Here is a 72,089-nt window from a genome sequence, read left to right as displayed (position 1 = left end):
TCAGTAATTCATAAAACACGTCTTGTGACTTAACAACAAACTACTTCAAATGAAGCAATATAAAGGATAAATAATATAAAACGTTAATGACATTTAAAAAGATAGGAAATTCAAAACCAGAAAACAGTTTTCTATATTTACTAAAGGAAATCAGAAAAAGAAACTTGATCTTTCAAATTTCCAAGAGTATTCATTTCGACCAATTTGGTCAGACTATGAGAAAACATGTATGTACTTAAATCCCTTAAAAACAATTTTTACCGGCTAAAACCCCATAAAAGAATGACCCATAAAAAATACAATCATTTGACACCCGTAGCACTGCTCTGTGACTTTTTGTTTTAGTGGAAATATAGTTTGAAAATATGGAGACAGACAGACATATAACCGTTTATATATTAGATTTTAACAGTTTCTTCTTTTCAGATCACACACACAAAAAAAATAAATATTAGATATTCAGCACATGGTCACAAAATAATTCTTGATTATAAAAATTAAATTTAGGCAAAGCCATTTGTTGAAAAATGCTGCCTATTAACTCTTTCCGTCAAAAGCTTATATCAGAGTTCCATTCTTATGAAATTTCATTAGAATATGCTCCGATGAACTTGTAGCATTTGTGCCCCCTTAACGTAACTAATTCTAACCCTAACATATCCAGCAATAATATCCTACCTCTTCACAATAGTTTCTTTTAAATTCTCTCCCGATCTCCTGCTTCCCTAACTGTACTAACCTGCAGAAATTTAAATGTAATATAAACTCCATACATTGTGCTCCTGTAAAGATTGTCCTAAAAATCAGTAAACAAAAATTAGCAGGAAATTAATAATGTAAAAGGATTTTTTTGTTTTTAGACTTTAAATAACAGTTACTTTAATTAAATAATAATTACTTTAATTAAATGACAATTACTTTAATTAAATAATAGTTATCAAAAGATCCAGTCTTAAAAGTCACTAATGTCAGTGATCAATTCCATGACATATTTTTATTTCAATTTTCACCTCAAACAAAGTACAGTGCCACTTTGAAGCAGGGAGATACTATCGGGGACATAATTTGTGGGGGCATTATGAAGGCAGATGAGAAGCAAGATGTTTGTTCACATTACACTTGAACTTCTGCATATCAGTACAGCTGGGAAAGCAGAATCCCGGAAGGGAGTTCCAGAGACCTGCAGTTTTGGGGAAGAAACTATTGGAGTAAAAGGCTTTCTTACACCTAGGTATCTCTACTGTAAAGGGGTGGGACTTAGTTGCTTGTCGGGTTTGTCAGGGGGTAGTCACGTCGAGGAGGTACAAGTGTTTGCAGTTCGTCAGAGCATTCACCATTAAAGTATTTGTAGAACAGGCAGAGGGATGCAACATTTCGTCGATGGGAAAGAGGCTGAAACCCAGATGACAGTTCAGGACCTATCAGGTTGGCGACTCTCTTTTGAACCTTGTCCAGGAGTAAAATACAAGCAGCAGATGCACCAGCCCAAATGTAACAACAGTACTCTATACATGGGCGAATGGTGGCCTTATAGAGGTATAGGATACTTTGAGGCCCAAGTAATTTTCTAGCACGGTAGAGAGAGCCCACCTTCTTTGCAATGCTCTCAATGTATCTATTCCAGTTCATATTCTCTGTAAACGTTAGGCCGAGGAGTTTAAAAGAAGTACTTTCAGGCAATGTGTTCTTGGCCATTGCTATTGGTGGCAAAGAAGGTTTCTTGTAATTATTGAAGGAAACAAGTTTAGTGTTGACAGCATTGAATGTGACCATCCATTTTTGTCCCCATTCAACTACAGATTGGTCATTCTCTAGTGTTTCTGCCATTTCCTTAGATATGTGTTCATTTGTTTTCCCCTCATGCCTGTTATACAGAGTGGTGCCATTGGCAAATATACCCATCTCTGAAAAGATTTTATCAGGGAGGTCACTCCTACATTTATATCATATTGTTTAGATGTATGACCATCGAGGACAACTTGGATTTTTCTCTTACTTAAGAAGGATTTAATTACATTATGTATTCTTCCAGTGATACCATATGATCTAATTTTCCTTAGAAGACAATTATGACATACCCTGTCAAAAGCCTTAGATATATCAAGAGCTACTGCTCTACCTTCCTGTTTTGTCCAGTGAATGGTATCTACGTTCAGAGACTACAGTTAAGATATCTGCTGTTGAACGGGCTTGCCTAAATCCATATTGTTTGTTGGGCAGGAGTTTAGCAGCTGTTAGGTGTTGGACTAGGGCTTGATTAACTAAGGACTCAAATATTTTGGCAAAAAGTAGGAGGAGGCTAATAGTGCAATGATTTAGTGTTTCAGTTCTTTCACCAGAATTCTTGAAGACTGGTACCACAGAAGCAGTTTTCCAGCAGTCGGGAAAGCAAGATTTGTTAAGGCATTTATTGTAAAGTTTGGAGAGAACTGGAGCAACCTCAGCAGAGCATACTTTTAATAGCACAGCCGGGCTGAGATCTAGTTCACATGCTTTTGAGGTGTCTAGGTTTTTTATCATATCATGTATAGTGTGTCGTCTAGTGTGGCGTCTGTCTGCAAAGGAAAGTTGGGGAGGGAGTGGTGTGCCAGGTCCAGTGTGGAGTTTGAAGCAAACCGACTGGCAAGCAGATTAGCCTTGTCGGTTGCTGTGCAAGCAACCTCATGATTGTTTAATAGTGGGGGAATCGTTGACTGGCTATTATTTACTACACTGTTGTAGATTTTCCAAAAATCACAGGTTCCTAATTTCTGTGCTTCGATGCATTTTCTGGGGGTTTCAGTGTAATCTGTCTTAGCTGTCGCTATTGCTCTCTTACAATTAGTTCTCGCTTTTATATACTTCTATCTGTTTGAACTGGACCTACGTCAGTTGAATCTGCAGAACGCATGCTGCCTATGAGCAATGGCAGCTGCACAAGCAGAAATAAACCATTGGAGTGAGTGGGCCTTGCTATAGAATTTCCGTGCAGGAACATGTGCTTCAATTGTAGTTTTGAACCATTCAGTGGTCTCATTTGCACACTGTTCCACTGGAAGAGAAAAGATATTTCGCCATGGGGCATCTCTGATGAGTTCCCTGATGGCTTCCCAATCAGCCTTTTTGTAATACCTCGTTGTTTTGAGTAATGGGTCTTCGGTTTTAGGGCAAGAATTTAAGGTGATTTCTATCATTATCACAGCGTGATCAGCATTCCCGGGTGGGCTGTGGGCATTTGTTGTACAATCATTGGGAACTGTTGTCAGAAATAGATCTAGAAGTGAGGCATGTTGATCTTGCTGGTCTGGGAAATGTGTCGGAAATGTAACTGTCTAAGATAGGGCATGGGATATAGAGAAGCTATGTGTTGTGTTACAAGCTACGGCTGTTTAATTAGAGAATCCAAGCCAGTTACTGTGGTGGACATTGAAGTCACCAAATACATGTACTTGTATGCTAGTATCGAGGGAGAGTGCAACATCTATGCTGTCAGAGACTTTGTTTATTAGGGTACAGTCCTGCGTTGAGGGAGAGCAGTAGAGCAAATACAAGTAGCTAATATTATGTTGCATATTTAGTGTGAAGCACATAAAGGCCTGGCCGTCTGATTCCAGTTTTATTTCTCTAGTCAGGGGAAGGGTGTTATGAATATAGATTCCAAGCTCATGCATATGTCTGTCCGAGTTCTTACGGCAGAATGGAAGATAACCAGGCATGTTAAAATGGTTAGAGGAAATGGAGGAGTGATGGTTAGCTTCACTTAATACTAAGATATCTGGGGTGTTTACTAGGAGAAATGATTCAACATCATCTAAGTTAGATCTAAGCCCATGAATATTCGTAAATGCAAGCCTCAAGGGAAGAGGCAAGTTGGTTTTCCTTGAATTTGGTCCTGGTTTAAATGTAACTTTTGCTTGAGCTGTCATTTCATTTTATTTAATTTAAAAGTTTCAGTTAGGGTGAGTGAGTGAGGGGTGCTGGACAAGTGGTTGGGCAGAATATGATATGCAATACAAGCACACCATCAGCTGTCCTCACCCACAGGATTGTGGCCTGGGGAAAGCCCACCGAGGATGAGTGCAGGGTCCCTTTCTACAAACATCCCGATATTATACAACTGTTGATGGAGCAGCCGCTCTAAGCGCTAAAAAAAAGTTAGGGCTCCTGTACTATCAGTCAGAAACAGCAGCCAGGAACTGTCAATCCGGTACCCTCAACCCATTAGGCAAAATCAGCCCAGTCCAACTGCATCGACATATATGGTACTGAAGCACCCCCACTGAGTCCAGTTTAGGGGGATGGGATGTAGCGAGAGCTGGGAAAAGCGGCATTAATTGCCCTACTCAGGAAACAAGTGAACCACTGGGTGATTCTGACGAATTCCTGTGATAGCACCTCTATGCCTGGCTAATAGGCAAAGAAGGAGTATGAAAGCCGGATGATAGACAGAGCCTATCTTCTCCTTAAACAGTTTAGGTTTGCCAACCGGTGATTCGTTTGAGTCACCAGCTCTAGGAAGGTTGTCGTCCAAGACTGAAGAGGCCTTCCTCCCCTAGGTTTAGCTTCAGAGTTTTCCTTCTCCTAGACGGATGACCTGGGAAGATCTATGGGTCCATCAGCTCTGAGAGAGTTTGCCCTACGCCTGGGTCCTAATCCAGGTATTTCTGTGACCCTGCATGGGTAGTTAATATTAATTGGTTTTTTAGGTTAATATTTTGCTGATAAATATATTATATATGTAATATTTATATTTTTACATAGGTATCACCACTTATCAAGGCCAAGAAACTACTCGAGGATAAAGGTTAAAGAGTGTACAGTAGAGATTGGACAATATAGTAATCATTAGTAATGGAAATTCGGTAAATTTGTTAACAAGTGGGACGGCTCATCAAGAACTTGTTTACGTTAGACTTGAAGAACCATATTGTAGTCAGCTAATAAGCAGGAAAATAGAAGACAATTCTACAGGCGTGCAGTTCTAAGAAAGAAGCCTTGTTCATGGAATCTATGTTTAGGTTTAGGCACAGATAAAGAGTGCAGGCAATTATTGATAGAGTTTTCAAATAGAGGAGTGTCTCTTGTGAAAGTTTGGCAAGGGGAGACCATAGACTGAAGCTCAGTCGAACATTTTTCATGAAAATAACGATACAGCAGAGAAAACTCGCAACATCTCTTCTGTGAGATAGAGGTTGCAGGGAAGAAAAAAGGATATCTCCTACAAGACTACGAAGTCTATTTTGAATTCTATCAAGGCAGGACAAGTCCTTATATGTACTGTATATCATATATGTAATATTTATATTATATGTACTGTATATTATATATGTAATATTTATATCATATGTACTGTATATTATATATGTAATATTTATATCATATGTACTGTATATTATATATGTAATATTTATATCATATGTACTGTATATTATATATGTAATATTGATATTATATGTACTGTATATTATATATGTAATATTGATATTATATGTACTGTATATTATATATGTAATATTTATATCATATGTACTGTATATTATATATGTAATATTGATATTATATGTACTGTATATTATATATGTAATATTGATATTATATGTACTGTATATTATATATGTAATATTTATATTATATATACTCTATATTATATATGTAATATTTATATTATATGTACTGTATATTATATATGTAATATTGATATTATATGTACTGTATATTATATATGTAATATTGATATTATATGTACTGTATATTATATATGTAATATTTATATTATATGTACTGTATATTATATATGTAATATTTATATCATATGTACTGTATATTATATATGTAATATTGATATTATATGTACTGTATATTATATATGTAATATTGATATTATATGTACTGTATATTATATATGTAATATTGATATTATATGTACTGTATATTATGTATGTAATATTGATATTATATGTACTGTATATCATATATGTAATATTTATATTATATGTACTGTATATTATATATGTAATATTGATATTATATGTACTGTATATTATGTATGTAATATTGATATTATATGTACTGTATATTATATATGTAATATTGATATTATATGTACTGTATATTATATATGTAATATTTATATCATATGTACTGTATATTATATATGTAATATTTATATTATATATACTCTATATTATATATGTAATATTGATATTATATGTACTGTATATTATATATGTAATATTTATATTATATGTACTGTATATTATATATGTAATATTGATATTATATGTACTGTATATCATATATGTAATATTGATATTATATATACTGTATATTATATATGTAATATTGATATTATATGTACTGTATATTAGTAGGGGAGCTGGATAGTGACAATTGTTATGAAGTGTTTCCCTACATTGACCACATATGGTCTTTGCTTGCAGTATCTGCTAGAACAGATACTACACTTTGATCTTGTCACCTGGCACACGGAGGGCCAGGAACCATGCCTTCCCCAGATTAGTTTCGCTTTCATACTAAAAAGCCGAACTAACACAAGAGGAGATGAAATAGCAAGAATTTTGTAAAAGTCGATGTAAATAAATCTAGATGCGATGTGCGTTCGCAAATCGTAGATATTACGATATAGAGTGTATATCAAAAGTTCTAAAAAATAGTATCCACCCCCCCAAGAAACCCTCCAGAAGCCTGGCCAAAAAAGCCTTTGCTATACATACAAAAACGTGTGTGCCGATTTTGCATTTTTATATATCTATATATATAAAAATGTAATTCTTAGTTTGTTACAAGTGAATAAAACCATATTTCTACATTACCAATTTATTTGAAATTTTCAGACAACCCATCTTTAGAGTCGAGGGATGTTTTTATGTCATTAAAATAAATTTACCTCGCGAATTATTAAAATATTAAATAAAATATAAATATTTTTCGAAGTCGTTTCTGCAAGACTTGCCCGGTTTTATTTCTGGTAACTTCCGTTTCAACTACTCTCGAATTACAAGATAAGTAAAAAAAAAGAAAACTTACTCATGCAGAGAGTGATCCATGCCGAAATAATAACGTTATTATTTAAAAAGCCATTCTTAACATGGGGAAGGGAGGGTGTTTTGTACCTATTCTGTACTTTAACCACACAATTGAATAAAAACATATCATAAAACTTTAATTAAACATGGAAATATGATTTTAAAAAAATAGCGCGGATCACTCTCTGCATTAGCACACACACAAAAAAAAAAAATAAATAAATAAATAATCCCATATTTTAAAAATTTAAATTAATTTATGTACTTACCAATTTTTAAATACCTTTATTTATGTTAAGGCTTTTCACTCATGAAACATTACGTTTTAATTGTTTAGTTTCTTTTCTTTTTTGTTTACATAAAAAAGTTTGTTTTAACTTTTTCTAAACTGTTTCATTTTTACGACATGCCTCAACGTATTATAAACACCCTAACCTCCCCATGTTAGAAAAAAAAACGCCCTTCCATAAACCTCGAAAGCCATTCTTAATATGGGGAGGTTAGGGGTGTTCATTCCGAAAGTCGTTTTAACATGGGGAAGTTAGGGTGTTTATAATATGCTGGGGCGAGTCGTAAAATTAACGAAGTTGCTATCTATTATTTATTGCAAAAATTGCTTGAAATTTATTTATTTGACAAAAAAAATTACATTTTGGTACTTCTTGGGCGTTGAGTTCCATGGCGACCAGCAGAAAAAAATAATAGTCGCTCCCTTAGTCCCCCACCCAACCCCGCACGTAACATATTTTATTTACTGACATTGCTGTAACTAAACGATTATTTGTCACATTTACAAACATTTATTTATTTATTTTATTTATATTAACATTTATTTAACAAACATTTATTTATTTATTTTATTTATATTATTTATTTTTACTTTATTTATTTTATTTATATTATTTATTTTTTACTTTTTATGAATATTAAAAGAAAAATGGGTACTCATGCAGAGAGTGATCCATGCTGAAATGATAACGTTATTTAAAAAGCCATTCTTAACATGGGGAGAGGAGGATGTTTTGTACCTATTCTGTACTTTAACCTTGCAATTGAATAAAAAACATATCATAAAACTTTAATTAAATGTGGAAATACGATTTAAAAAATAGCGCGGATCACTCTCTGCATTAGCACTGAAAAATGTTGCTAAACATTTATTTATAATTTCTCACTTTTACAAACATTTGATTTTAAATTTCTTTTTAAATGACGACTTTTATCGACTTTTTTTAACATATCCCCCCCCCAAATGGTGTTTATTCCGAAATCCATTGTTAACATGGAGAGGTTGAGGGTGTTTATTCTGAAAGCCGTTCTTAACATTTGTGGAGGTGGACCTAATGTAAAAAAAATAAATAAATAAATTTAAAAAAAAAACTAAACCATTTACTGATAACTTCTCGCTTTTACAAATATTTTTTAATTTACATGCACGGATGAACAAATTGTTGAATAGTGCAAAAACAAAACGTTTTTGTAATAAACTTTGGGATCATTTTTTGGGTAAATATTTACATTTGGGTCCACCTCCACAATTTTCTTTTTTAAATGACGACTTTTATTGATAAATAAATTTACTTCTCTGCCACGGGCACTGAACCCCTCCTTTTTTTTTTAATAGTATTTTCGGGTGGGTATGCTGACAACAAATATCAGTTAAATTTTGCAAATAGCTCCACCCCTCCAAAAGTAGTGTTTATTCCGGATGCTGTTCTTAAGATGAGGAGGTTGGGGGGTGATTATAAGGTGGACCTAATCTAAAAAAAAAAAAAAAAGTTTTTATGCGCACATAAGCAACTATTTTTTTATTAACTTTTTTTTTACTTTTTTATTTAAAAATTAGTAAATTTCAATGAATAGAATAATAAATCATTTATCATTAATATGTGTTTTTGGTTTTGTGTTGAATAAAACTTTTTTTTTTTTCATTACAACAATAATGAACCAATTTAAATATTCCGGCATGTGTTTAAGGGTTACGAAATTATCAATAAATTGTTTAGTTACTAAGCCAATGGCAGTAAATAAAAAAATGTTACGTACGCATGCATTAGCCTTGACTAGGGGGGGGGGCTAAGGGAGTGACCATTAAATAATTATGCTGGTCGCCATGGAACTCAACGCCCAAGGAGTACCTAAAGTTGCACTTATGTTATCATGCTATTTTTTAAAATAGTATTTTCATGTTAAATTCAAATTTTACAATATGTTTTTCTTTTATTAATTTGTTAAGTGAAAGTACAGATAACCCGGTCGGTTTCTAATGTGAGGAAAATCTAGCCGCCCCCCCAAAAGGGGTACTCCAGATAATAACAAAAGATTAAAATTGCCTCAGTCTCGAAAGATTTCTTTTCTACTGAACGAGGAAACAAACGGTGAAGTGTAGTTCATCTTGTTTCTCTCCCCCTCTCTCTTCCTCTCAATATCTCTCTCTATCCATCTCTCCCTTTCCCTCTGTCAATCTATCTTTCTCTCTATATCACCGTCTCCATCTCTCTTTGAGCCCCTTTCTCTCTCTAACTCCCTCTATCTCTCTCCTTTCCTCTGTCTCATCACTCTCTGTTTCTAACTCTCCCCCTCTCTCTGTTTATCTATCAATCCCTTTATCTCTCTATCTCCTTCTCTTTCTCTATTTTCCTCTCACTTTCTGTTTTCTATCTATATATCTTCCTCTCTATCTGTCCATCTCTAATCCCTCATCCTATTTTAGTCTCCTAAATTAATTACAGTGAATAAGGCATTGTCAAAACATGGATAAATCCTATTTTAGTCACCTAATTTACTGACTGTGAGAATAGAAGTTATTTGGAAATTACTGCTACCTTGAACAGCACCAGAAGTAACTGGTAAAACCTTTCTAATTAAATTGATTTTGGCAGCTATTTGGTAACAAAATGACATAGCCTTAGCCCTTGCTGCATGAGGAATACCTGCGACCTTGCTGCCAAGTAGAAGAATTATTTATTCTACTTTAAAACATTCAATTTTTCAAAAATCTCATGTTCGACATCTCCAAAACATCCAATATGGGGGAAAATATTGCAGAAATGCAAACTTATTGTTTAGGATGAATGCACAATGGTACGCAAAAAATCACTTGAGGTTCTTGGTCGATCCTTGCAAGATTTGCGTGGCAATGTTAGACCATTTGAGAATGCAGTAATATTGCTTGCAGGAGATTTCAGACAAATGTTACCTGTTATTCTTCAATCAACACCAGCAGATGAAATAAATGCTTGCCTCAAATACTCTACTTTTTTGTTCCATGTGAAGACATTGAACTTAACTCAAAATATGCATGTCCAGTTGCAGACTGTTCGATCCGCACAAAAACTTTTGCATCACTTTTAGGAAATTGGGTACGAAAAAGTGCCAACTAATCAGACTTAAGGGCAAAATTCTTTGACTTTTAATTTTTGTAATTTTATTCCATCAAAAGAATAGTTAGTTTAAAAGGTTTTTGCAGATATTCAAATTATAAGAATTCCATTTGACTGAGTGAATAGGCTATTCTTGCAGGTCAATACAAAGATGCCCATGAACTTAACGCTATTATTCAATGTAAAATTCCAAGTGAGGTAGTCAAATACAAATCCATCGACACTGTTGTGAAAGCAGATAAAGTGGTTAATTATCCAACAGCTATATTTTCCAAGGATGCCACCACATGTATTGCAACTGAAATTTGGTGTACTAATTATCATGTTGTGAAATATAAACCAATCCAAGCTTTGCAATGGCACATAGCTTGCAGTAAAAAAAATTAACAAACAATATCATAGAAACAACAATCTAAATAGGACCTTTCACAGATGAATATATCTTCATTCCATGCATTCCTATGATTCCACCGGATACATCATTACACTTTAGGAAATTGCACTTTCCAATTTTATTGTTATTTGCAATAACCATCAACAAAGCACAGGGAACAATCTTTACAATTGTGGGCCTTACAGTTACACACTGACTGTTTTTTCACATGGACAATTTATGTTACGTATTCAAGAGTCACCAAACCGGAAAATCTCTATATCAGCTAAGAAAATGGAACAACAAAAACTGTACCCATGCAAAATGGAAAATTAAACCTATAAGAAACATGCTTTTTCTCATTTCGGAACTTTTTCCATTGCGCCAATTTGAGCCACAGCAACGTGTGGCAGGGTACAGCTAGTATATATATATAGATGAACTATCTAATTTTTTTAGATACTATTTCTTTTCCTCAATGCATACATCCAACCCTAAATTTCTTGAAAAAATCTTTCACATGTGGCTTAAAGACTTCAATCATCTGTTTTTCTTTTTATACGTTTTTTTTTTATTTTTGCTGGAATAGGCAACAGCTGTTAAAACACAGCATATTATTTTTCTTGCAAACAAAAACTGTGTGCATGATAAATGTGACATAATATTTAGGTTTACCATAATTCTGTAAACTGTCAAAAATTTCCAAATGATTCCTACATTTATGTCCAGTTTAATTCTTCTTCAGTTATCGTTTAAATGTGTCCAAAAACTTTCCCGCCTGTCCGTTTGATCTTGGCGTTGTCATTTGATCAATGGACAATGATTTGCAGAATTTCTTAAATTCACTTTCCGTGAACTGGGTTCCATTGTCACTGACAAAAGTTTTTGAGAGTCCAAAACGAGTAAAAAAATTTCATTTATAGTATTTGTTGCAGTCAGATTTCTGGTCACTTAGTAAAATTGTCCCCTACACTCAAATAAGCCAATCCGTTTATGAGTACAGCATAATCACCTTAACACACCGGTTCCCACTGTTGAACCTGCTAACTTTTTTTAAAATTCCATTTTCACCCCAAACAGGGCACCGTGCCACTTTGATGCAGGGAGTTACTATTGGCGACATAAGTTGCAGGGAGTTGAGCAGCAAGATGTCTATTCACATTACACTTGAACTTCTGCATGTTAGTGCAGTTGGAAAAGCAGGAACCTGGAAAGGAATTCCAAAGTCTAGCAGTTCTGGGGAGGAAACTATTAGAGTAGAAGGCTTTCAAAGATCTCTACTGTGTAGGGGGGAGATTTTGCTGCTTGTCAGAGGTATTTACCTCGGGGGGGATGCACGGGTTAGTAGTTTTTTGTAGCATCCACCATTAGATTACTTGTAGAATAGGCATAGGGATGCAACATTTCGTTGATGGGATTATTTTCTTTAATAATTATTTTTCTAACTTATAGTTTTTTGTAGGCACCGCCAAAACTGGGGGGGGGGCAGGTAAGTACTTTTTGACGGACCGTCTTTTTAAAAATCTACTAAAAATCACGTAATTATCCAATCAATACGAAATTTTCAGCGATTATTAAGAGAAGAATGAACTTTATAACAGTGTACTTATTTTTCATAAACAATATTTACATATATATTTTTTTTTTGCTTACAACCCCCCCCTTATTTTGAGGGGGTTCCAAATATGCTTAAAATAATCATCTGAAACTGAACAAAACATATTGTGTTGTTGTAAGGGACGGGATTATAGATTAAAAACAAAACAAAAAAAACAAACTTGTTTGCATACCTTATTTTGATGTCTGAATATCAGAACTTCAATTGTGCTTAATTATCCCGTTTTTCAGTTTTGAAGTGTGAAATTCGGTGAATATGTTAAGTAAAATAATTAATTTAAGTTAAGCAAAACAAAAAAATTTTCTTTTAATATTTATACGAAAAAAGCCATTTTAAAATCTTTGATAAATAAATTAACAATTTCTTTTTAGCGAGCCGAATAATGCATGACCATTATTAAACACGGCATGCTTTGAAGAATCGATACAAAAAAAAAATGATAAATATTGTGCCCTTTGTGTTAAAAATATCATTATTTTTTCGATCCAGTTTGGAAACGTTTGCCGCCTTTCAACTACGGTGGACCAAACGCGCTGAAATAATTTTTTTATTCTGCTTTAAATTTCCCCCTCCCCATTTTGGAGAGCCTGGCCCCCACACACATACACATTAAAAAACAAACTCATACAAATGGTCACCCATCTGGTACTGGCCAGTCTCAGCGTTAATAATACATTGAAATTTTCGTCACTGAAAAATAAGTTTTTTTTTTGGCTTTTTGGTCTTCCGTAGTTTGCTTTTTATCAAGTACAAATGTAAACAGAGTAATCAAATCGACTCGAAGTAACTGGTTGCCTATATGAATAAGTGGAATTATTTGAAATCCAGGTACTTATATTATAATATTTTTGCATATTCTCATAGAAAATCACCGTAAATCTTAGTTAGACAAGAAATACAATTAATTCTTTCAAAAACCTTTCTTTTCTTTTTTTAAACTATTTATATACGCTTTTTGTGCAAAATAAAAAACGCCAATTGTTAACTTTTGGGGAAAATTTAACATTTAAAATTTAATTAAAAATAGTAGAAAAAGTTTTACATTATTCTGCTTTCTATATGATAAAATTCAGGGTTTTATCTTTCTGGAAAAAAAAAGTTACTCAGAAATAATGGATTTTAATAAATGTAATTTCGTTTTAAAACAACAACAACAACAACAACTTGATTTTTCGGCCATTTTTGGCGGTGCCTAGTTTTTTGTAATTTTTGGATATGTTCATTACTGTGACATAACAATTCAGTAGAAACCATTAGTTTTACTTGACATTCAATATTTCAAATTTCTCTACAATAACGAAGAAGCACCAATATTTTATCACTTGATTGCAGAGCCTTGTAAACCTGGCGTATTCAAGATGGTGCCGGATTTTACTCCATGTCAAACCTCGATGTTGTAGAATAAATTACAAATCGAAATGCAAACAAAAAATAAAGCTAATAAAAATATCAACACTAGTTAAACAATTAATTTCGGACCAATTGGTGAAGGTTGTTGTTAACAGTATTTTTGGTTTCACATGGAGTAAAATATTGCGCCATCTTGAATATGAGATATTTATATTACCAGGAAATAAAATGGAATGGAATTTATGAACATACAAAATAAAAGCCGTAAAGAATGGTTTAGAAAGGATACTTACATTTTTGTCCTATTTTGTGGTTGATGTGTTTGTTTGTTGAGGAAAAGAAAACAAAACGATAGTATATTATAATAAACAACAAAAATATACAATGAAATCTTTTTAAAACTTGATTAATTCTTTCGTTTTACTATCTGTAATTTCGGGCAGATCTTTAACTATTTGTAATAAGAGGAGCGAAGAATTAAATATCACGGCGTAAATCTGAAGAGTCGATATTACCCACAATGCAATCGTCAATGTTCGCTTCCGGTTTATATATGCAATTAGCGGAATTTAGTTTTCAAAACAGTTTTTTTTTTCTTTTAATTCACTAGTTTTAATTAAAGTTATAGTCAGCTAACGTCTGCAATTTTCCCCGGGGCAGCTTCCGGAACCGGTGAAGAGGCAAAACAGTCCCTTCGCTTTTTTTTTTTTTTTTCAATATTTATATCTTGAAGCAATTTATCGAAATATATTTATGTTTAAAAAAATAGACATTATTGAAAAGTATACAATAAAAATAACAAAAATATGCAGAAAAAATAACACAATTAATCGTTATTTGAATATTTAATAACAAAATTATAAAAAATAAAAGTTGAAATTTTAAAACGTGTTTTCAGTCATTCTTAAAAATAAATTGAAAACGTTTTTTCAATAATTCTTTAAAAAATCGAAGAAAGCTGTTTGCACTAAAACGTAGTAAAAAGGGTTTTCACTAAAACGTAATAAAAAGGGGTTTCACTAAAACGTCATAAAAAGGGTGCTTGTTTGGATTAACATTTATGGCGATAAACAAAAATCGAAGAAAACGGAATTAAAATGGTATTTTCCCAAAGTCCAAGAAAAAAAATGATCAAGTATTTTTTTTTTATTTTCGAACAAACTAAACAAATTTGTTTTTGTTTTTGTTTTTACCAATAAGTGAAAGCGGAAGCAATTTTTTAATATTCTCCAAATTTTGGGTAAAATTTTACATTAAGGCCCGTCTCACGTTCCTATATAACAATGTTGTAGATTTCGGTGTGCTAAAAACGAATCTGAAAACCGTTTCCGTCGCAAAAAAATAATTTTCATGATATGAAGAAATTAATTTTTTGAAAAGTGGGTGGGTGACTGGGTGATCACTTTTCCATCTAAATTTAACTTAAAATGAGCACCCACTTTCCACCCACCTGAGAGAGGGGTATTTTTTTTTTTAAGTGTTTATTAGCTAAAAGGTTATTTCGATTTATTTCTGTTTTCATCTTTCAATAAAGACACGAGGAAATTAAAAAATAAAGTAAAATCAGTATTATTTTACTTTAAGGCTCGTCTCACATTCGTATTGAAAAAAAAGAAGGTTTTTGTAGTTTTCGGTGTGCTTTAAAAGAATATGGTAACCGTTTCCATCGTAAATTTACCGTTTAATCCCTTAACTCTGGGACTATTTTCTATTTCACAGCCCAGCCTTCGTTTACGCTACGTGCGAACATAAAAAAGGCTGTTAAATGTGCACTCGCATACCAAACTGCTTATCACAGTTTAGTATTGGCGAAAATTTAAAATAAAGTAGTTTTCCAAATATGAAGCCATGTAATTCTATGTTATTACGGCTGGCCATTTTTGTACGTGCAAGCGCATTAACCCCTGAACTCAGGGATTATTTTCCATTTCACAGCCTAGTCTTCGTTTATGCTACTCACGAGCATAAATAAAGGTTGTTAAATGTGCGCTCGCGTAAAAAACTGCCTTGTCACAGTGCAGTATTGACGAAAAATTAAAATTAGATAAAAACAAGTAGTTTTCCAAATATTAAACCATATAATTCTATGTTATCATGGGTGGCCATTTTGTACACGCAAATGGTCGACACACGCACACACAGCGACCGTATGTGCATATGGTTGACAAGGCAGTTTGGTACGCAAATGCACATTTAATAGACTTCGTTTATGCTCGCGCATAGCGTAAACGAAGACTAGGCTGTGAAATGGAAAAGAGTTCCAGAGTTCAGGGGTTAATACTATGCAAAAGAAATCAAACAAAAAACTTTTTAGCCAATAAACACATATAAAATGCCCCCTCTCTCAGGTGGCCAGAAAGTGGGTGCTCATTTTAAGTTAAATTTACATAGAAAAGTGATCGCCCACTTTTCGAGAAAGTAATTTATTCATATCATGCAAACTATTTTCTTGCGGCGGAAACAGTTTGCAGATTCGTTTTTAGCACACAGAAATCTACAATATATATATATATATATATATATTTATATATATATATATATATATATATATTGCGCGAGCCTTTTCTAGTCTCACACAAAAACACGCGTTCACATTTCAAGCTATATTACTTGTCATATACGTACACGCACGCAAACATATGTGCCCACGTCCACACACGCACATATATTCATGTTCACGTACATACACTCACATTCACGTTTATACTCACACACGCGCACACATACACACACAAGGACGACGTCACTTCCCCTTTCAAAGGAAATCCACACATGCGCAAAAGACCAGCAGAAACACCTATAAAAGCAAGAGCAATAAGCAGCTTCTCCCTTTTTCAGACCAGCCTCCTAGCTGGATGGTCTACGGACCGACAGTGTGCCTTTTCGGCATGCGCGCGCACTTGCGTGCCTCACACCACTTGCAACTATGTGGGAGAAAAAGCTAACAGACCATACGTACACTTTATATGCTTTCTATCTCCATAACCTGGATTGACTTTCTCACTCTATCTCCCCTTCGCTTTGGTCCATCAAAACAGACATATGCGTGATGCTCTACTGAGCTTCACCCTCTCTTTCTACAGGCCGGCTTGCCACTTCGCGTTTCTCTATTGCATTCCCCTTTCCTTCCTTTCGTCAACGGCTGAATGAACACGTGTACACCCAAGACTTTCATTTCTCAACAGAAAATAAGCGACATGTTTATTTTATTCCAGCATTTGAGTTCTTTGTTTCCTTCATTCAATTCGTTTCATTATTTTTTATTGCGGCGAATTAGGGTATTTATATCCTAGTCTTCTACAATATATATATATATATATATATATATATATATATATATATATATATATATATATATATATTGTAGAAAACTAGGATATAAATACCCTAATTCGCCGCAATAAAAAATAATGAAACGAATTGAATGAAGGAAACAAAGAACTCAAATGCTGGAATAAAATAAACATGTCGCTTATTTTCTGTTGAGAAATGAAAGTCTTGGGTGTACACGTGTTCATTCAGCCATTGACGAAAGGAAGGAAAGGGGAATGCAATATATATATATATATATATATATATATATATATATATATATATATATATATATATATATATATTGTTATATACGAACGTTAGACGAACCCTAAAGTAAAATAATACCAAATTTTTTTTTTAATTTTTATAATTATTTGCAAATTTTATTTTGTGAATAAGTAAATAAATAAATAAATAAAGATACACGATTTATTAATTGATATATCCTGCGGTGGGTGGCCGTAAATAAAGGATATTCAAGAAAGGTATTCCACAAGGAAAATAAATGGATAAAGAGGTTCTGAAGTTAATAAAGAATTAGAGAATTTTATTGAGAATATTTACAGAGACAGTACGTAACGTTTTTAAGTGTTCCCGCCCAGGGAAGGCTCTCACAACCGGTGACTGGTGATAACGTTCTTTCGATAAAAAGTTCCGGTGGTGAATTGCTCATCTCGCCATAACACCTCCCCCTAAGACAATTTCTCCCAAGAGAATTTGGCTTAATATCGTTTGCTTTTTGGCTTGGGGCTCAGCCGGTTTACTTTTCTTTTCACCCTTGTACTTTTTCTCCTCGATATCGTTTGAGTGGGTGGAGTTGGTGGAGAAGCTGGAACTCTCAAATCTGGAGTAAGTTCTGTTAAGGGTTGGGGAATATTAAAAGAATCATACAAAACCTCTAGGGGCAGGTCATTTTCTTCTGCCTGTTTGTAGTCATCAGTGTGTCGAGGTCTTAGCTGATTTATATGCCTGCGACAGTCGAATTTATTACTTCTTACAGAATATAGCATGTGTCCGATTCTTTTCATGATAATCCCCTCCTCCCAAAATTTTTTCCCACTCCTGTAATTCAGGAAGAATATTCTGTCACCAGATTTGTAAAAGAAAATTTTATTTTGTTGTTGTTACTCTGGTTGCCCTTGGTAAAATTCTGTCAAATACAGATCTGATTTTCCGTGCAAACATCAGTTCGGCTGGTGACGAACCGATATCAGTGTTTGGGTTCGGAGTTATCCTGTACACCGATAAAAAATTGTTCCAGACTCTTCTCGTCAGTGTCCATGCCTTGGTTGTTCTTCAAGGCTCTTTTGAATGTATCGACAAACCTCTCTGCTAGGCCATTTGGCCATGGGTGGTAGATTGCCGTTGTTAAATGTTCAATGGCTAGAGCCTTGCAGAATTCTTCAAATTCTTTGCTGGTAAATTGGGTGCCGTTGTCGCTGACAATAGTTTAAGGCACTGCAAAACGACTGAAGAGAACTCTTAGTGCATCTATTGTACTCATCGAAGTAGGGTATTTGTATTTAAACACTTCTGGCCATTTTGTGAAACTATCGACGACCACTAAGAAATAATGTCCATTTAAAGGACCTGCATAATCGATATGTAACCGAGTCCATGGTGTATCAGTCTTTGGCCACGGTTGTATCTGCACAGGTGGTGCCTTTGCTGCTAGCTGACACCCTTGACACTCTCTTACGAGTTTTTCAATGTCCTGGTCCATCCTAGGCCAATACGTATATCCACGCATTAAAGCTTTCATTCTCGACATACCTGGATGACCACTATGAAATTCTTTTAAAATTCTTCTCTGAAGCATAGTCGGTATGACGACTGTCTGCGTACATCAAGGTTTGAGCATAAATGGAAAATGGTAAAATTTTAGGGTCTTTCTTTGATTTTCCATTTAGTTGCACCAACTTTTTCATTTTCACAATATAATCATCCTTTTCTGCTGCCTTATTTATTTCGTCTAGAGTCACTGGTAACTCTCTGATTGTGTTGCACAGTAATCCGGAGAGTTCTTTTTCCTCTGTCAATGCAGCTATTACTGTGTCTTCCAAAGGTTCAGCACACTTTTGGATGAGCCTGGACAGTCCATCTGCATGTCCGATATTTTTGGATGAAATGTACTCCATTTTAAAGTTATAATTTAGTAGAATTATGCTCCATCATTGGAGTCTGTTCACAGTGTGCGTAGGTATGCCTTTTTTAGAGCCAAAAATAGTCAATAAGGCTTTGTGGTCGGTTTGCAAAGTAAACATCCTTCCATGAATAAATCTATGGAATTTTTTAATGGCATAAATAATCGCCAAGCTTTCTTTTTCAATTTGAGAATAGTTTCTTTCAGCCGGCAAAAGTGATCTGGATGCATGGGCTATTGGCTTTGTTGATCCATCTTCAAGTTTATGGAGAAAACTGCTCCTACTCCGTAGTCACTTGCATCTGATGCAACAATCAATTCTTTCTGTGGATCAAAATGTGCTAGAGTTAAATCTGATAGCAGGCATTTCTTAATATCTTCAAACACATTTTGGCATTCTTTTGACTAAATCCACTTTTGGCCTTTTTTTTTTACAAATCATTCAATGGTGCTCTCAACTTATGCATGTTTGGAATATAAATAGCATAATATTGAGCCAAACCCAAAAGAGATTATAACTGGGCAACATTATTGGGTGCTGGCATCCTCTCGATTGCTTCTGTTCTCTGATGATCCGGTCTTCTGCCTTGGCTGTCGATAATTTGAGCAAGATATTTTATCTGTTTTAAAAAGAATTCACATTTTTCGGCACTTAACTTGAAACCAAATTCCTCAATTCTTTGGAAAACTGCTCTGATGTGTTCCTTATGTTCCTGTACATTTTTACTTTTGACAAGGATGTCATCCAAATATGCGATTGCAACATCTAAATCAGCAAGCATCGTATCCATTATTTGCTGAAATAGTGCTGGGGCCACTTTTAATCCAAAAGGAAGTCTTTTTAGTCGGAAAAGTCCTAGATGGGTATTGATACACAAATACTTAGAACATTCTTCACTGACTTTTACCTGAAGGTAAGCTTCCGATAAGTCGATTTTGGAGAAAATTCTACCTCCATTCAGCTTTGTAAAATGTCTTCAGGAGATGGAAGTGGATAACTATGATCCATCAGACAGTCATTAAGGCCTGTACAAAAAGCGGCACATACCCGAATCTTCTTAGTTTTCTTTTTAACATACACAGTGGGGCTCGCCCACTCAGAATAGTCAACTTTTTCGACTACACCATTCTTCTGTAGTCTTTTTAGTTCACTTTCAATATCTTCTTTTGAAGAAAAAGGCACATTTCTTTTTGGTCTAAAAACAGGTTTCACATTCTGTTTTAATTCAAAATTTACTTCAGTTTTGGTGCACACTCCTAATCCCTCTGAAAAGACTTTGGGGAATCCACTTTTTAACACTGCCAGAAAATGGTTATTTTGTTTGGAATTTTTCTTTTCCAACGCTCTTACATTGTAGCAAAATGAATTTATGGGTAGCTCCCATAAATCAAACAAAACAATCCAATCAATTCCAAAAAGGCAATAATTTATTCCTAGAACAACTGAAAGGTTTGAGGAAAAAGTTTTCGATCCAAGAGAAACACTGCAATTAAATTCTCCCATGAATTTTAATCGCTCTCCGGAAACACCTTTTGCAATTTTTTGTGTTTTTCTCAGTTTGGGACCACCAATTCTCTTCCAGGTCACTTCGTCGATAATTGATATATCGCTACCTGTGTCTAAAAGTAGCTTCACTGAGTGACCATTTATTTGTGTGTGAACGAATTTCTGTTTCCCTCCTTGTTTTATTTCTTCCTTGGACAAGACCACATTTACTTTTGGCTTCCATTTCCGTCTTTTGTCTTGCTTAGTTCGGCAGTGGGATGCCCGGTGTCCCACTAGGCCACATTTCGTACAACGTTGGTCTTTATAAGGGCAGTTTTTTCTTAAGTGCAGACCCGCACAACTCCAACATTCAAAACTTTTCCCTTTGTCTTTTGGAAATGTCTTCTGTTTTACTACCTGGACTTAGGATGTGACTTTTCCCTCCATCCTCGTAGTGTCCCTTTTTACATTTATCAATTTTTGACATTCTTCTGTCACTTTTTGCAAGTTCATTTCCGGGTCTTGTTCCATGATTGATAATATCCTTGACCTTAAATCCTTGTCCTTTGGTGCTGTCAGTCCCTGGACAAATATGTAGCACTTAAACATGTCCACTGATAAACCCTTTAATTTAAACAGTTCACACTGGGCGTTGACTTTGCCCGCATATGTGACAATGTCATCAGTTTCGTCTTTTGACATATTTAAACACCTATACCGTGTATGAAAAAGACTATCTCTTTCATCGAATATAACACACAAAATTTTCACCGTTTCAGAAAAAGAGATCTCTTCCGTTTTTTTAGGCAATATCAAATTCGTGAATTTAGTATTTTCTTCTGTGCCCATTTTTTGGAGTAATAGTGTTATTTTTTCCTCATCCGACCACTTCTCGCATCGTTTTGTAAATATCGTTTCAAACCTACGATAATAGGCTGGAAAAATGTCACCTTTTTCTGGGTCATATTTAAACTCTAAAAGCGAGTTCGCTATACCCTCAGCCGAAAAAAATCTGGATGAACCCTCCTTAGATTTTTCTGGCAAAATCGTTTCACAAAATAAGCGATTATCCGTCGTTTGTTGTATTACAAGAGTTTCGAAACGTTCTTGTTGAATTAGCATTTGTTTTTGAAAATCCATTTGGGCTTTTTGTTGAGCGATTAAACTCTCAGTTAACGTTTTCGTCAACGTCGCTATTTGTTCCAATGTCATTTTCTTTTTAAATGTATCAATAGCAAGTTAACGTATACCACAGAGAGAAAAAAATTATTGTTCAAAAACAAGATGCTTATTTTCACAGAAAATTGTCAACACAAGAAAGTTCCGAAAAAAAAAATCACCGTTAAAATAACACTTGACAAAATTTCAAGAGACTCTTTTTTCGTCTACTTCAGCAGACACACGTAAACTTTTAAAAAAATTTCTTTATTAAATAAACACAGATTTCTCAGTATTGTTCATTTGTTGTTGTTTTTTATCGTATTAACCAAATACAAAAAACACGTCCGTTAATCATGAAAAAAGTCACAATTTACACACACACACACACACACACACACACACACACACACACACACACACACACACACACACGTTATATAACGTCAACTCTTTAGGAGTTTAAAAAGAGAAAAACAGAGTTTAACTCGTCAATAATATAAAAATTATTTTTTACTTGCGTAAATTTGTGGCAGACACCAGTCTTTCGCTTTCTAAGAAGCTTTTTCTTCAATTAAAAGTGAACTTTGTGAACAACAATTTTCAGAATGTTCTCGGTTACCACATGTTTTTTTTTAGATGAATTTACAGTTTGTATCTCATCTTCGTCGCCAGTTGATATATCCTGCGGTGGGTGGCCGTAATAAAAGGATATTCAAGAAAGTTATTCCACAAGGAAAATAAATGGATAAAGAGGTTCTGAAGTTAATAAAGAATTAGAGACGTTTATTGAGAATATTTACAGAGACAGCACGTTACGTTTTTAAGTGTTCCCACCCAAGGGAGGCTCTCACAACCGGTGACCAGTGATAATGTTCTTTCGATAAAACGTCCCGGCGGTGAATTGCTCATCTCGCCATAACAATATATATGTCAGAATATCTAAAGGCTGTCTGAAAATGACGTCAGGTAGTTGGAGGAAGGAGGGGAGTGCTGATTTTCTTTTTTTCTCCCAAGTCATGCATCCGAACATTCCTATCATGAATGCGTGTATAATTTTTACCATTTTTTAATTTAATTAATTTTCTGTGTTCATGCTTTTAAATTTAAATAAACTATTTTTCAAGATTATATAAAAATTATGCCATGCCAAAAATTACATGTGCGTTCAAGCAAGAAAAATATTAGAATCTTACATATAAAAATTACGGAAAACATGTAATCTAAAAAAAAGTAGAAATATATTTTGCAATTATAATTTTTTTTTTTTTACGTGGAAATATTAAATGAACAATGCTTAATTCAATGATAATATCGGTAATTCAAGAAATTAATTTTTCTTCGAGTTATATCGAATTTATTAATACAGACTTTAGGAGCTTTTTTCGTAATGTTCATGTAAAAATTAGTGTTTCTGTTTATTGTTACAATTTGCAATGCTTTATTTTCATTTAAAAATAAAACTGAATAAATTCATTCATTTTTTTTATTACTGAAAACCATAAGTTTAGTAAAGGGATTTTGTATAAACCAAATAATACATTTTCACTTTCAAATAAAAATAATGAGTTCATTATATTCTGTTACCATTATTTGATAAATACTGAAAATTACATTAAAATTGGCCGATTTACTGATTTTTTGTGAATTTTTAAGTAAAGGGCGGGGACAAAATGTTTATACATTTTGAGTATAGGCATTCATTTTACACGCATTTACTAAACGAAAGGACCCAACTGTGTTGAAATCTAAAGTATGGATAGTAGTTAAAATATGTAAGGCATGTTAGTCTATTGATCCTGCACCTGTAAACTGGTGCAAAGGGAGGCTTGATGTGGAGGACAATGGAACAGGTTGGGTGTGGACATCTGTAGCAGCTTAAACTCACTACAATCACAGGCAGGAGCTAAATCTCACGGCTTGAAATTTGAAATCCATTTTCTTTCTGGTTTGTCCAATCCCAAGCCAGCTCTCAATCACGTGACTGAGTACATAAAAGGCGAAATCACAAAACTGTTTTTCTCTTTCTCACTGGCTTCAGCTGGCAGCAGACTTAGCCTGGGGCTTTGGCCCCAGGCTGAACGTGAGTACAACAATCATAACATGGCGACCTTCTAACTCCCATTTGGTTCCACGTGTGATACCCAAACGAGCATTCTGTATAATTATTACATTTACAATACATTTATTAATATTTACATTTATTGTTGCAATATTTTTTATTCATAATGGGGTAGATATCTATTTGCTGCCCACTACAGCAAGATGTGACACAAGGCCGGAAAATGGGGATCAAAGCAGGCTCCCCTAAAGGAGGGGCACTCTTGTAATTGCAAAAATGTAACCCCAACGTGTGTCTCCCTTGTCAAGTCGCCGACTCCAAACGTTGTGTACTGTGGATTTTTCGTTCATGGCTGGATCGTCATTTTCTTGCTGACGACTGTCGGTGGGGACACGCGTGGTTTCACAAAAGTACAGATATGAACAAAGAAAGGAAAAACACACATGTTCACATATAAATTGACTGTTGGACTTGTGTGTGTGCGTGTGTGTCTTCTCCCCGTCCTATTGATGTTACATTCGTAATCACAGTTTGACACACACATCTTGAAGATTAGTACTATATAAAAATATATTTTTTAAGTAGTGGTGCCGTCTATATCTTGGGCCCTTGACATATTAGCTTACCGTACTTTGGGGTAATTACGCAAAATCCGGAGGTAATTGTGCCAACTAAAAACAAGTGCTCTTTATATGCGTGGTTGTCAAAAGAGCTAAAAGGTTATTGACAGTCAACTCTAAAATTGTCCACGACTCTACTTCACAGCCAACTCTATAACTGTTCAACTGTAGTCGTTATCAACTCCCATCTGTTTCCTCTGTCTTGGTCTCTCAGGTCGCCCTAACCCTAACCCTGGCTACCGGAAGCTGCTCTTCCCTGTTTCTATTGCTATTGTTTGCTATTTCCTATCTATTGTTGATTGTAGGATATTTCCGATTTCTTTGTTTATTCTAAGCTGTTTCCTATCTATTGTTGATTGTAGGATATTTCCGATTTCTTTGTTTATTCTAACCCGTTTCCTATCTATTGTTGATTGTAGGATATTTCCGATTTCTTTGTTTATTCTAAGCTATTTCCTCTTGCTTTATCTATTCCCTCTCAGCACTTAATGGCTCCAATCCACCCCAGGGCCACTTTATAGTATCACACAAATTGCTTGAGTAACCCCATTGGCATTCCCCGGTTGGGGCGCCTCAGGCAGTAAGCAATAAACTTACTCCACCGGAAAGCCTGGTGGCAACGCCTGGGAGGGTGGACCTCTTAGGTATTACCCAGGCGGTGTACCTCAGTCCGACAGGTGCTAGGCTGGTTCCTGGCCCCTCACCTTACAGGCTGAGTGTCAAGAACGGACCCTTGACGGATACGACTACCATGTCTCTCTGCAGGCAAAGCAGCTAGTACATCATGAATAATGGGGTATAATCCCACACAGTTGGGCGATTCTATTTATAAACGATGCTGGTAGGAACTGAGGAATCGAATTCACGTTCTGCTACCAACTAATCAGAAAACAGAATTGCTCCATAAATATTAAACTTTTCTGTAGCAATATTGCATATGTTTTTTTTTTTTGCCACGGTAAGAATCTTTTCCTCTGTGGAACTGTCTACTGCAAACCAGTCACCTCTTAGGACTTGTGTGGAACAACGCACCATCGGAAACTGTTTGTCTACTGCAAACCAGTCACCTCTCAGGACGTGTGTAGAACAACGAACCATCGGAAACTGTTCTGAAACTAAACATGGCTTACACTTCTTGAACCATGTCTTACACTTCTTGAATCATGTCACAGAATTGCTCTCGTCGACACACACACACACACATACGCACATGCACACACATACATACGCACACATATACATATACACACATACACTTAAACACACTGAATACCTTTTCTTTTCTTTCTCCTTTAACCAGCCTCCTTTGTCCCAACAACTACTAGCTATAAACACGTGTGAACGGAACTGAGTTGTTCTCTCCTCAACAAGCCGGCATGATCTATCTTTACAGCAGAACTCTTCCAACTACTAACCTCTTTCTCTCTTGTACCCATTGAATAGTATTTTTCATAATCAAGTGATTTTTGGAATTTATATATATCTATTCGAAGCAAGTTAAAATTCGTTGATTTTCTTTAAAACTTTTTATAAAGAAAGCCAATTGAAAAATACAAATATTGACTAATTTGCTATTAAACCTTTTAAATTTTGGTCTTTGCTCCTTTAATTGAAAAAGAAATTGGGTTTGAATGATATTTTTCAAGTAGTTATAAGCTTCAAAAGATAGGAGGTCAAATTATTCAATTTTTTATCCCGCATTTTTAATGGCGTTTTATGACACTGCTAGTGCTACATGCGCTACTCTTGCAGAGGGTTGAGAGGGGCTATGGAGATTGGGGTCGATATCAAACTCCTTTTTATAAGATAACAAATCGATAGAGAGGAAAAGAAAAAAAACATATAAAGCAAATTTTACAGAAATGGGAGGCTAAAGAAATGAGCAAATAGAAGATATACCGAAAATTAAAATGATTCCAATTTTATTAAGAAAATAAAGGTTGTGGGTTGCTTTTGTTCTCCAAAGCTTGGAAGGGGGGGACCTTGAGGAAATATAAAATCAAAACATTTAAAATAAAAAAGGGATAATTTGAAAAGATAAAAAAGGGAACATACAAAAATGACTAAATTCATGAATTAATTATATCGAATTGAACTTCAATGTTCAATTTATCGTCTAAACGACAGTGACAAATAATCCATGAAAATATTCGGTGTGCCTTTTAAAATAAAGATTAAAAAAAAACCAACCAGTTTTACTTGTCAGGGCAAACCTGAAAGAAAAAAGCCATGCCAAAGTGTCTTCTAAAAACGTTCGTTCTTTCTATCCTTTTTTCTTTTTGTCCTTCCTTTGAGAGGTACTCTTAGAGTCTTCTATAAGGTTGTAAAGGCTTTATTTTTTATAAATAAAAATATCTTGATGGAGAATTTCGGTAGAAATTTATTCCTTAGTTCCTTTCTTGGAAAACACGTGTGCCGTTGCATTCTCGTCTGTCGCACAGGCTGGCAAATTCAAATTTCTGTTTCTTACAGAAAATTATCTCAAAACCATTGTTTCTTCCGTGAGTTCTTGAGATTAAAATTTTTTAAAAATTAACTGGAAATAAAATTAACATTTTTGAGACTAATATTTTCACAGATGATAAGGCCGTGTCGCCTTTTAAATTAACTGGAAATAAAATTAGTGTTTTCCCTAAATGAGAAAATACAAAACAATGTTCTACGTCAAAAAACTTTTTCTTGACGGAGCTTCAGTGCTCTACCTTTAGGAATCGTCACAATTCTAAAATTAGTGAAATCGAACAAGAACCCTTCTTTCCTCAACTCGCCACCACTCCTGACAGGTGAAGAGGAGGTTACTGCTGGAAATGGATGATAATGATGATGATGATACCAGGTCACTCTAGGTCAAGAAATACAGGTGCTTTATTCAACAAAGGCGAAATGGGTCCTGGATATGACCTTAAACTATATCCAGTGGTGAGGCCCCAGCTTGTGGAGCAACCCCTTAATTGCCATTGCTCCCAGGTCCACTCTGACCCAGAGTGGTAGTACCTGTTAGGGTCCCAACTATGGGTTAAATTGAAACCGACGTGAAAACAACAAATATATTCTATTAAAAAAATTTTTCTTCAAAATCTTTGGATTCGGCATTAAATAACCCGAAAAGGGTTGATATGCCGTAAAACAAAAAAACAGAGTAGACCTGGGAGCAATGGCAATTAAAGGGTTGCTCCACACTCCCCAAAGCCCGCAAGCTGGGGCCTCACCATCGGATATAGTTTAAAGTCATATCCAGGACCATCTGAGGAAGAGATTAGTATACTATGTATAGAGATCTTATATGTCGAATGTAGTTTTTCAGCAAATGAAGATGCACATGATTTCTACTTGGAATGTATACGCATGTGTTTTTTAACATTTCCTTTAATTGCAAAAGAAATTCCACATATTCCACAAGAAAATGGTTTCTCCCCAGTGTGTATACGCATATGACGTTTTAGAGACGATTTCTCCGAAAAGGAAGATGTGCATACCTCACAGGAATATGGTCTCTCACCAGTGTGTGTTCGCATGTGGGCTTTGATATGTCCAGAAAACGAACAGCCACAAATGTTACAAAAAAATGGTTTTTCTCCAGTGTGTATACGCAAGTGCCCTTTCAATGCTTCACTCGTAGCAAAAGTAGAACCGCAGATTTCACAAGAATATGGTTTCTCCCCAGTGTGTATACGCATGTGGACTTTCAGGCTGCCTTTCTGAGAAAACAAAGATCCACATGTTTCACACGAAAATGGTTTCTCGTTCGTATGTACACGCATGTGCACCTTTATGTGTCCCATCTGAGAAAACGAAGCTCCGCATATATCACAGGAAAAGGGTTTCTCACCAGTATGTACACGCACGTGTCCTTTCAAAGCATCATTTGTAGCAAAAGAGGTTTTGCATATTTCACAAGAATATGGTTTTTCTCCAGTGTGTATGCGATTGTGTACTTTAAGGTTTCCTTTCTGTGAAAATGAAGATCCGCATGTTTCACATGAAAATGGTTTCTCACCTGTGTGTGTACGTGTATGTGCTTTTAGATAATCTTTTCGTGAAAATGAAGCATTGCATATGTCACAGGTAAACTGCTTTTCCCCAGTGTGTAGATGCAAGTGTTTATTGAGCATTGATTTTTTCGAAAAGGTAGATCCACAAACTGTACAGGAAAATGTTCTATGTTCTGATTGGCTATACATCATATCTGTAAATAAATAAAACATATTGTTATATCGGCGAAAAAAATATGAGGTAACTATTTGGTATTTAGGAAATTGACCCTTACCTCTAAATTCCACAATTTATTCTCCTTTATGTTAATCTCATCGATTGCAAATTTAACTTTCAGATTAAAAAAAAATATGACTTTTACTGTCGGGGATCAGTTTCCAATTATATCATTCTACTAAACTGAACACATACTTTGTGATCATCACTGAGAAAAACATTGCAACTCTCTCTCTCATGACTGGTGATTATTCCCATTTACAAAAAGGAGTTAGGCAAATATTTAGTTTCTTTCCAACTTCATAACGACTTTTACAGATTTTTAATATGCTGTAAATGAATATCACAGTAATATCCTATTTTAGCATTGGAATAAATTTCCAAAAATATTCACTTCAAACAAAAAATTGAATACAAAGTTTAATTGTATAAAAAACATGTATTTTTGGTCATGAGTAAAAACATCATCTCCAACACACCTTGTCATATTTGAAAAATAGACATAGTTTTATAGACATGACATGTCCACAAGAACACAACTTGTTGCTTGCAAGAATATGTTTTGCCTGTTCATACTGTAACACATTATTTTCTGTAAAACTTTACAAAAATTTCATTTTTTGAAAGTTTTGAGTGGCATTTTCTTATAGGGATTCTTTCAAGCGAGACGACACAGATGAAATAGATCAGATAAATGAAAGAGATAGGTCAGATGGAAGGGTGCGGTGTTATATATTGTTATCATTGAAGGCACCATTTACGTTTTCTATATAGCATAAGAAGATTCCGTGTGCGTATGATTGTCTCTAATAGAAATGATTGTGTGTTTGATTATCATAAAGGAAATCGTGTGTGTGACATGTATTTTCAGAACCTACCTCTGCTTCTTCGATGTTGGACCATCTGGAAATTTCTCATCCTGGAGGGAGACTTGATACCTGTTTGAGGAAGATTTATCACTCCAAGACGATGAATGGGTTTTATAGTTTTTATTTCACTTTCCCCAGAGGTCCTGAAATCGGCTTGTGTGGGTTCTTCTTCTACACACGTCAGCGTTCGTCTCCCCCCTCCCCAGTTAAGAGGGGGAGACAACGGAAAAACCGCCCGTCTTCTTCAAAGCCCAAATCAAATCTCACAGATCTAGCCAACCCTGACCACGTCACATATACGTAATCTGGTCAGCTGACCTTCGGTTCTGGTAAACGTGTCTAGCTCCACATTTACTAAAATTTAGTAGAACATTAAAATTTAGTAGAAAATTAAAATTTAGTAGAACATTAAAATTTAGTAAAACATTAAAATTTAGTAGATCATTAAAATTTAGTAGAACATTAAAATTTAGTAGATCATTAAAATTTAGTAGAACATTATAATTTAGTAGAACATTAAAATTTAGTAGAACATTAAAATTTAGTAAAACATTAAAATTTAGTAGAACATTAAAATTTAGTAAAACATTAAAATTTAGTAGAACATTAAAATTTAGTAAAACATTAACATTTAGTAAAACATTAAAATTTAGTAGAACATTAAAATTTAGTAGAACATTAAAATTTAGTAGAACATTAAAATTTAGTAGATCATTAAAATTTAGTAAAACATTAAAATTTAGTAGACCATTAAAATTTAGTAGAACATTAAAATTGAGTAGAACATTAAAATTTAGTAGAACATTAAAATTTAGTAAAACATTAAAATTTAGTAAAACATTATAATTTAGTAGAACATTAAAATTTAGTAGAACATTAAAATTTAGTAAAACATTAAAATTTAGTAGAACATTAAAATTTAGTAAAACATTAAAATTTAGTAGAACATTAAAATTGAGTAAAACATTAAAATTTAGTAGAACATTAAAATTGAGTAAAACATTAAAATTTAGTAGAACATTAAAATTGAGTAAAACATTATAATTTAGTAGAACATTAAAATTGAGTAAAACATTAAAATTTAGTAGAACATTATAATTTAGTAGAACATTATAATTTAGTAAAACATTAAAATTTAGTAAAACATTAAAATTTAGTAAAACATTAAAATTTAGTAGAACATTAAAATTTAGTAAAACATTATAATTTAGTAAAACATTAAAATTTAGTAAAACATTAAAATTTAGTAGAACATTAAAATTGAGTAAAACATTAAAATTTAGTAGAACATTAAAATTTAGTAGAACATTAAGATTTAGTAGAACATTATAATTTAGTAAAACATTAAAATTTAGTAAAACATTAAAATTTAGTAAAACATTAAAATTTAGTAGAACATTAAAATTTAGTAGAACATTATAATTTAGTAGAACATTAAAATTTAGTAAAACATTAAAATTTAGTAGAACATTATAATTTAGTAGAACATTAAGATTTAGTAGAACATTATAATTTAGTAAAACATTAAAATTTAGTAAAACATTAAAATTTAGTAAAACATTATAATTTAGTAGAACATTAAGATTTAGTAGATCATTAAAATTTAGTAGAACATTATAATTTAGTAGAACATTAACATTTAGTAAAACATTAAAATTTAGTAGAACATTATAATTTAGTAGATCATTAAAATTTAGTAGAACATTATAATTTAGTAAAACATTAAAATTTAGTAGATCATTAAAATTTAGTAGAACATTATAATTTAGTAGAACATTATAATTTAGTAGAACATTAAAATTGAGTAAAACATTAAAATTTAGTAGAACATTAAAATTTAGTAGTACATTATAATTTAGTAGAACATTATAATTTAGTAAAACATTAAAATTTAGTAGAACATTAAAATTTAGTAGAACATTATAATTTAGTAGAACATTAACATTTAGTAGAACATTAAAATTTAGTAGAACATTAAAATTTAGTAGAACATTATAATTTAGTAAAACATTAAAATTTAGTAGAACATTAAAATTTAGTAAAACATTATAATTTAGTAGAACATTAAAATTTAGTAGAACATTAACATTTAGTAAAACATTAAAATTTAGTAAAACATTAAAATTTAGTAAAACATTATAATTTAGTAGAACATTATAATTTAGTAGAATATTAACATTTAGTAAAACATTAAAATTTAGTAAAACATTATAATTTAGTAGAACATTAAAATTTAGTAGAACATTAAAATTTAGTAAAACATTAAAATTTAGTAAAACATTAAAATTTAGTAAAACATTATAATTTAGTAGAACATTATAATTTAGTAGAATATTAAAATTTAATAGAACATTATAATTTAGTAAAACATTAAAATTTAGTAGACCATTAACATTTAGTTAAAACATTATAATTTAGTAAAACATTAAAATTTAGTAAAACATTAAAATTTAGTAAAACATTATAATTTAGTAGAACATTAAGATTTAGTAGATCATTAAAATTTAGTAGAACATTATAATTTAGTAGAACATTAACATTTAGTAAAACATTAAAATTTAGTAGAACATTATAATTTAGTAGATCATTAAAATTTAGTAGAACATTATAATTTAGTAAAACATTAAAATTTAGTAGATCATTAAAATTTAGTAGAACATTATAATTTAGTAGAACATTATAATTTAGTAGAACATTATAATTTAGTAAAACATTAAAATTTAGTAGAACATTAAAATTTAGTAGTACATTATAATTTAGTAGAACATTATAATTTAGTAAAACATTAAAATTTAGTAGAACATTAAAATTTAGTAGAACATTATAATTTAGTAGAACATTAACATTTAGTAGAACATTAAAATTTAGTAGAACATTAAAATTTAGTAGAACATTATAATTTAGTAAAACATTAAAATTTAGTAGAACATTAAAATTTAGTAAAACATTATAATTTAGTAGAACATTAAAATTTAGTAGAACATTAACATTTAGTAAAACATTAAAATTTAGTAAAACATTAAAATTTAGTAAAACATTATAATTTAGTAGAACATTATAATTTAGTAGAATATTAACATTTAGTAAAACATTAAAATTTAGTAAAACATTATAATTTAGTAGAACATTAAAATTTAGTAGAACATTAAAATTTAGTAAAACATTAAAATTTAGTAAAACATTAAAATTTAGTAAAACATTATAATTTAGTAGAACATTATAATTTAGTAGAATATTAAAATTTAATAGAACATTATAATTTAGTAAAACATTAAAATTTAGTAGAACATTAACATTTAGTTAAAACATTATAATTTAGTAAAACATTAAAATTTAGTAGAACATTAAAATTTAGTAAAACATTAAAATTTAGTAGAACATTATAATTGAAAACTGATTACCGACGATAAATGTCATAAAATATTTTATTCAAAAATCTTTTTTTTAATCTGAACATTGTTTGTAATCGATGAGATTAACGTGAAAAAAATGTAAATTGTGGCATTTAGAGGTGGGGGAGTCAATTTCTTAAAGGTCTGCCAACAATTTTATTGCATAATGTAATGAGAATCAGATATATTTATTTGTAAATGAATAAAAAATATTGTTACATTATGACATTATCGTTTGCCAAGTTACTTGGTTAAGGAAACAAGCTTCCTGTGTCTTAGACACAATATCAAATGATAGGCACATGGAAACATCAATGGGTCGAGATGGCATCGACTATAAGCAAGTCTCCTCTGTAGTCTTCTTTATGTCACTACAGGCAGCATTTCCATCGTTGGCATTAAATGGCAGGGATCGTATGCTGGAATTGAATGCTTGTATAATAATAGTGAACAAATGCATTTTTATAAAAATATATCATTTATTTTACATTTAACACTGGCGGAGCATATTTAAATTAAGGCCACTTGAAACTCGACGCATTCAGCCAAATTGCTATATGTGTCTGTCACGCACATGATGCAAGTTTCAACTGGTTAAAAATACAATTATAATTGAATTCTCTCTGTCTTCATTGGAAGAGAGAGAAAGGGAACGAAAGAAAGAGAGAGAGAAAAAGAGCGAGAAATATATGTTTTAACACATGTTTTGTTATTTTTTTCAAATTCAGCTACCCACATGCAAGGCTGACTTTTTAGGCACTTAGAGTCTCGGATGATTTTAACACTGCTGAATTTTATAAACATCTGTCAGTCAAACCTGGTTGATATAGTCTAACATTTTGAAAAGCACACACCACCTTCATGACACGTATGCATTTCTCCAGAAGTACAGAAAAAGTTAGGTATAAGGTTTATTAATGTAGAAACCCCAGTTACCCCCCAAAAAACGCTTCTCCATTGTGCCACAATATTGCTTGGTTGTTGGTTGGCTGTTTTTATTTTACGGCATATCAACCCTTTTCAGGTTATTTAATGCTGAATCCAGTGATTTTGAAGAAAATATTTTTAATAGAATATATATATATATTTTTTTCAAGTCAGTTTCTATTTAACTCATAGTTGGGACCCTAACAGGTACTACCACTCCAGGTCAGAGTGTACCTGGGAGCAATGGCAATTAAAGGGTTGCTCCACACTGCCCAAAGCCTGCAAGCTGGGGCCTCAGCATCGGCTATAGTTTAAGGTCATATCTCGGACCCACAATATTGCAAAAAAAAAAAAAAAAATGAACCGCAGTATTTGTAGCAGAATTGAACAAAAACAACAACACCATTGGGAAAAATGATTACAGGGTAAAAGTAATGAAGAAAGTGACACAAATAGGTGAGCCTTTCTCTATCCTGTCAGGTGACAGGATGAGGGAAAGAACCAAAGAAAAGATCTTCGTTTGTAGAAAGCTCAGTAATTTGCATATGGCATTAATTTGCAAAGGAGGACTGAAACTGCTATAAAAAGGACAAGTTGGAAGCACAAGGTGCTTTTAGTTTTCCAACCGCTGAGAGAGAGAATGGATCATGGAAATTACATGAAGTAAGTCATGAAAGGAGTTTGAACAAATATATTTTTTTGTTTAATTTCTTTTTTTATTTGGAAATGTAATAAGAATCAGATATATTTATCTATAATGATGAAAGCATATTGTTATATCGTAGACAAAAGATAACTGTCATTAATTACTTTACTAAGTAGTTTAATGAGAACCATTTATATATTTGATAATGGCAGCAAATTCGTTTTCGAATATTGCCATTACTTGATATAGCATATAAAATACATATACATACATACACACACACACACATATATATATATATATGTATATATATATATATATATATATAGCCAGTAGAGTTTAGTTTCCTAAAAGTACATCCAATGAAACAACATGTGTCTACCAACGAGTGCTCACTGAGTAAACAGAGCATGTATATTAAATTTATTTATACAAATAGTGATGGCTACATATGTGCATACATGTTTCTGTAATCACCCGCGTTGGGGGATTACATCTTCAGGCCAAGAATTATCGTCGAGAACTCTTGGCCTGAAGACGTAATCCCCTAATGCGGGTGATTACAGAAACATGTATGCACATATGTAGCCATCAATGTTTGTATAAATAAATTTCATATATAAATATATATATATATATATATATATATAAACATAACTATATTTACCAACTTCATTGAATGTGTTGCCATTTTAGGCTACAGTCAGCCTTTTTTGTTATCGAGATACACACTAATGTTAAAATGTGTATCTAATTTATATCAAGCAATGCTTATGTTTGAGACTTTTATAGTGGGGAAAGACTTTGCACCGAGATAATTCCACTCTCTAAACAACTGCCACATTGAACCAAAATGAAGAACAAGTCAACATCATTGGAAGCAGCAGCCACTGCAGGTTTTATGTCAGAGTTTTCCTTCTCCTAGAGAGGTTGCCTTCACCACGGCTTACAGGAGCCTTCTACATTCACTATACCATTTGATCCATGACTGGGACTTAGGTTGCTGGGCACCAGAACATACTTCACAGACAGGTGGGTCGTGTATGCTGCAGCTGACAGGGCCTAAACTCCTCTGGAGGTTTCTGCCAGAGATGCCTCACCCTTAATCTTTGATTAAAAGAACCTTGTCCCACACACACACACATACACATACATATATATATATGGATACTTTACCTTTCACAAGACTATCAATTCACATGAAATCACCTTTTTCTTCACCATATTCCCTCTGCTTCACTTTTTGTTATCAAGTAAGATCTTTGACTTACTTGCAGTTTCATCAAATATTTTTGTATGCAAAATCCGATCCCGCATTTTGCTAATTCCTACCCTCTTACGAGAAGGAAAGTATTTCTCCGAAACTCTGTGGATTAAGGACTATCCACTTATCAAGTGTTTCCTTTTCAGTTTAAATATGTTTTTAACTCTTTCTCAAAGTGTTTTTAACATGTTTTATTAACTGTTTGCTCGTATTATAAGCTCTATCTCTTATTTGGTTTTATCGAACTTTTACATCTGTACATCTGGTCGAGATTACTTTATAAATATTAATTCTTTAATATTTATAATATACTTTAGTTTTGCCATCTTGAATCATTTTGGTAAATTTCATTGTAATTTTTATTTTATTTTATATATATATATATATATATATATATATATATATATATATATATATATATATATATATATATATATACATTGTAGGTAAATTGCTTTTTCCCCAGTGTGTACAGGCAAGTGTTTATTCAGCATCGATTTTTCCGAAAAGGTAGATCTACAAGCTCTACAGGATAATGTTTTATGTTATATTTGGCTAGACATATTAAATGATTAAAGCATATTGTTATATCATAGAAAAAAGGATGGTAAACAGTAATTAATAAGTTTATTAAGTAGTGGAATAAGAATGGTAGTTAATGGAATGAACCCTTTCCTGTGTGCTCTGTGAACTTTTTTATATTTCCGGGTGACTGAAAATCACATCACAAAATGTATATTTATGCTTTTTTTTTACATAGGCATCACCATTTATCAAGGCCCAGAGACCACTCGAGGATAAGGGTTAAGAGTGTACAGTAGTCAATTGAACAATATAGTAATTGTTAATAATGGAAATTAGGTAAATTTGTTAACTTAAGTGGAACGGCTCATCAAGAACTTGTTTACATTGGACTTGAAGACAATCAGATTGTAGTCAGCTGGAAAGTAGGAAAACGGAAGACAGTTCCCTAGGCGTGCAGTTCTAAGAAAGAAGCTTTGTCCATGGAATCTATGTTTAGGTTTAGGCAGAGGTAAAGAGTAGGGGAAATTATTGATAGTGTTTTCAGCTAGACGAGTGTTTCTTGTGAAAGTTTGGCAAGGGGGGAACCATAAATTGGAGCTCAGTCGAGCACTTGCCATGAAAATAATGATAAAGCAGAGACAAACTCGCAACATCTCTTCTGTGAGATAGAAATTGCAGAGAAGAGAAAAGGACCTTCTATGAGGATATGAAGTCTATTTTGAACTCTATCAAGGCAGGACAAGTCTTTCTTGCAGAAAAAAAGATGGTAAACAAAAAACATATAGTTGAGAATAAGGGTTAATGAATGTAAGGTGGCAATGTAGTATTCGTTAATAGGATAAATGAGGTATAATTTGATTATTTATGATGATGGCTCAACAAGAATTTGTTTACATTGGAGTTAAAGGCTGCCATGTTGTATTCAACCAGGAAGCAGAGCCACGGAATAGTATTTTGCAGGCGGGCACTTCTGGGAAAGAAACTTTGTTCATGGAATCTGCATTTTGATTTAGGCATGAATAGAGAGCGGAGGAAATTATTTATAGTAGTTGTAGCTAGTGGAGTGTTTTTTATGAAAGTTTGGCAAGGGAGAACCATGCATTGGAGATCAGTTGAGAAATTGCCATGGAAATAATGATAGAGATAATTGTTGATAAGAAAATGGTCTCCGATGTTTTCATTAATTACTGATTACCTGTTAATTGGAGAGCAGCACCGTTGATTCCCGATCTATTTTGATACCCAAGCTGTAGCTGAGAGAGGCGACATATTACAAGAGCACCTACAAAAGGGAAATTCACCCACAATGTCTGGCAGCAAATGGCCAGCCAATGTATTAAAGGTGTTGCATATTTAGGGTCGTGCATATTTTGTGTGCTCTGGGCATCAGAGTGGTTACATTTTAAGCGGTTTATTCCTAGATGAAGTTAAGAGTGTAGATACTGGGACTCAGGGTTGGTGCACATTGTCTTGCCTGTGTGTCCAATATTTTTGGAACCTATTGAATTATTACAGATAATTCATGTTACACTACACAAACATTTTTTCTTAAGAGTTGTTCAGAGTAGACCTTCAGGTTTTTTTTGCGGGGGGGGAAGGGGGTTCTTTGAAAATTGTAATGCTGGGTATGTGGACGCCAAACAAGCTGCCAACATTCCCCTGCCTTTTATTGAAACCAACCAAGAGCTCTTTTTAGTATCCTTGCCGTCTCCTTAAGTGCAATTGTCTGGATCTCTCTTGCACTTGGTTCACCAGGAATAGCAATGTGATATTTTAAACCACAGTTTGAGTTCAAAATTAAGTTTCTCACTTTTCTTAATTTACTTCAGTCCGTTTTAGAGATCAATGGAGTTAATACTTGGTTCTGTTATGATTTTAATTTATATCCGACAGCTCATTTAAAAATAGATGTTGTCCCTTTATAGCTGCTATCTTTATAGAGGTATTACAATTGCTTGACATTATACATTTTCATTTTAACAAATATGTACAAAAATTGGTTTCAAATTGTGTCCAACGAAATAATAAAATAATTTTAGGCTTTAAAATCCGTGATAAAATGTAATGTTTCTTTACTTTTAACACAGAATACACAACTTTTTTATTATTTTTTTTTTTTATTAATATTGGACGAAGTTCTGTTTAAATATACATCATGTTGCTTAATTTTCTCTTTTTCAATGCATTTTCAAATGATTTTTATAAAGCTCTCATTTGTTGCGAGTTGCATTTCAGTGAAAAGAGAAAAGGAACTGGAACGAAGATTTGAAGGAGGACACGAACTCGCGTGTGACGGGTATAAAGAGAAGTATATTTTTTTATTTGGGACAGGAAGAGGAAGCGGGGAGTAAAAAAAAAAGGGATTATGGGATTATAACGTAAAAGGGAGGTAATCATAAAAGGGTCTATGATAAGAGTTAGCATACTTACTTTCAACATCATTCCATATTGACTGGCTGCCTGTTCGGAAAATCTTGCTTGCTTGTACCACGTGCATGACATCACTTTTCAGTGAACGGTCAGTTTTTATGGGAGGTCGTGTCCTAACCCACCAGAAATTCATAAATCTTTTTGTTTTTGATTCATATTTTTCGATTAATAAGAAACAACTCAGTTATGAGTTATGTCCCAACTTCTTTCTTTTAAATTAAATACAACAGTCGCAAATAATGGTGTTATGGAAGAATGGGCGACCCTTATCAATGTCAGTTCAAAAACGCTTACTGATGTAAAATTGTTCCACTTATATAAAAAAAATATGCAAGCTTGCAATACAGACATGGCCACCACTGATAACATAAGGAATTACATTACTTATTATCTGGAAAACTACTGGTTTGCAGCAAAAATATGCATGCTCATGCATACAGAAATTGTCACCACTGATGACATACGGAATTACACGTATCTGTATACAGATTTTTCTTTATTTTTGTTCTTCAATGTCCTCGTGTCTTTATTGAAAGATGAAAGCAGGAAAAACGAACAAAAAGCCTTTTAGCCCCCCCCCAACCCAAAAATACCTTCCTCACTAGGTGGTCAGAAAATGGGTGATCATTTTGAGTTAAGTTTATATACAAAAGTGATCACCCGCATTTTGAAAAAGTAATTTCTTCATGTCACAAGAACTATTTCTCTGCCACCAAAACGGTTAGCAAATTCGTTTTAGCACAACGAAATCTTCAAGAAAAATGTATTTATGTCATCTAGGATGAGACGGGCCTTAAAGGAAAATTTTACCAACAAGTCTAAAACAAAACGTCGCCATTAAACTAGCAAAAAAGGAGATGTGTATCTCCCCTGTATTCACCATCTTCAAAGTGTTCGAATCTAGGTAAACTACTATTTCCTCCAATTTTCCGTAAAAATTACTTTTAACTATAAATAATTTTTTTACTCTGTGAATTTTCCTAATTTTGGAATATATTACTATTTTCGACATGACAAATGGGGTAAGTATTGTTTTTTTGCTTTTTTTTTTGTTGTTGCTTAAAACAACGTATTTTCCAAAAATCAATTTGTCGATCCACTCTTAACAAGTAACAACCTACGTTTTTGTCACGATTGCAAGGATGAGTCTTCGTTGCAAGCAATGAGGCAATTCGTTGCAACTCGCAGATAAGTTTACTCAGAAAGCTGTGAAGGAGTCAGTGAGTCGAGTCACCACCACACAAGGTAAGGATTTCATTGTTTTTTTTTTGTTTGTTTTTTTTTTTTTTTTTGCCTTTCACATCGAGTTTGAGTTTTAATACTTCGAGTTGCTTAACCCCTCCACTCCCCACCCCCACTTTCGTCGGCTAAAAATCCGACATTATTTATCCTACGTAAAATTAAAAATAAATAAATGCATTACAAGAAAACAAAATGGGGCGGACGTTGGGAATCTGAGCCTCAAGCCTTACCTTATAAATTCTACAATTTTCACTTTTTTAAAACTTTTTTCTTGTTAATATCATCCGGGACTTATGTATCAGATAATTAAAAAAAAAAAAAAAAACTTTTTAAAATCATTTTTTATGACTTTTCACGGCTTGTTCACTTTTCTATTATAATGTTGTAGTAAATTAAACACGAACTTAAGGTCCACCCGCACTCTAAAATAACCGGACGTAACTCAGCGTAGTTAACCCCCACCCTCCCAAATTTTACATTAATACAAGGTTTTTTAATTGGTTTTCTTACAAAAAATATTGGAATTTATCTATTTTTAAATTTTTTTAAATATTCTAAATATATTTACTTTTAAATTCGTGGAATTTCTTCCAAGAAAGCTGATTAAAAAAATATTTTTCAATTAAACCTTGTATTAATGTAAAATTTGGGAAGGTGGAGGTTAACTACACTGAGTTACGTCCGGTTATTTTAGAGTGCGGGTGGACCTTAAGTTCGTGTTTAATTTACTACAACGTTATAATAGAAAACTGAACAAGCTGTGAAAAGTCATAAAAAATGATTTTAAAAAGTTGTTTTTTTTAATTATCTGATACATAAGTCTCTATTGGATGATATTAACAAGAAAAAAGTTTTAAAAAAGTGAAAATTGTAGAATTTATAAGGTAAGGCTCAGATTCCCAGCGTCCACCCAAAATGGATTGGAATTTGGAATTTATGAAAATGCAAAATACTTACATTTTGTCGCCTACGTTTTTGTGGTTGAAATGTTTTCAAACAATAAGCGAAAACAAATGCCTTTTTTAAAGGCTTGGTTAGTACTTTTGGTTTTCTATCTGTAGTATTTCTGGCAGATTTTAGGATAGTAATAGATTGATTTGTGAATACTTTAGATCTGTTAAAATAGGAAGGTGTCATGGCCGACATCGGAATAGTCATTACACAATAATCAGAACTGCCAAATGTTTGAAGCCAGTTTTCAGTAAAAAAAAAAAACGCCCTCAAAATGCCAAATTTGAAAACTTAAGCCAAATTTTTAGAAAAAGAAAATGCCAAATTTAAATTTCCGTAGTAAATTTCTAATTAACTACATCGAAGACATTAACTCCTAAATGTTTTACTATATTGAAGATGAACCCGGAACCCCCAAATGAACCCTTCTTTGGGTTATCAATACGAAGGTTTCATTATGAAATTGACGGAATTAACTTATTGCTCTAAGGGAGATAACTCTATTTTATTAAAGTAGTTCAAAAATCATTTTTTTTTTTAAATTACTTGAATTGTTGAAGAAAAATTATAATACCATCGCATTTTACATTTGTTTTTTATTAATGTGATAACACTTTGTTATATTAAATAAATTGAAAACAAGAAAAATAACAAAACACCTTGGTGTTTCTATATTATACAAAAAAAAAAAATTGAATTTCAAGTAAAACAAATGGTACCTACGTAATTGTCATGTCACAAATAGTAATATAACAAAACATTACAGAAAATCGTGAGGTAGAAAAATAATTGGGCAAATGTGTATTTTAGCGGCGTAAATTATTTGACAGACAAAAATTGATAAAAATTATCTATTTTTATATAAAACACATCATTAAACCTTAAGGAGGAAATAAAAGACGAAAAAATTTAATTTTATTATTTGTTCAACATTTTTTATTAGACAATCGAGGCTAGGCTGCCATCTTGTTTTGAAATTTTGGCCTTTCAAAGACTTGCCAGATTAGCCTCCCTTGCATGTAACCATGATTTTGGACGCCTTTTTTTGGGGTGGGGTTTAACTGGGCACTTCAAGTGCGTAGTCGTAGATTATTGTTAAGTATTGTTGGTGGCTATCTTTTTTTTTTTTTTTTCATATTGTCATTCTTTTTTTTTCCAAATTATTATGTTTTTTTTTGTTTTTTTTTAAAATAAAACATGGAACCCGAAATTCATGGTGCAATGAAAATACTCCCCCCCCCAAACATAAGTATTTGGAAAAAAAGAATGGCAATATGAAAAAAAATAAAAAATGGCCACCAATGTCTTAACAATAATTTACGCACTTGAAGTGCACATTTAGAAAAAGAAAAAAAAAAGAAAAAGAAAACTGCGGCCAAGATCATGGTTCCATGCATATATGTGTGTGTGTGTGTATTTATAATTATTTTTTTACTATAATAATTATTAAATACCTACAGACACTAGTGTTTCATCCTTTCAGGAATCTTCAGTGCAGGGTGTCACAATTAACACCAGTCGAACAATTCAAACCTCGCAACACGATACATCTCTGGCTCGATTAGTGAAGACCATATCAATTCAGCTACCATTAACCATGTGAAATAACGTTGAATTTAAACATTTTAATTTTAAATGTTCATTTACGTCAGTCAGATAGTGATCTAATCGTTATCCGATGATCTATGCATAAGAGCTAAATTGACCGACTTTAATTCAACTGAAAGTGCTCAACGATAAGAAACAAACTTCTTAAAGGGGCTGTCATAGTTATTTTTTTTTACTATAATAATTAAATATCTACAGTCACTAGTGTTTCATCCTTTCGATAATCTTCAGACTATATATATATATATATATATATATATATATATGCAGTTTTGCAGTTAAGTCCCGGCAAAATTCGACAACTCTAGAAGGGTCACATCAGTATTTTACACTGTCAAATCACAAATATGACAAATTATTAGTTTTAAAATAAAGATAAAAATTATTAAAGTTTTTAACTAAAAAAATATGTAATTAATATAAAAAATATTTTAATATTGAAAATAAGCACTTGATTAAATAAAGAAAACGAACAAAATATGCATTTTTATATATTTATAGCTATTTATTTAACAGAAAGATTAAACAATTTTTAAAAAGTGTATTGTCTTAACAGAAAAACGGACAAAATAAAATCTGTGCAGTCACTACCACATACATGCACACACGTGCGCACGCAAATAAACGAACCTTTATTCATTTCAATTTTCCCCGCGCATTTTACAAAAAAATACATTTTGTTAGCAATGACACAATTTACTATACGGCCACACACTTTTCTCAAACAACAATAGTAAAATCAACATACTTTTGGCGGACGTAGTTGAAAGCACCATCACGTGACGCAAGTAACCAATGAAAAAATTAAGATTGTCTTTTTAACGCTTTTCCAAAAACCAAAATATCAGCAGTAGCAATCGTGTTCTAGAGCCGCACAGAATGTATTAAACAGTCGTCTACTAAGAGATTTCAGCTTTTTCCCTCTCATCTCGCTTCGACGACACAACGAAAACATGCCTCTCATGTTCACAACATCGTCACTACCAATACCGCGAACACTCCCACGCGAACACTCCAAAATCACTTATGCACATATGCATTCATTTCACACATCTTCTAAATTGATAGCAATATATCACTTTCTTCTCGAATTACTTTCCTCATGGGACTTAAAGCAAGGCGAACTTCGCCAGATAAACACAAACTTTAAATAAATCTTATTATTTTCACACAGGACTTTATCCTTCAAAACTCATGAATTCCACAAAAGACTTTCACCTAACATTTTAGTCATAATGACTTCCAAAGAACTCTCACCAATTGGACCTTTGTTTAATCACCTTATTGTTTTTGTTAAAAAATAAATGCAGTGCATTTAAATCAGAAGAAGGTGGGGTTTTGTTTCATTTTTTTATTATTATTATCTTGTTTGGGGCGAGGAAATTTAATTTTACTTAAACTTCTGAACCCGTACAAATCTGAAGTAATGGACCACGTAACAAAATATAAATTTATACAAAATAAAACGAATTTGAAAATGAAACATTTCTTAAAAAGTGTATTGTTGTCTTATGCTTTTAATAATTCGTGGAAATGTGTGCCCTTTCTCTCAACGTCTCCACCCATTAGATAGGAATGGAACAAATTTTCGTATTCTTTTATATCAATTATATAATATATTTTATATTAATTACATATTTTTTTATTTTAAAACTTTAATAATTTTTATTTTAAAACTAATAATTCGTAATATTCATGATTTGACGGTGTAAAATACTGATGTGTCCTTTCTAGAGTTGTATATATATATATATATATATATATATATATATATATATATATATATATATATATATATATATATATATATATAGTTCATAAATAGTTCATATATATATATATATATATAGTTCATAAATATTTTGTTAAACAAAATCGTGTTGGAAAACACGTGATGTAAAAAAAAAGGTACTAGTGCACTTATTGATCCGTGCTGAAATAATAACGTTATTATTTAAAAAGCCATTCTTAACATGGGGAGGGGAGAGTATTTTGTACCTATTTTATACTTTAACCGGTAATATCCACCAAGAAAATAAAACATAACAAAATAATCCGAAAAGCGCAAAGTTTGTGAAAAAAATTAATTTTCCCTTAACATCCAATGACTGCTCAGTCGAGAAAAGGAAGCAATGTGCACCTACCTTAAGTTGCGGAAGAATTGCCCCCTTCCGCGACGTGACAGTCAGTTAACAATTGCTAGCCAGCAAAGCTTAGGTAATCAAAGAATAGCTTCTGGCACCAGCCACAAATGCATCTGGAAAAAAACTTGACCACTGGGAAGAATCGCCCTTTAAATAACCAAAACGTCATGTGATTAACTGTCACCTGACCTGCGAAAAAAAGCTTTAAAAAGGCAAGGCAATCTCTTTTTGTTAGTAAGCAAGGTAAGTGCACACCGCTCTCTCTTTCTCTTGAGCAATCATTAACCCCCCCCCTTTATTTTTCACAATTTCAAGCAAAAAAAAAAAAAAAAAAAAAAAAAAAAGGCCAGTTCTCAATTTGGTCTCATTTCGTTTTCCGGTACGCTCGATCTGACTTTTTGATCACCCGTCTGGTCGGTCTTATTAGATATTCAGCGTTAGTTATTTACACGAGACATACACATTTAAATCATGATTTTCTCTAGTTCAGCAGATGGGTGCAGTAAATAAACTTTTAATACGAAATGACCCCTAATGTACTAATGTATAATGTAAGACACAGAAAAGAAACATTTATAATGCGTACACAGCTTTATTTTCTCATATAACGATCATACGCTCTCAAGGGATGTTACCCTTTAACCTTACAATTAAATAATAAAAAAAAAAAAAACATGGACTTCGGGTCAAGATCAAAGTGTAGTATCTGTTCCGGCAGATGCTGCACTTAAGATAATTTGTACCAGTCAATGGAGGGGAAACCCTCTATACTGGGAACCGCCTGGGTAATACCTAGGAGGTCCACCCTCCCAGGCCTTGCCACCGGGCTTTCCGGTGGGGCAAGTTTATTGCTTGCTGCCTGAGGCGCCCCGACCGGGGAATGCCGACGGGGTTACTCAGGCAATTTTTAAAATTGCAGGAGTGCCCCTCCTTTAGGGGAGCCTGCGGGGTTCCCACTTTCCGGCCTTGTGCCACATAATGCTGATGTGGGCAGCATTTAAATAAAAACCCTCTATACTGGGACAATTATTATTTTTGGTAACCAGAGTGCCCCCTTTTTGCCTACTTTTAGGGGAGCTGGTTTTTACCTCACATTAAAAACGGCCTTGTGCCTAATTTGCTCAGTGGGGGAGCAAATAAATACCATCTGTTCTTCACTTCTTCAGATGCTGCATTGCTGCACTTCAATTTTTTGTTCTCTGTCAGTGGAGGAGAAATCCTTCACGACTGAGACAATTTTTATTTTTGTTCCTTTTCTCCACATTAAAAAACAACCCTGATGTCTAACTCTGTCCCGTGGAGAGGCATTGTAAATAGGTACAATTAAATAAAAAACATATCATAAAACTTTAATTAAACTTGAAAATACGATTTAAAACATAGCGCGGATCAGTAAGTGCACTAGCCCCCCCCCCCAAACCCACCTCTGATGTTTTATTAAAAACAACAGTGCATAAATATGTTTATTAAATTTTTATTATAAAAGTTCGAATAAAAACCGAATAAAACTTCTATTCTATTTTTATACTTGCTTGAAAAAAAAAAAAAAAAAAGCTACATTATATAGTGTTGGCCATCCGTACATAAAAATTTATCTGACGTCACTTCCGCCGGACGGCTTAAAGAAGTGCCAATCTCAACGAAAGCCACTTTATATGTAATACTTTGAATGTTTGTTACATTCTAATTTTAAGGACATTTTCGATATTTCTCGTTGGGTTCAAGGTATTACGCATGTAAGTGGGCGGAAATACCAATCGACTATTGCATTGTGGGTAATAACGATTATGCCGAGATGTCTTTCTATTACTAAATACACACGATCTGTAACCATTTTAACATATGTCCAAAAGCTATAGATAACAAAACGAAAGCAAGCATTCAAAGAGATTCCATCATAAAATTATTTATTATCAAATACAAAAGATATGCAAGATAATGTAAGTATAATTTTCAATTTATTGTTTTCGTCGCTCATTTTTGTGTTTTTTATGAATTAAATTTAATGTCCCTTTGTTTTCCTGGCAATTAAAAAAAAAAAAAAATGGTACTAGTGCAGTGCAGTAGTGCACTTATTGATCCGTGCTGAAATAACAACGTTATTATTTAAAAAGCCATTCTTAACATGGGGAGGGGAGGGTGTTTTGTGACTATTCTATACTTTAACCTTATAATTGAATTAAAAAAAACAAACATATAAAACTTTAATTAAACTTGGAAATACGATTTAAAAAATAGCGCGGATCAGTAAGTGCAGTAGTACCAAAAAAAATTTTTAATTACATTTTCACCCAAAACAAGGTCCATTGCCACTTTGATCTAGGGGGTTACTATCAGGGACATAAGCTACAGGGGTACTATGTAGGGAGATGGGCAGCAAGATGTCGGTTCATGTTACACTTGAACTTCTGCATGTCAGTACAGTTGGGGAAGCAGGGAGCCGGAAGGGAATTCCAAAGTCTAGCGGTTCTGGGGAAGAAACTGTTGGAGTAGAAGGCTCTCTTATACAGCTAGGGATCTCTACTGTGAAGGGGTGGGATTTAGCTGCTTGTCAGGTTTGTCAGAGGTATTTACGTCGAGGGGGGTACACGTGCTTGCAGTTCGTCAAAGCATTAACCATTAAAATACTTGTAGAACAGGCAGAGGGGTGCAGCATTTCGTTGATGGGACAGAGGCTGAAGCTTAGATGACAGTTCAGGACCTATCAGGTTGGAGACTCTCTTTTGAACCTTGTCTAGGAGCGAGAGACTAGTGGCAGATGCAAAATGTGACAACATTATTATTATTATTAGTGCAAGTGTTGTAGTGGTACTCAGGTCTACTAAGATCCCTTTTTCCACCACAAATAAAATAAAGATAAAATAAAATCAAACATGTGAAATAAACGGTGTTTATTTACACAAAAATAACAAGTAACAGACAAATCATTTTTTTTTGTGTCCAAAAGGTGTGTCTGGATAGACAGTTCTTGAGACTGTTCATAGTTTTACAAGAAAAGGGCAGAGAGTGTCCTTTGTTTTCTCAGTGAGAAAACAGGCTTAATTTTTGTGTGTGCTAGGAGAAATAAAGAAGAAGGTAAATGTTCTTGCGTGCGGCTGAATATCTGCATTATTCGCAGTGCGTGTGTGTGTGTGTGTGGATGAGCTCTTCTTTGTGTGTGTGCATGCGTGTGTTGGGAAAAAGGGGGGGATTAATGATTGCTCAAGAGAGGGAGAGCGGTGTGCACTTACCTTGCTTACTAACAAAAAAGAGATTGTCCTGCCTTCTCTGCCTTTTTAAAGCTTTTTTTCCACAGGTCAGGTGACAGTTAATCACATGACCTTTTGGTTATTTAAAGGGAGATTCTGTCCAGTGGTCAAGTTTTTTTTCAGATGCATTTGTGCCGGAAAGCTATTCTTTGATTACCTAAGCTTTGCTGGCTAGCAATTGTTAACTGACTGTCACGTCGCGGAAGGGGGCAATTCTTCCGCAACTTAAGGTAGGTGCACATTGCTTCCTTTTCTCGACTGAGCAGTCGTTGGATTTTAAGGGAAAATTAATTTTTTTCACAGTGTGCGTGTATGTGGATAATCGTGTTTTGTCATGTTGGCAGAAAATATGTAGCTACGGAGTCATTGACGTTAATAGAGGAGTGAGCGGTGAGCGAAGAGTGATGAATGCAAAAGTGTGGAGCGCCGAGGGAGTGATTGAGTCAATTTGTTAAAGTATTTGTCGATTGGCTCCCAGGCGAATGTGAGAAAAAAAGTTTTTGAAAATTAAATCTTTCTCTGAGTGTTGATTGGCCGAGAAGTACGCTCTTTTGTCACATGGTATGCTTTCAACTACGTCCACCGAACAAAACGCATTTTAAATTTTGTTCCCCGCAGAATTTGCGTGGGCATATTTTAAAAATATTTTGCGCCTCCAAATTTTTTTTTTTTTTTTTGCTTTGCGTGCATAATTGGGGTTTTATTGATTTATTTGTTACTTTTTAGAACAAGAAGTGAATGCATTTTTTTAAGTGTGCTTAACCGCACAAGTACACTATAATAGCGAACTTCGAAATTTTAAAATATTGAATTTCAAAACAAATCAATGGTCTCTACTTAATTGTCATGTTACAATAATGAATATATCCAAAAATTACGGAAAACGATGAAATAGATAAATAAAAATATTAAAGAAAACACTTTTTATGAAAATTGGCAAAAATAAAATTTTTCACTAAAAAACACAGGAGAGTTCCATAGGGGAGGTAAATAGCACATTATAAATATTTTAATAAATTGTGTGTCAACAATTATAAATGCACTTAGCCTTTTGGACAGGAGCAAAGTGTTGTATCTGTTCTGATGCTATACTTCACCATTTCTGACTTTGATCAGTGGAGGAGAAATCCTTCTAGACTGAGGCAATTTTTTATTTTTGTTCCTATTGTTAGAGTGACCCATTTCTGGGGAGCTGGATTTTCCCCTCATTAAAAACCGACCTTGTGTCTAACTCTGAGGAGGTAATAAAAATAACAACAATTATAAAACATTTATAAATGCCTTGTTTTTAGAATAACTGAATTATTTCCCTTGTTATTATGTCACGTCTTCCCAAAGAAATATGACGAGCGATTTTTACGATAAAGATCGAAAACTCGTGTTTTTTTTTGTTTTTTTTTAATAATACGATAATATTTAAGTACTTCTGACATGCTAATTAAATAGATACCATTAAATTAGGTACGTTAACCAAGTTTAATGAAATTTTATGCATTGACATTTGTACAGTTTAATCAACGCATTAAAAAATGAAAATATCGAAAAAAGGTTATATTGTACGTATCTGTTTTGGACTGAAGATTTCTGAAAAAAAATTCACCTGATTTGATCGAGTATTTTTTTTTTTTACAGCGGAAAAAGACGTTTTTATGACAGTGTGGTGAAGGTAGACATCTTGGAATTTTTTAACATGCCACGGGGAGATAACTCAGTTTAAAGCACCGACAATCCCTCCCCATTTTTAATACTAGCTTTTCTTCCTAAAAATGAAACCATTTGCTTGATATCATAACAAATTGTTTTTTCGCTGTAAAAAATTTTTTTTAAAAAATGAACTACTTGCTGAAATGAAGTGATTTTTTTTTGAAAACTTCATTCCATAATAGATACATACGATATAACCTTTTTTCGATATTTTTAAATGTCTTGATTAAACTGCACAAGTCCCTCAGTATTTATCAAATAATGATCACGGAATATAATGAACCCATCATTTTTATTTGAATCTTAGCTAAAATATATTATTTTGTTTAAACAAAAAATACCTTTGCTAAAGTTATAATTTCCAGTAGTAAAAAAAGGAATGAATTTAATTTTGCTTTTTTTATGCAAATAACGCATCATAAATTTTAACAATTAATAAAAAAAATTTAATTTTTATAGGAACATTACGAAAAAAAGCCCCTAAAATCCGTATTAATTAATTGGATATAACTTGAAGAAAAATTAATTTCTCGAACTACTGATATTATTGATTTAAGCATTGCTTATTTAATATTTACACACAAAAATTATAATTACAAAAAATATTCCTACATTTATTTTTAAAATTACATGTTTGGCATATTTTTTTATATGTAACATTCAAATATATTCCTCGTTTCAATCAATGTGAAACTTTCGGTGTAATTTTGATATAATCTTGAAAAAGAAATATTTGTTTTTTCAATTTAAAAGCTGAAACTTAGAAAAATAAGCAAATTAAAAAATGGTAAAAATGATACAAACGTTTACAATAAGAATGTACAGATGCCCAGCTGGAGGGGGGGGAAACAAGCACCACCCTACCTCATTTAAACTACCTAACGTCATTTTCAGACAGCCTTTCGACTTTCTGACATTTGGGATTCCATATAATAAATGCTTACAAAACTTATGTTTATCGTGATTTGTGATTCTTGCTTTTGGGGGCTAATAAAGCTATTCTTTTGTACAAACAAGTTTTTTTTTTTAATTTAATTCAATAGCTTATGACTTTACTAATTATCTTTGAAATAGACATAGAAAACTAATATTAATTTTTTAAGGGATTTTTACAATGAATTTATTTAACTTCAAAATTTAGCTTAAATTTTTCATTATAACTTTTTTGCCACATATACTAGTATTTTTTAACTTTTGAAAATTTACTTAGTCTTTCAAATACAATCCAAAAGTAGTCAGAAACCTACAAAAAAAAACTATCTTAGGACTTTACTAATTATCTTTAAAATAGGTCCAGAAAACTAATATTTATCTTTCAAAAGATTTTTACAATGAATTTATTTAACTTTCAAAATTTAGCTGGATTGGTTAGCTTGCTGTGAAAACATTTTTCATAACCTTTTTTATTTCACGTGTACAAATATTTTTTTTTCCTTTGGAAAATTAACTTTAGTCTTTAATCTTTCAAATGCAATAAAAAAGTAGTCGGAAACCTACAAGAAAAATTATGATAAATCGGCTTTCCAAACTATCCCTCTATCTTTATTCCACCATTTTTTTACAAGTCTTTTTGCGTTATATATATATATATATATATATATATATATATATACTTAGCGCCTTCTCTACTCTTCTGATGAGAAGCATTAGGCTTCGAAATACCCTGGCATAAAGAGTCCCTTCTATCCCCCAAATTTTGCCTGTATTCTATTAAATAAATGATCCATTCTATATCTACCAATATATAGTTTTGTGTCTTCATTTCATACTCTTGTTGTCCTCTTATATATATATATATATATATATATATATATATATATATATATATATATATATTAGAGGGAATAGGACCTGGAGTTCTAAAGAGCAGAGTTGAAATTGATACATAAAGTGTGCAGATACTAATTTTTTAAATACACTTTTCGTTTTCCGAATTTCATTATTATAGCGTAGTTGCACCTTATTTTTTTATTTTTATTTTCTCAGGTAAACGTAGGCTAAACAATTTGTTGAAATATTTTTAAATTAGATTGTTTTGAATGCTGCTTTTTATTTTATACAGTAGGCACTTCCAAAAGCCACTCCAGAATTACCCCCTATATGTAAAACGATGTAACTTTATTATAAATTAATATTATCAGTATAACTTTTGTACCATTTAAAAGAAGAAGGGAAAAATAAACTAGTAATAATTAAAAAAACAATTTTTTTCATCGAACGAAAATAATGAAATTGCGAGACGAAAATCATGTTTACATAATTGGCGCTTTAAAATAACGTTCCCATGTAGTAAGCATTTTGAACGTGAAAACATACCCGTGTTTAATAAATTCACCAAAAATCAACTAATCGTCAGATTTTCGTGAAAGTTTCGATACTTATCTATTTTAGAATGAAATTACATATAAAATGCAGTTTTTGTAAAATATATGAGAGGAAATATTTTTTTAGTGCGTGACCCCCCTTATTTATTTTTTCGAATTTGAATAAAATATATTTAAATCTATCGAAATGTCTATTCATTATGAAACATAAGAGTTCTAATAAGAAAAACATTTATTTAAAAAAAAATTAAATACACATATTGAACAAAAAAATTACCTTGAAATTGCAATTAAAAAAAAATGATATAAATTTAATATTTTTTTTAATAGCGCTTTTTCGAGTTAATATATACTATAATCAGTTGAATTGCCAAAAAAAAAACCTTCCTAAAAATTAATTAATTTTTAAAAGATTAAAACGATTAAAATTCTATTATTTCAAAATGTTCCGTTACAACATAGATTTTTAATTAATTGTGTTTAAATGTTTTTTTTAAATATTAAGTTTTAATATAAACATGACTCTTGTCAGCTATTTTATCACCAGATTAAAACCAATTTGAAAATATTATTGCACAAATATTAAGCATTTTGTAGGCCTCCCTTATATTTTCTGTCTCTTTTTACCGAACAAAATATGGAAGCCCATAGCTAAGCAAATGAACATTGCGTAAAACCGTATTTCATATTTAATATACAAATGTTTATGATATTATTAATCGTTCAACTGTGTAAATCTTAAAACCTAACAAAATTATGACAAAGATTAATCATTAATTGCAGTTTGAAGAAGATAAAGGTTTTAAAAAATCATTAAGTCGCTTCTGCTTTTCCATAGTTTGTATAGTTAACTGACGACATGGAAACATGCAGTCCATTTTTCACAATCATTTGGCAGACTCTATTCTACAGAAATAGTTATTGGGGGATTCCACAGTGAAGTCCACAAACAAAAAATACATGAAGAATGTGGTGGCTATTTTTGTCAGCTAACATCTTGTAAAAAGTGAATATTCGAGATGAAAAAAAAGAAGCGTTTAAAACTACTTAAAAATAATGAGCCAGGTACATACAAAAGTAGCTTTTATGGTAACATTTGTTGTATATTTGATTTTTTTTTCGTTTGTTGGCTTCACTGCACAATCCCCAGTTGATGTTTTAATTCTTAATGTCTTTGGATTTCAAATAACGGCAACATTAAAACACGAATTTCTCTTTTTGTTGCCATCACAAATCGGCAAATGAAAACATAAAAATCTTTTTTGACATTTATCAACAATTAAATATGAAAAAAATTCTTACTTTTTTTAATATATTCGTTATAGATTTCTTTTATCTTTGGACATGATCTAAACAATTTCTTGAATTCCGATTTAAAAAAACAACATGAAAAAAAACAGCTAAGAAATTCAGTAGCTTGATATATGTGAACAAGTCCGACATGGTATTTTCTTTGTTCTCTACTAACCTTGAATTTGTGTGTGCATGATCTCCAAGTTCCTTTATCGAACACTTGCTGAAGAAAAACATTCTCTGTTGGATGACAGTGGTTGCATTGTGTTGGTGCAGTGGCCACAATATTGCCAACCTAAAGGAGCCACAGTTGATAAGCATAAGTCACATCTCAAAGAAACATAAGCCAGCCTCTTTTAACCTATCACAGTTAAAGGGCCCTTATGGTGTTCTTTATTCTTACTAAAGTTCATCAATGAAACGATTATTTACTATAGTTTCTTATCTTTAGTAAACTTATAATAGTAATGTCATCTACCAGCATAAACACTTTAAATTTGACTGCATCAAAGTTGCTCATAGGTTGTTGGTCCATATTTTATTTAACTGATCAATGAAAATTCATATAATTTTATTTGTACTGGTTACCCATCTCTTAATTTGGTATTTTGATATCTGATCCTTGTATGCATATTCATTTGGTCAGTTAGTTTTGCAAGAGCCTCACTTTGATCTTGTTTTATTTAATTAAAAACTCAGATTCTGTGATTCTTTCCTAGTGACATTGATACATTCTGTGATAAGTTCTAATAATATGACACAAAAAAAGAACATGAATTCGTTGTTAATATTGCTCCCAGAATTTAGACGATCTTATTTATAACTACGTGTTAGGACAATCAATCAATGAGAAACCTCCGACATCATTATAAAAATATCGAATTTTGGATTCAAGTCAGTTGGCTATCAGTGTCCGTCTTGACACAACTGAACCATTGCTGTTGAAACTGCAATGGCCGATGACTGTCTTCTCTGGGAGCGCTTAACAACATTCTCAGCGCTGCAGGCTTCATGTCAATTCCCACTGAAAATCAATTAATTTCTCATGCAAATCAAAAAAAAAAAAACAGACTCGGGGGGTATAATCTACTAAAAAGTTAATTCACAAAAATTACAGGTGTTTACATATGTACGTCTGTTTAGTTCGATTACACCAGAAAACAGTCAAGATCTTATTCTTCATTTTCCACGATGGCAGCTGTGATAGAGAGGGGGTGGCGTTTCTTGGGAGCATGCGCCTCTCTCGAGATTTGGCTTCGATCTAATTTCAGCTTGGGCATTTGCTTATATTGGAAAGTGATGGGGTGGGTTAAGCTGTTCCCCAGACCAATCAGAACTTAACACGTCGCTTGGGGAATTCCTGAATCTTTTGTGTGTGTGCACCCATGCCAGGCTTGCGAATCTTGGATCACAACTTGATGCTATTCACATACTCAAAAGATTAACACTTTGACTCCTCGCACGCAGAAAGCCAGACTGCCTGAGCATGGGCTCGTCAGGCCAAGCCAACATATGATTTCATTCTACATTAATCTGACATCTGTCATTTGTCCCAAACAATAAAATATATGTCTGCTTTACAAAAACTCAATAAATCCATCCCATTTGATAGGTTACTTGCCGCTGTCCGGGATCCAGTTAACGCTTAACAGACAATGTCAGCATAATTACCCGGCCTTACTTAGGGTTTTATGGGGGTCTTAATCTCCCCAATGCGGAGCAAAATCGCTCCCCTAGGTGATCACGCCATACATTGATTATTTTCATATTGGATCTACTACTGCTATTTTTCTTCTACAGAATGGCTCAACACTTTTTCTGAATTTTTGAGATGAGGTTATTGGTATTATTTGGAATATTTGGACTACTTTTCTCATCTTAAGTGTCTTTTTCACAATGTTGTAGTCGATGTAACCTCTGACCTTCTTCAGGTGTATCTTGTTGAACTCACAAATGTTTCTGCCGAATGCAGTGCAAGGACCCGGAGCACAGTGGTTAGTGTAGTTATAAAAAGCAATTGTAAAATTGATATTATCCTGAACATTGAAGGTTCGATTCTCAGTGTTGGTGACCGAAAAATACAGTTGCAAATTACTTAGTCTATCTATCCAGTCATGGCTGACGAAATGAGATCAAGCTATCTCTGTGAAGTAAATAAAGGGTTCCGTTCAATATCCTGTCTAAATTCCAGAGTTTGACATTCCTGAGTTTGACGAGATACAGCTGAAGAAGGGCAGAGGTTACATCGACTGAAATGTTGTAAAAATTACACTCACAATGTGAACAGTAGTCTGAATGATCCAAATAATACGAACGAGTTAGTGGTATCTCTTAGTTTGTAAAATCGTTTTTAAAGACTGATAGCCAGTAAAGGTAGGTGAGATTTTATCTGTCATAAATTAATTTAATTTGGATTAGTCTCATTCATGTTTTAATGAAAGTAGTAGACTATCTAAATTAAAAGTTACATGACAATAATTTAAAGAAAATCGCATAAGAAAACATTAACTTATTTATGATTAACAAAGTTTTCCTTCGTTTTTTTTCCTTTTGTTATTTATGGAATGTGGAAATCTCATAGAATCGTTCATTTCTTGGTTGAAAATGCCCATAGGGATTTATAGAGTGCCTGTTTTAACTTCAACAAATATTTGTTATTGGCTGACAAAGTCCAGCTAGAATTCATACTGACAATTTTCTCTCTCAACTGCGAACAGACATTTTATCAGAAAAGTGATCCCATTCCATATATGTGCAGTGGAAGATGAGATCTCGTGAGATTCCACGAGTACACCTTATAAATCTATGGCTGCCATCTTTAATTTCTCTTTCTCTCAGATCACATCCGAAGGTAATTGTATGACCACACGACAAACACACACACACACACACACACACACGGGGGGGGGCTTTCCTCTTTGATTATTACATTCAACTCTACATTGGCAGTCTCAAATATTGTAATATTTTTCGGCATTTCTTCTCTGCTTTTGTCCCAGAAAACGTTGACTTAATCTAAGGAATGACTATTTATTTTATTTTTTTGCTCTATCTGACAAGCTATGACTTCACTTGCAGATAAAATGGTAAATACATTTTTGTCTTTAAAAATACTTTATTTTAACCAATAGTAAGCCATCTCTTTACCAAACCCCATATCTCTTTGTGTGTGACTGGAACTATAAAAATAAACAATAATTTAAACAATTAAATCAACAAACCGCATGCTAAATGAGAAACAGATAAAACATTCACTTGCGATCAATGTTTTCTTTGATGTATTTATTTTCATTTTGTTGTTTAATCTTATAGAATCGTTCATGTCTTTGTTGGAGATGCTCCATAGTTGTGTCTAAATTTCCTGCTTTCTTTGGTATAGATGAACAAGATGGAAGTAACATTTGTATAATCCCCTTCAAGTATTATGCGTCTCCCACCATCATCATCAATAATGTACCCCCCTCTCTATCGGTATTATCAAGAACTGTTGTATAAATGTCTCAGCTCCGTTTTAATAATATGATAAAAGAATCAAAATCGAATCCAGATTTGGTTGTTTTTCTTTTATGGCATATCAACCCTTTTCAGGTTATTTAATGCCGAATCCAATGATTCAGAAGAAATTTATTTTGATAGAATATATTTGTCTTTTTCAAGTCGGTTTCTATTTAACCCATAGTTGGGACCTTAACAGGTACTACCACTCTGGGTCAGAGTAAACCTGGGAGCAATGGCAATTAAGGGGTGGCTCCACACTCCCCAAAGCCTGCAAACTGGGGCCTCATAATCGGATATAGTTTAAGGTCATATCCAGGACCTCGAATCCAGAGTACTGAGGTATCAAATGTTGTGCGGCTGTACTGCAGAGACATGTTGCGACTGAATTCCGAGTTAGCAGGCACTAAATACAGGGTTGGCCAAAATGAGGGTCCTATTTTTAAAAATTCATAAATTCATGTAAGTTTTAAGAAGTGTTTTTTGGCCCAAATTTGTTTTGTTTATTTCAAAAAAATCTCGGAAGGGTCAGTCTACACACACATAAAGTTTGGTGAGTTTAACTTTTATTTTGTGGAAGTTATTCAAATTTAAAGATAGGACCCTTATTTTGGCCCACTCTGTATAATAAAACTGTGGTCCAAAGAATAAGTTTGGTTAAAATATAGGTTAATGTTATTAGGGTCGCAGGGATTCTCTCAAGTTCCTTTGTAAAAATCTGTATGTCCATTCTCTCTCTAAATACCAACGTTTTTTTTGTATTTAATACACTCGTCTGTAAATGGCTGATCAGCATCTCTGCTTTTTGTTAAAGAGATTGATTGGTAAAAATTAAGAGATTTATTTTCTCATAGAAAGTGATTTCTTTCCAATATATGTGATGAAAAGGGGCAGACCCCAGTAAGAAAGAAGGCAAACTAGATAAGTTTCAAAATGAAATTTGGAAAAGGTTAGAATTGAACCCAGTAAGAAAACTTTAAAAATAAAACGTATTGAAATCCTAGGAAGGCAGAACGATTGTTAGTGTTCTCACAAATAACTAAATATTATTTTTGTCAGAGATAGATTTTTACATTATGAATGCAGTCAATTGGTCATTCTTTTAGAAATAACTGAATATTATTTATGTCAGTTAAAAGAATGGACAATACGTGTTTAATGATTAACAAATAGGTTAGATATTGGACAATTAAAATTGGGAATTCTTTGTTTGCCCAATGTGTGTTTGGACATACATAGGGAAATTCATATGAATAAACTTCACGTGGCAAAGGTGTGCCTCTGTCGTCATCAAGAAAAGAGATTTCAAATATATTGAGACAGGGTTCAGAGTTAGAGAGGATCAGAGTCACAGTCACAGAGATTTAGCAGACAAGAGTCGGACAGTGATTTAGTGAGAGCTGATGCCCTCTTGGAAACGAGAAGGAAGGAAGAGGAGACCATGTAGTTGTAAAGACTTGAATCCCTGACAATCATCAATCATCCAGCTGGTATGAAAAAGAAACATCTAATATTTGTAAACTTGTCTTCGTCTGTCGTCATTCGACCAACTGAAAAGGTAAATGTGTTTTGTCGAATCATCATGTAAAAGAACATTTGTATAATCCCCTTCAAGTATTATGCATCTTCCACCATCATCATCAATAATGTACCTCCCCTCTATATTTTTTAACGAGAACTGTTGCATAAATGTCTCATCTCCATTTTAATCTATAAATATAAAATATAAAAGCGAAAATGTGTGTATGTATGTTTTCTTTTTGTGTATGTCCGAAGAAGGCTTTTTTCGCCGGTTTCTCGGTCGGCTCGCTCCTTGTTAAAACTTTTTATATGCTGTCTAAATGATATCTACAAGTTACGAACAGGGGTCACGTGTGTATTTAATTTGCCCGACGTTCAAGCGCTATTTTTTCCAGATTATTAGATCACTGCATGTTTTTTTCGCTTTTCAGTATAAAAAAGTGAAACTGGATTCAACTCGGCAGTTCCCTGGCCCACGGCCGGGTGGTCTCCGGAAAGTGATGTAAACATTTGGTCAATGTCAGCTTTTCACCGTCATATCAGACAATTGCTTTTATCTGGACACTCCCCTAAAAAACCAAAAAAAACAGGGAGCTGTTTTTCCCCAAAGTGTGGTAAAAACAAAAAAACCGAATTTTGACCTCATTAAAAACTGACCTGCAAAAAATATTAACTGCGACTTCTATTTGATCTCATTAAGTCATCAAGTGCGGGCACCTGTCAATTCTCTTCCTACTTAAATAAATTTAAATGTCTTTCAGTTACTCTTTCTTGCTGGCTGAGCGGTTAACGTGTCATGTTTTTTTCACATTTTATTTTCCAACTTCACCTGAGGGCTTCCGGTTTGATCCTACTTACCTACCAACACTGTTTTTACCCGCCCCCTTTGTTTTTGATTTTAGAGCACAAACATCTTGAAACACCTGGGCAATGCAGGGTACCTCCACTAGTAATAGGATAAAAGAATCGTCACAGTTGTCGTCATGTAAACAGTATATAAATCTCATTATCCTCCTCTGTTCTGAATCCCCGTTATCCTTTCAATATGTACACACAACATATGTTTGGGGCTTGAGACACAGTTATTTGTCGTTTTTTAACTAATAATAATTCATTGTATTTTAATAAGGCCGATAGCCATTAGTCGCATGCTCTCGTGTAATGAATGAATGCAGGATTGACATGAAATTCTTAAAGATAAACTAAAATGACCGAAAAATGGGCTGAAATGACTCAAATAAAGAAAACGTAAATGACTTAGAATGACTTTAATGAACTTAAGGATGAATTGAATGACCTTGAGAATGACTTGAACGCTTAAAAAATAACTGGAATCCTAAAAAAAACAACTTGAATGACCTGGAAAATGACTTGAATGACTTTGAGACTGACTGATTGAATGATTACAGAAAAGTGATCCCCCACTTTATATCACAATAAGTACAGCATGTAGTAAGAACAGATACTACACTTTGAACTTGGCCAAAACGCCAAGAAAAGTGGTATTTATTTCCTCCCCCACCGAGCAAATTAGGCACAAGGCCGATTTTTTAATGTGAGGAGTGAAAGGAAAATGGGGACCAACTCTCCGAGGAGTATGGGAGCTGGATCGCGACAATTAGTATGAAGGGTTGCCCCTACATTGACCAAAGTCTTATATGTGGAGTTGCCCCACATATGGTCTTTGCTTGCAGTATCTGCCGGAACAGATACTACACTTTGATCTTGGATAAAAGGTCAAGAAAAGCTTTAAAATCTAAGAACAGCATCTATTAACAACAGATCTTTGATCTTAACCAAAAAGCCAAGCACAAAAGTGTTACGAACAGACCGACCGACAGACGGAGTGACTTATAGTCGCTTGCAAGTGACTAATAATGTGTCTGTTACACATAGGGAATATGGAAAGGAAGTTTGATGAAGCTCATAAAGGTTAAATAAAATATTGTTAAATATTAGAATTAAATACAGCCGAGATATATTTGTAGTTGCAAATAATTGATTGTATGAAACAACAACTTGTTTCAACTATTTCGATAAAATAAGCGATCGATTAATGTTAGAATGAATATTTATTCTTTGTAGTTTCAAATAAATTAAAATTAGAAAATTAGTTTCCAGAAATGTGGATTTATAATATACTAGGCTACCTGTGACCTGTTGGGTCAGTATGTTCTATTAGTTATGGAATTCGTGTATGAGCGTTGCACTTGTGATGTAAAGAAAATAGTTTTTTTTTTTTTTTTTACATAACAGAATCATTTTTATGAAAGTATATTAAAATGAAAAACCACAGGCGGATCACTCAAACATGAAAAAACAAATCCTCCCTATTCGTGTAAAGTTACCTATTTTCCCGAATAATTGCTCAAAAATAAAAAATTAAACATGGTTTTCCTATGAATCGAACGCCGACGAAAGTCATTTAGCAGCAAAAATGCACATGAATCTACCGATGAGAAATATAAGAATGAAAAACCCATATTGGAATCCTTCAACCAAGTTATAGAAACTTAAAATCTAAAAAAAATAATAAAACCTGAAGCAAAAAATAAAACCTTAATAAATAAAATAAAATGAAACTAATATTGAAACAGATTAGTAAATGGGTAAAAAAATTCACCGTTCTCACACAACTATTTTGTATCTAGAAATGTAAACAAAAAATAAAAAGAATGAAGGAAGGAAAAGGGACGGATAGAGAGTAGTAGTAGTTGAGGTATTATTATTAGTAGTAGTAGTCTTGGCTTTACTACAATTGTTCTTGTGTTTGTCAACGGGTTAAAGTTGTTCTGTTGTAAGAAAATAGCGACAGTATAGTTGTAATAAAGAAAAACACCCCCACTCTTCCCATGTTAAATAATAATTCTGAAATAACGTTCATATTTCAGTGCGCAGGTCAAAATCTGCAAAAGAAGCGATTTGTGTTTATTTGTTCACGTTGTTATGGGTTAATGTTTATGCGCGCATGCGCAACCAGATGTCGTAAACCAGAAAGTGGGTTACATCACTCATTACAAGGTCATTTGAGTTTTATAATTATATAGATTATGTTGCTTTTATAATAATTTTAAATAATATAATTCCTTGTGTTTTTTAATAATTTTCTATTTATTCACAGGTATAATGTATAAGCTAAAACACCGAGACAGCAAATTTTGTGCGAATATGGAGAACTAAAGCATCAAATGCTATGATCGAATCCCGACTTGGTAGGAAATAAATATGATATGACAGTGGCCCAAACAATCATTCTGGTTTACTTGCTAATAAATATAATTTTATGTTATTATATCACAGGAATACTATTTCCATTGTCATAATCTGTATTGTGTTTATTTCAACTCTTTGCATTTCTTTCAAATATATACCATATAATATTGACTGACATATTAATGTTTTCATCTCTTCTCATTTCTGAAGAGTAAAACATTGTTTAAACTATTTCTATAAAGTAAGCATTTACTATTTGTAGGAAACAATTTCAAATTAAGATTAGAAGAAACCTTTATTAAGGGAAGTTAGTTTTCTAAAATGTTAAGCTGTTTTATGATAGTTTAAAAGAATATAATTCCTTATATTTTTTTAAAATTAATTCCTATTTATTTACAGGTATAATGTCTAAGCTAACGGAACAGAAGCCTTTTTCCTGTGAAATATGTGGATATTCATTTACTAAGAAAGGAGGTTTGATAAAACACATACGTGTACATACTGGAGAGAAACCATTTTCATGTGAAATATGTGGATGTTCATTTTCTCAGAAAGGAAGTTTAGTAAGGCATATGCCTACACACACTGGAGAGAAACGGTTTTCCTGTAAGATATGCCAAACTTCCTTCTCTGTGAAATCAAGACTGACAAAGCACATAACTCTACACACTGGTGACAAGCCATTTCCATGTGAAATATGTGCAAGTTCGTTCTGTGATAAAGCAAGTTGGACCAAACATATGCGTGTACATACGGGTGAGAGATCGTTTCACTGTGAAATATGTGGATCTTCATTCTCTGAGAAATCAACGCTAACAAAACACATGCGTATACACACAGGAGAACGACCATTTTCCTGTGAAATATGTGGATCTTCTTTTTCTCAGGGAGGCAATCTGGAAAATCACATACGTACACACACCGGTGAGAAACAGTTTAAGTGTAAAATATGCCAATACTCATTTACTCGGAAAAATGATTTGGTAAGACATATGCGTATCCACACTGGGGAGAAACCATTTTTCTGTGAGATATGTGGATCTTCATTTTCTGTAAAATCACGTTTGACAAGACACATGCGTGTACACACTGGGGAGAAATTATTTTCTTGTGAAGTATGTGCGTCTTCATTTTCTGATAAATCAAGTTTTACAAGACACATGCGTATACACACAGGAGAGAAACCATATTCCTGTGAGATATGCGGATCTTCCTTTTCCGTGAAATTAAGATTGACAAACCACATTTCTATACACACTGGAGACAAACCATTTTCATGTGAAGTATGTGGGTCTTCATTTGTTGAGAAATCAAGATTGACAAGACACAAGCGTATACACACTTAAATGCATACCTACATATCTGTTTGACTGTGGAAATATATCCAGGAGGATGCTCGTTTCCCAGTTATGAGAAAATTTGAAAAAGAAAATGCAACAATTTTTCTGGCATAGCATATGAATCTATGCACTAATTGCTTTTATAAGGATGGTTAGAATCCTATAAACATCTCCCCTTTGGTGTTTCTCTAACGTAAGTTTACTGCTTGGCATCTTGCAGAAGCAAATATGAATATATAGGACACTTGAAAAAAAGAGAAAACGTTCTGCTGGTAAACATGCAGATCTTCATTTTCTGAGAAATTACATTTGACGACACATTTAAAAGCCCTAAAAGATCTCCCCTGATTTGAATCATAAAATGCCATTGCCTTTTGAGTTCATAAAATAGTGGGTTAAGCAATTGAGAATTGTTATATTACACATGTGGACCCAACACGTTGTAGCAGAGTATGTCACAAGTAACATGGGATAAGAAATATGTCAACTCTTTTTTTTCATTTTGTAACAATGACATTTATTTCCACGTACTTTCTTGAATAAAAGGCGATTTTGTATGTGCACGTCTTCTCTGATGCCTGCCCTCTTGAACATGCTCCTGAATATGTTGCTGAGTGTGCTCCCAAGCTCTTTTGTCTGTTGCATACGTTTCTTTTTATAGTCTTTTTCTTTATATTTATAGTAACGTCCTTTTGCTATTTGTATGTATTTATATATGTACGTCCACGTTCTGTTATATAAATAGATAAAACTCTTAAGTATACATATCTTTGTTGTCTGAGGAATGAAGTTTGACACATGCTTGATAAATATAGCATTGACAAAAAAGATCTATCTATACTGGTGATATACAAAAATGCTTTCTTGCCTAGAATCTCCCAAATAGTAAAAAAAATATAAATATAAAATAAGAAATTTGGAAAAAAAGGGAAAACTATACCTATCATTTCCACAGACACATGTGAGACATATACCTGAAAGAACTGTTGAAAAACACATCATTATATATGAGAATGTAATCCATAGAACTATGATAGATACATTGAGAGCATTGCCACTTCCGATGCAAGAAAGGTGGGCTCTCTCTATCGTGCTAGCAAGTTACTTATGCCGGAAAGTATCCTGTACCTCTACAAGGCCACCATTGACCCATGTATGGAATATTGTTGTCACATTTGGGCTGGTGCTTTTGCTACTAGTCTCTCACTCCTGGACATGGATCAAAAGAGAGTCACCAACCTGATAGGTCCTGAACTGTCATCCAAGCTTCAACCACTGTCCCATCGACGAAATGTTGCATCCCTCTGCCTGTTTTACAAGTATTTTAATGGTAGATGCTCTGGCGAACTACAAGCACTTGTATCCCCTTTGACGTAAATACCCCCGATAAATTCAACAAGCAGCCAAGTCCCACCCCTACACAGTAGAGATCCCTAGATGTAAGATGGCATTCTACTCTAATAGTTTCTTTCCTAGAACTGCTAAACTCTTGAATTCCCTTTCGGATTCCTGTTTTCCCAACTGTACTGACATGCAGAAGTTCAAGTGTAATGTGAATAGACATCTTGCTTGCAAAAGGCGAAGTTATCTTTCTTCGTTAAAAGTTGGCAACCTTTATTAATATACTTAATATCTACGATTTCTATATGTTCACATCTACTGTAATAATGTCCATATTTCTATTTATACTGAATTATACTGAATACGACATAGCTTATACTTTACTTCTAGATATACATGTACTGAATTGTACTTCAAATCATTGATATGCCACTATTTTAAATCTATATTGATTAGATACATTTTATTATCTCTACTATGTCTTTAATATCCAGAGTTCGACCATCAAATCTTACTTTAATACCTAATATCAGTTTAATCATACTTTACCATGTTATCCTATTCTTAAACCAACATATGAACAATATTTTAACGAAATATTAACTCCTCCATCTCTAATCATCCAGTTGCAAATTTAGTTGCTTCCACTGTATGAATTTTTACTTGTCCCCATCTTCCAGTAAAAGTGAAATGGAGAGGAGAGTAATGTCTTTTTTTAAGTATATTCTGTTTTTACCTTAAATAATTAACCCATTAACATTAACTACCCATGGTCGCAGAAATACCTGGTTTAGGATCCAAGTATGGGGCAAACCCCCTGATGGACTCATCCAGGTAAAGGAAAACTCTGAAGCTAAACCTAGGGAAGGGGGGCGTCTTCAAACCTGGACGACGACCTTTCTAGAGCTGGTGACTCGAACAAATTACCAGTTTGCAAACCTAAACTGCTTAAGGAGTAGATAGGCTCTGTCTATCACCTGGCTTTCATACTCCTTCTTTGCCTATTAGCCGATGCAAAAGTGCGCTCAGAAGGACTTGACAGGAACACCGAGTGGTCGAGCTTGTTTTCTAACTAGGGCAATGAATACTATTCCCTGCTCTCGTCACATCATATCTCCTAAAACTGGGTACTTTTGGGGTGCTTGAGTGCCATATATGGCAATGGAATTGGAGTAGGTTGATTTTTGTCTGATGGGTTGAGGGTACTGGATTGACAGTTTCTTGCTGCTGTTTCTGACTGATAGTACAGGAGCCCTAACTCTTTGATAGCTCTTGGAACAACTGCTCCATCACCAGTTGTATAATATCAGAATGATTCTAGTGCCATGTCACACATGGGCTTTTCCAAGGTCACAATCCTGTAGATGAGGAGACGGCTGATGGTTTACAAGCGTTGCATGTTTGGTATTCTGTACACCCACTTTGTCCAGCACTTCTCACCCTAAACTGAAACTCTTAAATAAAGTAACATGACAGTTCAATAAAAAATTATGATTAAACGAGACTTAAACTCAAACAAAACCAATTTGCCTCCTCCCTTGATGCTTGCATTCATGAATATCCATGGCCTTAGAACTAATTTAGGTGATGTCGAATCATTTCTCCTAGCAAACACCCTGGATATCTTAGCAGTAAGTGAAACTAACCTACACTCCTCCATCCCCTCTCACCACTTAACATGCCTGGTTATCTCCCACTTTGCTGTAAGGAATCAGACAGATATGTACGGACTTGGAGTCTATATTCAAAGCACCATCCTCTTGACTAGAGGGGAGGGTATTTTATAAATAATATTAAAGTTCTCCTGACTTCTAACGAGGAAAGATAACTACACCTTTTGTTTAAAATTCAAAATTTTATTTTGTATAACAGAGTATCAGCTCATTTTTTTTTGTATTATTTTTTGTAATGCTTTCCCCCATCTTAGGGAAACGAGATATATTGATTGCTATTCAATATAGATTATAATTAAATGTACATACAAAATTATGGCTTACAAGTATCTATTTTAAAGCTAAACTACAGGATAAGAATATACGCATGCCTTAGCAATACAAATCTGTAGATGTTTAGTGTGTATAGACATTTTAAAAGATCCGCCTGCTAAAGTTAAGGACCGAAAACTAAACCCCTCTCCAAAGGTATGTTCAATGTATGTAATTTTATAACAGCTTGGGAAGAAGAGCAATTGGTTAGTTTCTAGGAGAGATGATTATAACTTACAGAATACAGTATAAATACGCATTAGGATATACAGATTTTGAGGTAGTGTTTAAGAGTATAAAAATTTGGGATAATGTTTATCATGCAAAACAGACACAGGCAGTCGTCCTGGAGGCAAAATATATATTGGATATAATTGGATATGAGTAGCATTGCTAGCAGTGCCATTTGCTCGGTTTTTGAGAGAAACAGTTACAGATCTATTCAGTATAGAAATAAGGTAGCAATATAACTATGAAAGTACATTTCAGTGCAGATATACTGGAAGTAAGCGATAAGCTATCAAAGATGCATTATAACTAGTTTGATATAAAATAACAATATGGAGATATTTATAGTATATACGAAATTGTAGATATTAAGTATATTATTTTAATAAAGTTCTTCTGCCCTCTAATGTTTAAAGGTAAATTCTCGTTTCAATAAATTCAGAAATGTATTTTGTGTAATCATTATTAGCAGTTTTTTTTAAATATATAAATTGACATAGAAGAAATAGCTCTGTAGTATCAGTGGATGGCGCAATCAGTCAATCTGTAATAAAAAAGAGTGTGACAGTAGGAACTCTTCAATTGTAAGAGTTCTCTCCCCTTGTACAGATTCGCTATGCTGTAATAAACAGAGTACCATTAATACATGGATACGATTTATTCCAGGTTTGTTAAATGGCTGTAGATTTTTCAATTCCCATAACATCCCTTGAACATATGCATTGGGCCTGAAAATGCGTATATCTGCTGCATCAGTGCTTGTTGGACCGGTATGGTGCAGGTCTTGTGGCGAGGAATTGTCATTCTTGATTGGGTGTTTGGTTCTGGCAGGAATTATTGTGGTTGGTATTGAAATCGAGCACTTTTTTTTTTAAATCGCCTATTTTGCAGCGATTCCCTCCCTGAGTGGTGCATATGAATGCGGTATTGCTTGTGTGGTAAGGCCTTGACGATAGTGCTCGATTTGAGCCACTTGGCTTTCTTCTTGCGCTCTTGAACCCAAACGTGGGATCCAACTTCCAAGGGCAGCAAAATCATACATTTGCATTGTATTGAGTTCTTAAGACCTGATCACGGACGGTGAATTTTTTCTCACGTTGTTCAGAGGAAATAATCCATTCACAATGGGCCTGATAATCTTGGGGGTTTTAGGGGATGAAACAGAACCTGTGCAGAACTTAATCCCAGCTCTAGTATGGGCATGTTTCTGTATTGAAGGATCAAACAAGCTGCTTTGTATTTATTGAGGCTGCTGTTGATTGATATATTATTGTGGATGATGTGTTTTGCAGCTTTGACTGCCAATTCAGTCTGTCCATTTAACTGTAAGTACGAAACAGATGACGTTTTGTGTTGAACAGCAAGAACTTAGCAAAGTGGCAATGCCCACACAGGTGTTAATCCTGTTTGTAGCGCCATGTACGATCAGCCAATCATTAATCTGTAATAAAAAATATCATTAATACATGGAGATGCTGTATTCGTACACTCTTACTACGGATAAAATATAGTTGTTAATGTGCATTAGAGTTCAAAATTATTTATTTTTAAATAAAACACATTATTAGACCCTAAGGCTGAAATAAAACTCGAAAAAAATTAATTTTTATTATTTTTTCATCATTTTTTATTAGACTAAATGTAGGACAATCGAGGCCGCCATCTTGTTTTGAAAATATTGCTTTTCTAAGGATTACCAGATTGGCCTTTTTTGGGCCAAATTTGGCCTTTTCACATTCTTGCATAGACCATTGTTCCACGCAAGAGCGCAAAAAGGGCCAAATTTGGCCCCCAAACGGCCAATCTGTGAATTCTTAGAAAGGCCAAATTTTCAAAACAAGATGGCGGCCTCGATTGCTGTACATTTAGTCTAATAAAAAGATGTTGAAAAATAATGAAAATAAATTTTGGGGGGTTTTATTTCAGCATTAGGCTCTAATAATGTGTTTTATATAAAAATATATAATTTTTTATAAACTTTTGTTTGTCAAATAATTTACGCCGCTGAAATACACATTTGCCAGTTTTTTTATGCTGTCGCTTCAGCACATAAATTTGTATTTATCTTCTTACTTTACATACCAGACATGTATCGGGTGCAAATTCCACTGTTTCGTATTTATGGTATTTACTATAGTAACTGTTATGGGACCATTATCTACACATTAATGGACCCTTCCAAATACCATATTAATTGAGAGCCAAGTACTCTTGGGGAATGGGAATGGGTTTCTCTACCGAGATTCGACTGACAAGTAACCTTCGTTCACGTAACCATTCTCCTATAATTTTGTTCATTTTAATATACTACTATGGAATAAAAGACAACAAAATGGAGTTTCATTCTATATTCAAAAGCAACTTTATTTGTCATCTTCGTTAGTAGCATGTACAAGAGAGAAACGGGTGAGTAGGTCAAAGTGTTCTTGTATGTAAAGATAGATTTAATATATTGCCGGCTTGTTGAGGAGAGAACAGCTCAGTACACACATGCAGTCATCGAGACAAACGAGGCTGATTAAAGGAGAAAGAAAGAGCAAAGTCTTCAGTGTATTTAAGTGTTGTAGTGTGTGTCGTTGTATTGATGAGAGCAGTTCTGTTGCATGATAAAGAAAGTTTGTTTGGGTACCGCACGTGGAAATAAATGTGAATTTGAAGAGAGCCATATTAGCTTATTGTTCTCACGTTCGGCCTGTGGCCAAAGCCCCGGTCTAATGTCTGCTGCCAGCTGAAGCCAGAAAGAAAGAAGAGTAAGGGTTTCAGAGTTTGCCTTTTATGTACTCGGTCACGTGATTGAGCGCTGGCTTCTAAGTGGACGAGCCAGGGAGAAAATAGATTACAAATCTCGAGCCACGAGAATTAGCCCCTGCCTGTGATTGTAGGAAGTTTTGGCTGCTATAATACTTTTAAAACTAGATGTGACACTAATTGTCGAAACAAAAGTACAAGTAAAATCTAGTAAAATGAAATTCATCGCATTTTTTACTTTATATTGAAGAGGAAGGATCAGGATTTAAAGCATATAAACATTATTTTACACTGAGTAAAACAGACGAAATTTAATTTCAACGTCACAAAATAACCAAAAAATATAGGAAAAAAAATGAGAAATTAACATGTTGTTGCAGATGTACAAAGAGCAGGCCTTATGAATCATTAAAAATATAGGGAATAAAAACAGCGCTTCTACAGAATTGGGACGAGATTTTGTAATCGATAAATGGAGTTCCTATTTACAATGCCTCCCCATGGGAAAGAGTTAGACACCAGGGTCGTTTTTTAACGTGGAGAAAAGGAACAAAAATAAAAATTGCCTCAGTCGTGAAGGACTTCTCCTCCACTGACAGAGAACAAGAAATTGAAGTGCAGCATCTGAAGAACAGATGGTATTTATTTGCTCCCCCACCGAGCAAATTAGGCACAAGGTCAATTTTTAATGTGAGGAGTGAAGGGAGGGGGAAGGGAAAAAGGGGACCAGCTCCCGAGAGGTGGGAAATGGGAGCTGGTTAATGGTCAGGTATGTGGGGCTTCCCCCACATCTGGTCTTTGCTTGCAGTATCTGCCGGAGCAGATACTACACTTTGATCCCGGCCCGAAGGCCAAGTAACTTAGTTAATCAGTAAATGGAGTTTTCAGATAAAAAACAATGATTTCAATTGATGTTTTTGTCAATTATAATAAGTTACAATGGTAGCTTCCACATTACGCAGTCGAAATTACCTGACTATTACTGAAATATAAAAAAAAAATTTTAATCGTGTTAGCAGGTAAAAAATGTCTGCCATCTTGTTTAAATCAAAACAGAAAATGATCTCCCTTTTGAACCCTCCTGTGTCTTACGATCGTTTTCACCAAATTCTAGTTGTTATTTTCTTTAATAAATAATTTTCTACCTAGTAACAATACTCCATGCTTTGGCGAACCATGGCCTTGTAGAGATACAGGATATTCTCAGTGTTTTAGCAGCAGTGCTAGCAATTGTCTTAATGTATTTGCTCCAATTCATGTTGTCTGTGAATGCTAACCCTAAGAACTTGATGGAAGTACTTTCAGATAGTGTATCATTAGCAATGATAATCAGTGGCTGAGAAGGTTTCTTGTAATTATGGAAGGAAATAAGTTTAGTCTTGGCAAAATTGAACATTCCCAACCAGTTACAGCCCCATTCCACTACAGACTGGAAGTTTTCCTCTAGAGTTTTAGCAATTTCCTTAGATATGTGTTCATTTATTTTACCGTCATGTCTGTTATAGAGCGTGGTGTCATCAGCAAATATATCCATTTAAGAGAAAATTTTATTTGGGAGGTCATTTATGAATATCAGGAATAATAAAGGTTCAAAGATTGACCCCTGTGGCACTCCCTCATTTATAGCATGTTGTTTTGATGTACGACCATTGAGAACAACCTGAGATTTTCTCTTATCTCATAAGGATTTGATTATGAGTATACGTCCAGCAATACCATACAGTTTTTCCTCTTATAAATTTACTAGCCTGGGTACCTGGCGTTGTCCGGGTGTTTGGAGGTGTGTGTTGAAGAAAAAAGAAAAAAATGGTAGTAGGCAGGCAGGCAGGCTCGAACCTATACTGCAAAGAAGGAAAAGAAAGTGAAAAAAAGTGGTCTTTACTGTTGCGTCCATCGCCAAACCGGAAGTGACGTAGGTTTAAATTATGGCTAAACAATCGAAAAGAGGCTGATCTTCGAAAATATTGACAAAAAATCGACCCCTCCCTGTAGAAAAATGCCCAGTTGAGGGTAAAGGAATTAATGTTTTTGGCCAATTTTTCGATATTTGTCAGCCGAAGGGTCGAGCTTCAAAATGATACTGACCACGTGGGAATCCGTCGCATCTGTCGAAGGTTTTAGGCAGACATACATATATACATTAAAACAGGTGAGATTTATATTATAAACCAGTGAGTGTGCCCGGTGTTACCCGGGTGTTCGGAGGTGTGTGTGTTGGGGAGAGTTAGATCATCCCCCTCCCCCCCAAAACGATGTTAAACTTCTTTAAAAACTCAGAAAAAAACAGCGTACTGCCCAGCATCGCCCGTGTAGTAAAAGAAAATAAAAGTTTTGGTAGGTAGGTAGGATTGAACTTGGAACCTTGAGGCAAAGGTGGAGATAAATCCTTACATGCTACCCGCTCGCCCATGACGGCAGAGTAACAGAAAAATGTTATAATTTAACAATAAAAACTTAATTGACAGGTGCGCGAATTTAATGATAATGAGGTCAAACACATCCCGCAGTTAACTTTTGCTGCGAGGCATTCTTTTTATTTTCTTTACCAAAATTTGCCTGTTTGTTTCCCCAAGATGTTGGGGGAAAACCAGATCACTAGTGTCCCAATGAATAGCAATTGTCTGATATAAGTGGTTTCTCCCACATTAATCAAACCTTATTGCTTTTGTGATTGTGTTTTTTATATGAGAACTCATTACATTAGCATCATTCCCAAATAGTGCTAGGTTGCCAAAAATATTTTTTAAATGAATATACCATATATATATATATATATATATATATATATATATGAGGCAAACTGACCATGATTCTTACAAAACAACTGCATCCTATTATTCCTAACATTTTGTTTAAGACATGAAAAAGATTGTTTTGCAAGCAGTTAAAGAGCGCTTGTTGAACTACAC

General features: G+C 33.5%; 2 protein-coding genes and 1 long non-coding RNA gene across 4 annotated transcripts in view; 1 reads left to right on the top strand and 2 right to left on the bottom strand.

The window, feature by feature from the left end:
* LOC145269637 (uncharacterized) overlaps nucleotides 1–14,422 on the bottom strand; it is a 15,991-nt gene extending 1,569 nt beyond the window's left edge. Inside the window, exon 1 of the mRNA XM_080125355.1 lies at nucleotides 14,043–14,422. The gene's annotated coding sequence lies outside the window, so the exon portion shown is untranslated. The remainder of the gene's footprint in view (nucleotides 1–14,042) is intronic.
* A 12,005-nt stretch (nucleotides 14,423–26,427) lies between these two features.
* LOC145269636 (uncharacterized) lies at nucleotides 26,428–41,459 on the bottom strand. 2 transcript variants are annotated; one of them, XR_013865150.1, is made up of 2 exons: nucleotides 40,995–41,459; nucleotides 26,428–28,719 (listed from the first exon to the last, which is right to left on the bottom strand). XR_013865150.1 is itself a non-coding variant. In XM_080125354.1 (2 exons), the coding sequence occupies exons 1-2, from the start codon at nucleotides 38,926–38,928 to the stop codon at nucleotides 27,860–27,862; spliced, it is 993 nt and encodes a 330-aa protein (XP_079981480.1). In that variant the 5' UTR covers nucleotides 38,929–40,312; the 3' UTR covers nucleotides 26,428–27,859. The 2 variants fall into 2 exon arrangements, 1 of the variants encoding a protein (XP_079981480.1); XM_080125354.1 differs by lacking the exon at nucleotides 40,995–41,459 and adding an exon at nucleotides 38,796–40,312.
* A 3,370-nt stretch (nucleotides 41,460–44,829) lies between these two features.
* Nucleotides 44,830–63,435, top strand: LOC145269641 (uncharacterized). Its single transcript, XR_013865152.1, has 2 exons — nucleotides 44,830–46,680; nucleotides 61,938–63,435. It is a non-coding gene; the product is annotated as an uncharacterized LOC145269641 (long non-coding RNA).
* Nucleotides 63,436–72,089: the final 8,654 nt, after the last annotated feature.

Source organism: Euprymna scolopes, chromosome 45 (genome assembly GCF_053919585.1).
Source record: "Euprymna scolopes isolate OS-2025 chromosome 45, ASM5391958v1, whole genome shotgun sequence".
Lineage (NCBI taxonomy): Eukaryota > Metazoa > Mollusca > Cephalopoda > Sepiida > Sepiolidae > Euprymna > Euprymna scolopes.
The sequence above is the reverse complement of the archived record's forward strand: the minus strand, read 5'-3'. Positions and strand labels throughout refer to the sequence as shown.

Coding starts and splice junctions, on each gene's coding strand:
- LOC145269636 (XM_080125354.1), bottom strand. CDS start 38,928: ATGAATTTCTGGTGGGTTAGGACACGACCTCCCATAAAAACTGACCGT. Junction 28,720..38,795: donor AATATGGAATGATGTTGAAA/GTAAGTATGCTA, acceptor ATTTATTTACAG/ATATGATGTATAGCCAATCA.